This window comes from Nicotiana tabacum, chromosome 20 (genome assembly GCF_000715075.1).
Source record: "Nicotiana tabacum cultivar K326 chromosome 20, ASM71507v2, whole genome shotgun sequence".
Lineage (NCBI taxonomy): Eukaryota > Viridiplantae > Streptophyta > Magnoliopsida > Solanales > Solanaceae > Nicotiana > Nicotiana tabacum.
The window spans coordinates 112,263,972-112,336,060 of record NC_134099.1 but is presented as its reverse complement, the minus strand read 5'-3'; the positions used below and the strand labels follow the sequence as shown (position 1 = coordinate 112,336,060).

The 72,089-nt window shown below is 40.7% G+C and overlaps 1 protein-coding gene across 1 annotated transcript; it reads right to left on the bottom strand.

Moving 5' to 3' along the window:
• Positions 1-31,837: 31,837 nt before the first annotated feature.
• Positions 31,838-50,723, bottom strand: LOC107799268 (uncharacterized). Its single transcript, XM_075240297.1, has 5 exons — positions 50,546-50,723; positions 44,125-44,165; positions 42,285-42,341; positions 33,040-33,129; positions 31,838-32,511 (listed from the first exon to the last, which is right to left on the bottom strand). Exons 1-5 carry the CDS (start codon positions 50,721-50,723, stop codon positions 32,041-32,043), a joined length of 837 nt encoding a protein of 278 aa, XP_075096398.1. The 3' UTR covers positions 31,838-32,040.
• Between the last annotated feature and the right edge of the window lie 21,366 nt (positions 50,724-72,089).

Sequence of the window (72,089 nt, the reverse complement as noted above, 5' to 3'; positions counted from 1 at the left end):
AACTTAAATGTATTCCCGCATTATACTGGTGGGCGACCTAGAACTTAAATGTATTCCCGCATTATACTGGTGGGCGACCTAGAACTTAAATGTATTCCCGCATTATACTGGTGGGCGACCTAGAGCTTAAATGTATTCCCGCATTATACTGGTGGGCGACCTAGAACTTAAATGTATTCCCGCATTATACTGGTGGGCGACCTAGAACTTAAATGTATTCCCGCATTATACTGGTGGGCGACCTAGAACTTAAATGTATTCCCGCATTATACTGGTGGGCGACCTAAAACTTAAATGTATTCCCGCATTATACTGGTGGGCGACCTAGAACTTAAATGTATTCCCGCATTATACTGGTGGGCGACCTAGAACTTAAATGTATTCCCGCATTATACTGGTGGGCGACCTAGAACTTAAATGTATTCCCGCATTATACTGGTGGGCGACCTAGAACTTAAATGTATTCCTGCATTATACTGGTGGGCGACCTAGAACTTAAATGTATTCCCGCATTATACTGGTGGGCGACCTAGAACTTAAATGTATTCCCGCATTATACTGGTGGGCGACCTAGAACTTAAATGTATTCCCGCATTATACTGGTGGGCGACCTAGAACTTAAATGTATTCCCGCATTATACTGGTGGGCGGCCTAGAACTTAAATGTATTCCCGCATTATACTGGTGGGCGACCTAGAACTTAAATGTATTCCCGCATTATACTGGTGGGCGACCTAGAACTTAAATGTATTCCCGCATTATACTGGTGGGCGACCTAGAACTTAAATGTATTCCCGCATTATACTGGTGGGCGACCTAGAACTTAAATGTATTTGAAATTGTTTCCCCGTTCTTCCGAGGAAATTTTTGACAATCGGCAGAAAATTTTCTGCCCCGGTTTTTGGTGATTTCCCTGGCGTTGCATCTCGCTGCCATCATCAATCCTTTGTTTTCCTGCAGCAGACAAAAGGATTTAATTAGTTTTAATCGTGGTGGTAGAGGGTGCCTTTCCTGCGGATGATTTTTCCTCTCTTCCCTTTTTCTTGCTCTATGTCCCCATAATTGGTTAGTGGACAAAATTGCCTGCTGGGGGTCTCTAGCCTGCTGGGGCTGGTTTTCAATTTGTTCCCTTTTCTGCTTTCTCCTTAAGCACATGCTGTGGGAGTCTGCTTTTAACTCCCGAAACCACTCCCTTTAGGATCTTACTTCCTCCAAAACTGTCGGGCACGATCACTGCATTGCCTGGGACCGGCCTTTAAGACTGTTTGTATTATCCTGCATTGGATGAATTCCCCTCCGGTTTCTGGTAGTAAGCTTTGAAAAATCCTTTCAAGACAAATTTTAGGAAAAGAAATAAAAGATAGAAAGGGAGAAAATCTTTCTGAACCAATATTTGGTGGGAGAAGAAACTCAGAAGAACTTATCTGGAGGACATGACTGGTTCCCGTGATCATGACGTGCACCATAGATTCCCGACCCATTCTATTTGTATCAATCGATTTGCCCGATGGTCTGACTTGCTAGGGATGATAAATGAGTGTCCATTTCGTTGCGAATGTTGTAGCTTTTGTTGATCTGTCTTGTCGCCTAATAGTGCCCTTCGAGGGGTTTTCACTAATGAGACTCTCTCTTTTCTCTCATCTCCCGGCGCCTTATGGTGCCTGTGAAGGTTTTCACCAATAAGACTCTCTCATTTCATATCCCTCATCTTACATCGCCTCTCGGTGCCTGTGAAGGTTTTCACCGATAAGACTCTCTCATTTTATTTCTTTTGAGGAATCGGGGTGTTGTAGATACGACCCTCTCTTCTGGAGATTCCTTTGACCATCAATTCATTCCCAGTCTTATGATCCTCTTCTTTGCTGGGGATCGGTGTATTATTCTCGGCCTTATTTGCCTGACTTGGCATCTCTTGGACATTGATCGGGAGGTCTTTTGGACGTTGATGTTGGTTTTGGTGTGGGGTTAAAGAAAGGCTATAAAAATGAAAATAATTTGATGGGTGATGTGCTACAACTTTTGGAATCAAACCTTTGTTGGAACTTAAAACATAACCTCTGCCCCAGTTTTCTTGCTTGGGGAATTTATTTTTTATACTTATGTTGACCTATGTGCGTTACGCACACTGCACCTATTATGCATACTATATACATTATGCATCCTATATTCACTATGATGCACACTATGACCGAGCCGTGAGGCGCCTACGTATCCTCTTCGAGGAATCAGGTCAAACGTAGTTCCCACGGTTTTGTATTTCTTATGATTTTATCTTCCTTTTTTCTTTTTCCTTCTTTTCATTTTTCTTTTTCTTTTCTTTTCTCTTTTTTTTCATGTCTTTTCCATTAGTGATTCCAAAAGAGGGGTATGAAAGAATAACTTAAGGCTCAAAGGGGGAAGCAAGGGTTAAAAAGTGTTTGGATAGAAGAAAGAATTGCCTCCGTCATCTCATTATCCAATAAATGCCAAATACAAACAAATAAACCAAAAATTGCCATAATTAAAGAAATTACGCATAATATCTCTTGACTGCATCCGAATTGATAGCCATGTCGACACATCTACCTTCGACATCTGTAAAACACAAAGCACCGTTGGACAATACTCTAGTCACGATATAAGGCCCTTGCCAATTTGGGGCGAATTTGCCTTTTGCCTCGACCTGATGTGGGAGGATCTTCTTCAATACCTGCTGCCCTACTTCAAACTTCCTGGGGCGCACCTTCTTATTATATGTTCTTGCCATTCTCTTTTGGTACAGTTGACCATGGCACACTGCTGCCAATCTTTTCTCATCTATCAAGCTCAACTGTTCCAATCGAGCTTTGACCCATTCATCATCATTAATCCCGGCTTCAGCGACAATCCGGAGGGACGGAATTTCGACCTCTGCCGGTATTACGGCCTCGGTTCCGTACACCAACAAATAAGGAGTTGTGCCTATGGAAGTTCGGACGGTAGTGCGGTAACCCAACAAAGCAAAGGGTAATCTCTCGTGCCATTGTCTGGACCCTTCCACCATCTTTCGCAGTATCTTCTTGATATTCTTATTGGCTGCTTCGACTGCTCCATTCGCCTTGGGATGATATGGGGTGGAATTGCGGTGGGTAATCTTGAATTGTTGGCATACCTCTCTCATCAGGCTGCTATTAAGATTCGCACCGTTATCCGTGATGATTACTTTTGGGATCCCGAATTTGCAGATGATATGGGAATGAACAAAGTCCACCACTGCCTTTTTGGTTACCGACTTGAAAGTTTTAGCCTCAACCCATTTGGTGAAGTAATCAATGGTCACTAGAATGAACCTATGACCGTTGGATGGATGCCGGCTCGATGGGCCCAATGACATCCATGCCCCATGCCACAAACGGCCAAGGCGCTGACATCGCATGCAACTCTGTTGGTGGAGAATGAATCAGATCTCCATGTATCTGGCACTGATGGCATTTTCTCACGAAAGTGATACAGTCGTGTTCCATGGTGAGCCAATAACACCCTGTTCGAAGGATCTTTCTTGCCAATACATATCCGCTCATGTGTGGCCCACAAACTCCAGCATGTACCTCTGCCATAACCGTCGTTGCTTGACTGGCATCTATGCATCTCAACAATCCCAAATCTGGGGTTCTTTTGTACAATACTCCTCCGCTGAGGAAGAAACCATTCGACAAACGCCGAAGGGCTCTTTTTTGGTCTCCAGTGGCATGTTCTGGATATATCCCCATTCTGAGGTATTCCTTGATATCATGAAACCAGGGTTCGCCATCGGCTTCTTCTTCTATGGCATTGCAGTAGGCGTGCTGATCGCGGACCTGGATGTGCAGAGGATCAACATACATTTTGTCAGGGTGGTGCAGCATTGATGCTAAGGTGGCCAAGGCATCCGCAACCTCATTGTGAACTCTCGGGATGTGTTTGAACTTCACCGATCGAAATTGCTTGCTCAGATCATGCAAGCATTGTCGGTATGGTATGAGTTTTAGATCTCGTGTTTCCCATTCACCCTGAATTTGATGTACCAAGAGGTCCGAGTCTCCCAAGACCAAGACGTCTTGGACATCCATGTCAGCAGCCAAGCGCAGACCCAGAATACAAGCCTCATATTCGGTCATATTGTTGGTGCAATAGAAGCGTAGTTGAGTCGTAACAGGATAATGCCGTCCTGTTTCAGAAATGAGTACTGCTCCTATTCCAACCCCTTTCGCGTTTGCAGCTCCATCGAAGAAAAGCTTCCAACCTGGTTCCTCAGGTAATTCTAACTCATTTGTATGCATTACCTCTTCGTCAGGAAAATACGTTCTTAAGGGCTCGTATTTTTCATCAACGGGATTCTCTGCCAAATGGTCTTCCAGCGCCTGGGCTTTCATGGTCGTCCTCGTTACATAGACGATATCAAATTTTGTGAGCAGAATTTGCCATTTTGCCAACCTTCCCGTGGGCATAGGTTTCTGAAAGATATACTTCAATGGGTCCAAACGGGATATGAGATAAGTAGTATACGAAGACAGGTAGTGTTTCAACTTCTGAGCTACCCAAGTTAGGGCGCAACATGTTTTCTTGAGTTGAGTGTACTTGACCTCATGCACTGTGAATTTCTTTCTAAGATAGTAGATGGCCTGCTCCTTCCTTCCTGTGTCATCATGTTGCCCCAGTACACAACCAAATGAATTTTCCAAGACCGTCAGGTAAAGAATCAAGGGCTTCCCAGGCTTAGGTGGGACCAATACGGGTGGATTAGACAGATACCCTTTGATTTGGTCGAAGGCCTCCTGACACTCCGTCGTCCAACCTTCCGCAGCATCCTTTCTCAGCTGCCGGAATATGGGCTCACAAGTTGCGATGAGTTGAGCGATGAACCTGCTGATGTAATTGAGTCTACCCAGCAAACTCATTACCTCTGTTTTGTTCCTAGGCGGTGGCAAATCTCGGATGGATTCAATTTTGGATGGGTCTAACTCAATCCCCCGTCGACTGACGATGAATCCTAGCAACTTTCCGGATGGAACCCCGAATGCGCATTTGGCCGGGTTAAGCTTGATATCATACCTCCGGAGTCTTTGGAAAAATCTCCTTAGGTCTGCTACATGGTCCTCCTGACGCCAAGATTTGATGATCACATCATCGACGTACACCTCGATTTCTTTGTGTATCATGTCATGAAACACAGCAGTCATTGCTCGCATGTACGTTGCCCCGGCGTTCTTCAATCCGAACGGCATTACCCGATAGCAGTAAGTTCCCCATGGCGTAATAAACGCTGTCTTTTCCGCATCCTCCTCGTCCATTAGGATCTGATGATAACCCGCATAGCAATCTACAAAGGATCCGATCTCGCGCCCAGTGCAATTATCGATCAAGATATGGATGTTGGGCAATGGAAAATTGTCCTTGGGACTTGCTTTGTTGAGGTTGCGGTAGTCGACGCACACCCTGATATTTCCATCCTTCTTTGGGACTGGTACCACATTGGCCAACCACTCGGGATATCGAGTGACCCGAATGACCTTCGCCTGCAACTGCTTAATCACTTCTTCTTTGATCTTTACACTCATTTTTGTTTTAAATTTCCTTAGTTTTTGCTTGACCGGAGGGTATGCCGGGTCAGTGGGCAATTTGTGAACCACTAAATTGGTGTTTAATCCAGGCATATCGTCATATGACCATGCAAAAACATCTTTGAATTCCATGAGGGTTTTGATCAATTCTTCCCTGACATTCGGCTCAATGTGGATGCTAATTTTGGTCTCTTGGACGTTATCAGCGTCTCCTAGATTCACAGCCTCAGTGTCATTTAGGTTAGGCTTGGGTTTCTCTTCAAATTGGCACAGTTCTCGGTTTATCTCTTCGAAGGCTTCACCTTCGTCACATTCAGATCCATCGTCACAAACGACCTCTTGCATCATTGAGTCGGATTCAGATTGATTTATTAGACTAGGTCGAAAATCCGTTGTGCATGCCATGTCATTAGAACCAGTAAAAAGAGAACTGTTTCAGAAAGAAAAAGAACAAAACAAAATTAAAATGGGACAAAAGAAAAGAACTTTATTAAACTTGCGGGATAAAAGGGTTCACGCTTTTACAAAAACGAAAGTAAAATTTGGATTACACCCTTGAATAATCCGAACAAACAAACAAACAAAACATAAATCAAAGCCTACTACCAACTCCCCTCGGACAGGAAGAGGAGTAATTGTCCAATTGTTGGTCTTGGCCTCAGGCCCCACAAACTGTATCTCTATTCCGTTGGAACCTTCTCCAGCTTCTACCATACTGACATCAGCGAATAGCCTCTCAAAACTCTGATTCAGGTCCTCATTTATACCGGTCAATGGTCCTAGAATCTTCGGGACCGATGACCCCCTGGAACTTGCTTTGACAAAAGACCTTGAGAGACGTGGCACTGGTTTGGGCAGAAACCAAACCTTCTTCTTCATTTTTCGCGCTTGCTTCCTATCTGCTGCGGTTGGTTTGAACCCCAACCCGAAAGTTTCCAGATTTTTAGGAAGGGAGACAGGTTGGACAATCCCTTGAAGCTCGACTCCCAGGCCTTTTCCTGGCACAAATCCATTACCCAGCATTTCTAAGACCATCATGACTGTTGCGGCAGCTACCCAAGGGTGCGGGATGATTTCTCCTTCAGAAATTTTGTTGGCCGACCCTGTATCGAAAATCTGGTAGACCCAAGGACCTTTGTCATCAGCGGTCTTTATGAAAGGTACAATGGCTCCGCCCATGGTGCACGTTGTATCCTCACCGTGTAACACGACCTCTTGTCTTTCCCACTCGAACTTCACCATCTGATGTAGGGTGGAGGGCACCGCTTTGGCTGCATGAATCCATGGTCGTCCTAACAGTAGGTTATAAGATACTGTGGCATTTAACACCTGGAATTCCATGGTGAACAAGACTGGACCAATGGTCAGTTCAAGTACAACATCCCCCACAGTAGCTGTTCCGTTTCCGTCGAACCCTCGGACACAGATGCTATTCTTGCGGATTCTTCCGCGGTCGATCTTTAACTGGTCCAGAGTGGATAATGGACAAATATTGGCGCTTGAGCCGTTATCCACCAATACTCGAGTTACCACCGAGTCTTCACATTTGACAGCCAGGTACAAAGCTTTATTATGCTCCGTACCTTCCGTCGGTAGGTCATCATCTAAGAACGTTACCCTGTTCACCTCAAAAATCTTGTTGGCAATGGTTTCCAGGTGGTTTACAGAAATCTCATTGGGTACATGAGCTTCGTTCAATATCTTCAACAGGGCCCAACGATGCTCCTCAGAATGGATCAGTAATGACAACAGTGAGATCTGGGCCGGTGTTTTCCTCAGCTGTTCGACCACAGAATAGTCTTGTACTTTCATCTTCCTCAGGAACTCTTCAGCCTCTTCTTCGGACACAGGTTTCTTGGTGGCAACTGGGTTGGTTCTTCTTAGCTCCACCGGAGCAAAACATCGACCTGATCGAGTCAGCCCTTGCGCTTCACAACTGACTTCTTCTACCTGTTTTCCTTTGTACATCACCACCGCCTTTTCATATTTCCAAGGCACAGCCTTGCTATCAATCATCGGCAGCTGGACTACGGGCTTTACGGTGACCAGTTCTCTATATGCCCCCTTTAACACAACAGCAGGTGCGGGCGGAACCCCTGATATTACCAACTTGTTTGGCTCGGGTTTGCTTGTTATGGCGGACGGGCTGTTTCCCAATATCACTACTGGCTTGACGCTTTCTCTCTGTGACTGTACCTTCGTTCCCCCACTGGTTGAGACTTCCTTCGGGGCGGCTTGGATCATCATCACTGTTTGTGAGGATTTTTTCAACTCTCCTCCCTCATACACCAACTCAATCATGTGAGTCTCGTGGTGCGCTGGTAGTGGGTTTTGGTTGATGTTAGGAGCTTCCGGTGCCTGGACCTCGATCTTGTTGGTGTCGATAAGATCCTGTATGGCATGCCTTAACTTCCAACACTTCTCGGTGTCATGCCCGAGCATCCCTGAGCAGTATTCACAACTTATTGATCGATCCAAATTCTGAGGTGGGGGATTTGGTTCTCGAGTCTGGACAGGACTAACCAAACCCAATTGCCTCAGCTTGTGGAACAAAACGGTGTAGGTTTCCCCCAACTCTGTGAAAGTTCTCTGTTTCCGCAACCTGTCATTCCTAGCATCTGGATTTCCCCGAAAGCCTGCCCCTGGAGGGTTTCTATACGCCCTTGGTGGAGGGTAGGTGTTTTGTGGTGGCGTATATATGTTCTGGGGAACCGGCACGCGCTATTGCTGGCGAACCGGAGGCTGAGTGTATACTTGGGCCTGGTATACGGAACAATGTGATTCTCGAGGTGGATAGAAATTTTGTGGTGGGTTGTATGGGTAATTTGACCTATGAGGACTGGGTTGGTTGTAGTGTGGCCTGCCAGCCCTGGACCAACTGCCTGCCTCGATCGTGGCAACCTCTTCTTTCTTTCTTCTCAGCGCACCTCCCGTGCCGCTCTGAATAGCTTGGGTCGTGGCCTTAAGTGCCGAATAGTTCAAAATTTTGTCAGACCTCAGACCCTCTTCTATCATGACCCCTATCTTGACCACCTCGTTGAAAGATTTTCCAACTGTTGTCACCAAGTGGCCAAAGTAGGTTGGATCCAATGTTTGTAAGAAATAGTCCACCATCTCTCCCTCTCTCATGGGAGGATCGACTCTAGCTGCTTGTTCTCTCCAGCGGAACCCGAACTCGCGAAAACTTTCCCCGGGTTTCTTCCCAGTTCTTAATAATGTGAGACGGTCAGGGACTATCTCGAGATTGTACTGGAAATGACCTGCAAAAGCCTGCGCCAGATCATCCCAAGTATACCACCTACTGGAATCCTGCCTGGTATACCACTCCAGTGCAGATCCGCTCAGACTTTGGCCGAAATAAGCTATCAGCAGCTCATCCTTGCCGCCTGCCCCACTCATTTTGCTACAGAATCCCCACAAATGTGCCATGGGATCACCGTGTCCTTCATATAAATCAAACTTAGGCATCTTGAACCCAGCCGGGAGTTGGACGTCTGGGAAAGGGCACAGATCTTTGTATGCTACGCTGACTTGGTTGCCCAGCCCGTGCAAGTTCCTGAAGGACTGCTCCAGGCTTTTGAACTTTCTCAATACTTCATCCTGTTCAGGGGCCTTAGCCGGCTTCTCAATCTCTGCCGGCACTTCCAAATGTGGATTGTAAGTCTGTGGTTCGGGGGCATGAAACGTAGGCTCGGGGGGATAGTATTGTGTATCGTGAGCCTGAAACAATGGCTCACTGGTCGTTCTTTGCAAAGGGGCTGATGTTGGTCCCACAAAAATGGGAATATTGGGTGTTGGGAGAGGTTGATGGGGTGGTGGAGCTTGGGAATCATGAGGGCTTCTTTCTTGATGATAAAGGGGATTTGGGCGGCTTGTGGAAGGGCCGGAGTGAGGGTATTCTGGCATGTGTCCCAGTGTTTCAGGGCTCTTTTGTGTTTTGGCTATGGCTAGCTGCATTGCATTCATCTCTAGTCTCATCCTTTCAATCTTTTCCATCGCTTCTTTTAGCAACTGGCTCATCGGCCTCTCTTCCTCATTACTATTCTCTGAAGTAGTCATGCTTGTTGCTATCGTTCCTTTGGATCTGGTTTGATAGGAGTGTGTTGCCAGAGTTCTTTAACAACTAACTTGTCTGGATCAGACAACAACAAACTTTGTTAGCGTTAGAGCTTAACAGATTTGATCACAACACATAGAGGATGCAATGCTCCTAGGCAGTTAACCGTTTCTACATGTTTCGCTTCGAACAACATGCGTCATCCCGGTTTGCTCATTTGTTCCCTTTTTATTTATTTTTGTATTTTCTCTTCTTTCTTTATTAAGAGCGGTCGAATCTTATGGGGATTGCCTACGCATCACGTCCCCGCGCGAATCAAACCAGGCGTAGTTCGGCACAAATGAGCATAAAAGCAAACAACCTTTTATTGTTGAAATGGCCTATTACAAACTACATTTTGCAAACGAAAGAGCAAACTTTGAAAATAAGCCTAGACTCAAAAATAGACCAGAAATCACCCTGATAAAAAAACAAGCAAAAAGTGCTAAGATACAGACTTTGACTTATGAGTACATTATGGTTTTGAAAATTGGTGTCCGCGGGGCGTCGTTCGGCCTTGCCGAGGTCCTAGGTGCGAGATCCCTCTCAAGTTGCTCCAGCTCATGCATGGTCTGCTTGACATAACTCATCACTGCCGAGAGGATGGTAACGCTGGTCATGTTCTCACATCGTAGACATCGTCGGGTGATGGCATGGGCAATGGCCTTGATCCTATTTCTGGTTTGCTTCTTCTCTATAAGTAGGCATTTCATCTGATCGCTGCACATCTTGAATACCTGAGCATCCTGGATATGCTGATTCTTCAGTTGCCGTACTTCTAACTTCATTCGGGCCAACAAGTCGTACCAGTATCTGCTCTCAATTTGGAGATCCTTGGCCTGATTAGCTGCTTTGATTTCAAGTGTAGCCATCTCTCTCTTCATTTTAGCAACAGTTTTCTCGTGGTCGCCTTCCAATTGATTCAGGTATCGGCGATGCTTATCTGCTCTTGTATCCCACTGTGCCCTGAGCTTTGCTATGACGTTTTCGGATTTCTCCAAACCATCTTGCCATTCCCTGATTTCACTTTTTAGCCTTTTTATCAGCTGCTCGTCTGATTGATGCCTTGGCTGTTTATCCGCATCCACCCTTATCTGTTTGATCTGGGCTCTGAGCATTTCGTTTTCCTGAATTAACCTGTTCCGCTCTCCCAGATTGGTAGCAACTTGCACATTGTGCTCATATTTCAAGCTTTCCATTTGTCGCTTCAACCTGCTGATTTCGGCGCAATAGCCTCTTTCCTTCGCTAACCAATCCCACTGCCTTTGCGATGATTCGGTGAAATTCCGGATGTGGGGTCTCTTAGCCGGCCTTTCATGCTCAAATTCCCTTCTATACCATGCAAGGTAACCTGGCGCCGTCTCTCCTTTGGCTCGATCCCGCACGCAAGTATCTGATTTCAAATATTGACACTCGCTCCAGATTTGGCGAATCTTTGCTTCTGGGAATTGTCCATTAGGACTTATCTCAACTGCTTGAATGCTAAGATCCTCCTCATGAGGTACTGTCTGGCATCTTCCGAACTGTCTCAAAACTCGGCAGGGTGCGTAAGGTTGAATGCTCTTAAGCCCCATCAGTAAGAAATGAGTTTTAGCTGCCGACATATATAGGATCTCATCAACAAGCAACCATCCTAGCGTCCATTGTATTTGGCTGGCAGTAAGAGCTTGAAAGAACGAGGTACATGCCAGGACTCCTTTGGGCAAACTGATCTCTTTGGTTCTCGTGTAAAATTCTTCTATGCAAGTCTTTTCTGGGGAACCATGGCTCAAAATCTCGGAATGATGGCAGAGGTGCTCGGTCATCCATATTTGTAGGAGCAAGTTACAACCTTCGAAGAAATTTCCCCCAGCTTTACAAGCTGTAAGAGCTCGAAAGATGTCAGATACCACCATAGGTGCGAGAGTACTGTCATTTTGCGTGAGTAAAGTGCTGACGACCCCGGATATCTTCAAATCAATGTTTCCGTCTTTCCTTGGAAATACCAGAAGGCCCAGGAACATCATCATGAAAGCTACCCGTTTGTGTTTGTCCCACTTCTAACGAACACCTTTGCTGCACAGTTTGTTGATTGGATTATTGAATCCCCCCTCATGACCGTACCTATCATATATGAAGCATGGAGTACAAAATCCGGCTGCCAGATCCGGGTTGTGGACCGTTCTGGGTATCTTCAATAAATCTAGGAACCGATGTACCGTGACAACTCTTGGGGCGACCAAGTATTTTTGCCTCAACGGAAGTTCAGCATTCCCGATGTACCCGGCCATTTCTTCCAAAGTCGGGGTGAGTTCAAAATCAGAGAAATAGAAAACATTGTGTGTCGGGTCCCAGTAGGTAACCAAAGCTCTTATGATATCTCCCCGAGGCTGGATTTCCAACAAACCCACGAGACCTTTCAGATATTTCTTGACCTCATTTTGTCCTTCACCACCTAGATCATTCCACTATAGCCGTAACTTGACAGGGATTTTGGTCATTATTGAAAAATGTTCATTTTGCATCGTGCTCATCCTGCACATTTATTAAGGTGATTTTAACAAAATGACTTGACTCAAAATATTTTACAAAGGGGATCAAGTTTTGAACACGGCCTTTAAACACTTCGGGGACGAAGATTTTAAGGCTGTGTGGGTCAACTGGACAAAAATGCTAAACAAGACCCAAAGGTGGCTGTTTATGCAAAGTCAGCCTTCCGGCGTCCCTTTTCGGGAACATTCGGCTATTTATGACAAAACAGCATTACCTGACTTATTTATGACTCCTTTAAAATTTGACACATCTTTTTTTTTTATTTATTTATTGATTTTGGCTATTTTAGGAAAAATGGGGTTGAACCCGACGAGGGTTGCCTACGTATCTCACATCCGGTGAGAATCAAACCGGCGTAGTTCGGGATATCGTGAATAGAGAAAATCAAATAAACCTAGAAAACGAGAATATATATTTATTATTTTTTTTCTTTTGAAAAGAGATAAAGACTAAAGAAAATATTTATTTTTTAGGAAATATTTGGACTATTAGTCTGAGTTTATAAAAGGGGTACTACGAAAGAAACAACATTTTGAATTATGAATTTTCCGTTTTTTACTTCTTTTTTTTTTTTAAAAAAAATACCTTCTCTTTTTTGATTTTGAAAGTGATAAAAAGAAAAATTTTATATTATTTTCGACACTACTCGGACATTGGTTTTTCCAAAAGAAGTAATTATCTCCCTACGCTGCTATTTTTCCCTTTTATTTTTAGAAACCGGTCAGCATGCGGAACTGAAGCAAATAGATGCACAAAACAAATAGGATGCAGCAGGATGGTCTTTTCATTTCAGGTTGCTAGTCCTAGACGGACCCAACCCCTGTGTTGAGTCCCCTAAGTCAAATGCAACATGATGCAAATAAGCGTTCCTACTAGGGATCCGGCATGAAGTTTCGTTATACTAGGTTCACAACCTGGGTATTTGTTCTGGACTGTGTACCCGAGCGGACAACTCGAGTCGAGGAGGGGGCTACGTACCGGGGACCCGCGAGATCGCCCGGCTTTGTAACTTGTCCGACCTCTTTCTTATTTCAGGGTATGACACTAACAAAATAGGGAGTCTCGACCAGCGAGCTTCTCCCTGGAGGTAAGAAGAGAAGGGTTTCGGCACAGTTTATATGTACAGTTCAAATAATATCAAAGCGGTAAAAGCAGCATTTAGCACATTATGCTCAAAACATGTAATACAATCAGATAATAAACAAAGCCAAATAATAACAATTATTCTAAGCTCGAATTATCAACCCTGAACCAGTGGTTCTGGGTTTTTTTTCTTCCCCAGCAGAGTCGCCAGAGCTGTCACACCTCCTTTTTCCGCACCCGCGAGGGCGCAAGGGAGTTTTTTCCAATTAAAGGACAATCGGAACGGGATTTGTTTATTTATTTCAGAGTCGCCACTTGGGAGATTTAGGGTGTCCCAAGTCACCAATTTTAATCCCGAATCGAGGAAAAGAATGACTCCATATTACAGTCTGCGCACCAGAAATCCGGATAAGAAATTCTGTTAACCCGGGAGAAGGTGTTAGGCATTCCCGAGTTCCGTGGTTCTAGCACGGTCGCTCAACTGTTATATTCGGCTTGATTATCTGATTTTATACAAGTGTAAACTTATGTGCAAAATTTAACTTTTAACCGCTTTTATCATTATTATTATCATTTTTACAAGGAATTGCAACATTGTGAAAATGTATCTCGAACCGCGTTACAATCAATGTACCCGTGGTCGTCGACACACTTTGACTCCGTTGAGATTTGGATTTGGGTCACATCAATGTGCACCCGAGTTTAAGGAAATTAAATTATTAAAGGCGCGCCTAAAGCGACTAGCGTATCATTTACTTTGGGTAAGGCCGTGGAATTTTACTAAACGGTCCATCCCGAAATCTAAGCAATTTTTAAGGCAAATATTTATTGAGGGCCCCGTAATTTTGTATTTTTATTTGGCGAGGCTCATCTCATTCTATTTTAAAAGGAATTTGCGACGTCATGGACATGCAACTCGAACCACGTCACAATCAATGTACCCGTGATTAGAAACACATTTCGGATCCGTCGAGATTTGGATTTGGGTCACATAAATGCACACCCGAATTTAAGAAGGTAAAATTATTAAGTACGCGCTTAAAGAGGCTATCGCGTTATTATTCCGGGAAGGTCGTGAGATTTGCTAAACGACCCACCTTAGGGACTGAATGCTTCAACATATATATATTTAACAAGGGCCCCGCAATTTGTGCATTTTTCTTTATTTTTGTCGAGGCTCATCTCGTCCTTATTTTAAAAGGATATCCTATAGCAACTACGTTTCTTGTTGCGTTTGTCTCTACTAATTGAAAACAGTAGATAGCCCTAATTAATTACATGCTTGCAAGTTATCTATACAGAGTTCCGAGTGCTTGCACAAAATCAGAAACACGGCCACGTACACAGTCGGCCGAGCAAAATTAAGGGCCCAAATCCAGCCCATGCGTGATGGACCAGACCTGGGCCATTGTTCGTTCGATGCAGGCCTGCTTGGTCTGTTTCGACCCGGGCTCGACCTTCGTGAGGTTGAGATTGCAGTCTCCGCGTTCTTTGTCTTAAAACATGATTTACCAGTTATATAAAACGGTTTATCAGAAAGGAAAGAACTTAATTAATAGAGTACGATTTTCATGCTTGGCCTACATTAAAGGACATATTACAAAGTAAAACTAAGTCTGAGATACAACCTATTTCATTGGGAATATTTTCACCTATCAGCATACATATGTAAACTATCATTCAGCTAATCTATATTGATATACACTGGGCATACAGGCTACTTCTATTGTCAACACAGGAATGAAAATTATTATACAGTACATGATATCTAATGTAACAATCTATGTATGAAAGTCAACTTCAGGTCTTTTCTTTTTGTATTCATGCTCAATGTTCCAATTACATTTGACAGTGCATTGGTTGTGTACCTGGTATAGAGGACAAAGAAGAAAGGAATGATCAGCTGGGCAGTATGCAATAACTACAGCAACAGCAGATACACAACAACAACACAGCAACAAACCAACAACCACAAGTGTTTTTCACAGTCCGCAGACAACCAGCAACAGTTTCCAGAACAAAGAAAACCAACAGATGGTCGAGCACCAAACAAGTAATCCCAGAAAAGAGTAATGAAACAACAGAAGTAACAGAGTGTTCGATGCAGCAACACCAGCAGTCCAACAATCACAAGCAGCTCAATCAGTGCAAACAACAGAACTTGGCCAAGACAGCTTGATCAATATGAACTCCTATGTAGCTTTCAGACAGTGTTTGGTTACAGTGTTTACTGGAAATTTCCTTATGTTTTCAGTTTTCTTTAAACTCACAAGACCTCTCTCAAGACTAAAATTTCCAGCCCCTTTTAAGTTCTGAAAATGGCCTATTTATAAGCCAAACTACCAGTGCAGTCAAGCTGCCTGGATTCTGCCAATTTTGCAGACTGCCCATACCCTTTAAACCCATGCCTAAGCATCTTTTGATGCCAGCCATTTGTTCCCCACGCCTGGCTTATTCTTTAATCAAGAGTTATGGGCTCATTTTAGTATTCATTTTAAACCTCATACTCTTGTGTCTTGTTCCCCATTGGTATTAGTTTAATCCCAAATTAGTACCCTACTTGTCAGCTCATTTAAACTAAGTTTTCTGTTCTTTTCAAACCCCAGACTACCCCTGTTAGCCCTTGATTATTACTGTCCTGCATCACTGCAGCCTCAGGGCATTTTGAACTTCTGAAAGTTCAATTTCAGAACTGCCCTAGCCTGGTTCTTTTAATTGTTTACAATGCAGTTACAAACTAGCATTCATAGATAATGTCCAACATTCAAATCACAATACAGGTTCGTTCAGTCAAGTGAGGTTGTACGCATTAGCATATCTGAACATTCAGTCGTAGGAAGTTAATCGATGACATTTATCAAGTCGACTATACTAATTATAACAGGTAACAATCGGTCGTTCATATAAACAAACACATACAGGGACCTAAAGGGCTTCGGACAACTTTGGTCAATCATTGGGAACCTATATAAGTTATTTATGCGACGACTATCCTAATCAGACATGCTTATCACAGGATACATTCAAATCATACATGGAAAACAATCGACCAAATAAAGGTCTTTGACAGAGATGGAAGAAATTAAGAAAACTATCAGAAAATAACAAACAATCACAACAAAGCATACTAACGACTTAATTAGCAGTTGAATAAAACAAAAAGGAAAAGAAAAACTTACCGAAAAATGTTTAAACCAAACTGACCCAAATTTGACTCAACTTTGACCATTTGAGGCCGAACAAACTTTAACCAGGGTGTTCTCACATGAGAACACCTTGGTTAAGGTCTATTAGACCTCAGACCCCTGTCAAGCCTGGCCGGATTCCACAGGTTCATGTGTTCTAGGGTCTGGATTTTCAGATCTGGTTTTTTAGAAGTTGTGGGTAGATTTGGACCAAACCAAGCTTGGTTTGGTCACGAGGGAAGTCATGGGAGTGTCTGGTACGAAGATGGTGAGGTTTGGTATAGATCGAGTTTTGTCTCGAATCTTCAAATCCAGATTCGAGACGATGGGGGGTGATTCGAGGCAAATGGTTAGTGGATTCGTGTTCAGGGTGGTTGGATGTTTCAGGGGTGTGAAGGGGGTGGTCACCGGCGTTCATGCCGCCGGGTTCTGGTTAAAGGGAAACTAGGGCGGTTGCTAGGTTTTGGGGGTTTCAGGGCTTGGGGTAGGAGATGAGTGAAGGGTGGGGTTCGGATGGGGGCGTGGGGTACGATGGAAAGCTTATATACGATCTAGGGGTTTAGATCCTGGCCGTTGGATCAAATGAGATCTATGGCCAGGATCTATTCACTTGGGGAAGACGGTGTCGTTTTGGGTTTGATAGTGGGTGAGACCGGGTGAGGCTGGATCGGGTCGAAGTTTGACGGGTTTAGGGGGAATGGCCTAGGTCCGTTGGATCAAGGGGTTGGACGGCTTAGATTAATCTGCCTGAAATGACGTCGTCGAAGTGAAGTGATCAACCTGATCAGGACCGTTTGTTTGAGTCAGATCAACGGTTCTGATAAGGACGCTGATACGGCGTCGTTTGAATCAGTGTTTGGGCAGGCCTGACTTGGACTGGGTCCTTGTGCCGGTTTTGGGCCTATTTTTATTTCATTTCTTGGGCCCAAATCACTCTTTTCTTTGTTCTCTTATTTTAAAACAAAAATGAACTAACAAAATAAATAATAAAACAAATGAAATTAAAACAAACAACAATGTAGCACTTCAACATAATTATCACACCAAATTAAAATGTTTAAGTAAGTTAAATCACAACCTAGAACGGACGATGCACATATATATTTTTGCATTTTCTTTTAATGACACATATTTTTTTTTGTATTTTGTTTGATAATGATTAAATGCGAAATGGACAGACCCACAAATGACTAACAACACATGTCACGGAAAACTCGAAAAATTGTACAGTGAAGTCATTTGTCACTATTTTTATTTTCTTTTGGAGCAATTGTCCGTGAAGCAAAAATCACGTGCTTACAATGACGATTTTAAATCTAAGCTATATCTTGTTATCTAAGAAGGTCTTAAACTACTCCCCATTATCCAGGAGGGTCGTGACAATTCATAATTAAACGACAATTTTAGAGCTAAATTGAATATATATAAATAATACCAGAACCATTTCAAGAGTGTTTACCGTGAAAATGGTAATAACAATTAAATTTAATTTTGTGGTTCTAAAAATACGTGATCTATTTTTATGCTAGTTGTTTGGGCAATAGATGCCAAGTGAGATACTTGGAATCAAGATAAGAGCTAAAAAATAAGATATTAACTAAACCGAATCGTTGTCGATCGGGGCCTCGAGCTTGCTTATTCGGGGCCTCAGGATCGTGTTCGATGTCCGCCGAGGATGGTCGATGGAGATCAACAGTCATAATAAAATCAATGACGGTTATTTATGGCCAATGATAAGCGATAAATGAAGAACAATAAATAGAACACAATGGATATGAACAATAAATGCAAGTAAAGAGGTCGGGGGAATGTCTTAGAGAGCAGAGAGAATGTTCTTGTGTATTTAATATTGAGCAACAGGTGACTACAAAATGACAAGGACCCCCTTTATATATAAGGGGAAATCCCAACATAGTATAAATACATTTATTACAAAGATATGGAGATGGGACAGCTAGTTGATGTCATGATTCGGGTCTGAACTTAGCTCACTAGACTTTGTCAACTCTAGTTATACGCCTTGGGAACTCTCCACTTTTTCATCATAGCCGTTGGTCTATACCGCTCCGAGTTCGAGCGTCGATAGCCCTCGAGGGTTAACCTCGACCATAGTCTCGAACCTGTGAAATATGCTTGCGAGGCATCAGAATGACGAAAAATTAGAGCCTGCGATTTTACCGTATACAGATAGTCTCCGCATTTCTTAGAGTGAAAGTGATAAGAAACGACCTTGAATTCCTGCCCCTCTGGTACTCCAGTAACGACGACAGTCGTAAGGTGCCAAAAGATGGCATACACACAGCCCTTGAAAGCTTTCGCATTGATTACAGCAGTTGGTTGTCCCTTGGCCTCCTTCAACGCGCGTGTGGGGCCTCTATAAATACTTCTCCTATCGTTCTTTACAACTCGCTGCACCACCAAGCTCCCAAAAGGTTCCTTCTACCTTTACTTTTGTTCTTTCTTCGAAATGTAACTTCCCTTTCTCCTCTGAAATCTTTTAGGAACATGACCTCCCCCTCTTCGCTTCCATCTAAAGGCAAAGCGGAAGTGCCTCCTCTTACTGAGGAATGCGTTCCAGGATTTTTTTACAATAGCTTCTGATTTCAAGGTCGAGAGACCTTCTTAGAAGTCGGGACGTCGTGAGCCCGTGTCTAAGTATATTAGCTCAATAATAGACTTCGAAATGGTGAGGACTGATTGCCACTAGGGGTATGCGGTGCTTGTGGAGATCCCTTCTCGAGAGGAGGATATAACGACATACAAAGCCGATTTTCTCAGTGTGTATACTTACCCATTTACCCTTGGGCCATGGGGCCATCCTTGCCTCCGATAGACCTATGATTCTCAACTTCTGCCAATGGTATCAAGTGACCCTCGGCCAAATTCACCCATCGTTCTGGCGCATTGTCTACATGATCAGGTAACGTGTGAACATGATTGAGGAGATGCCCTTCACCCTCTATCACCTGATTAGGATGTACAGTCCCCTGTCTCTTCCGTATGGGTCTGATTAAGCTCCACTACCGACCTCCGAAGGCCCTTTTTGCTTGCATCGAAGAGGTTGGGAACGGAGGGTGGATGAGCCGCATTTTTCGAATAAGGACTTTGGACTTGATCCTGGTGGAAAGGATACCATTCCCCAAAAGGTGGAACATGAAACGTAAGTAGATACATTATCTAGCATTTCCTTGCTTCTTTTTAGGTACATATTTCCATACGCTTAATTTCTTCTGTTGATGCAGCCGTAGCAATTTACCCTGGTGCGCTCACTGACCTCTCTGGCTAGGTCAGCCGACTGGACTCGATTTGCCCATATGCTGAGTGAGTGTGGCGTGATCTGTCCCAAGCTCGATAGGAAGCCAAGGACCATGTTGAGCCTTTACTCCTACTGCAATCGTTCCTTTTAATCAGAATCACTACTGATAGTGTTCTTACTCCTTGTGCTTACCTCTTGCATTTGTGTAGGTCTGGGGGAGGTCCCCTTGATGAAGGGAACATCGCTTGGTGAAGAGGGTACCTCGAAACCCGATGAAGGGAAGAAAAGACAAAGAGAATCGTCGAATGAACTTTCGGAATCCAAGAAGACCAAGGTGGAAGAAACTAAGGCCAACCCGACAACCCTAACTCCAGAAGCAGCGGGAAGTCCCCGAGTTGAAACTGAGGGGGGAAATAATTTCTTGATAGTGTCCGAGGGAGGTGAAAACCTGATTGACCCTCACGTCGTAGAGATGGTGGCTCCCGAGCCGGAGCCTGATGTCGTTGCGGTCCAACTTCGGGCTGGAGAGGCTATTAAGGGAGTATCGGGTGATGTCCCCGGGCTGGGACGTATTTGGTAGGTGGTTCAGAGGAACCCAGTTCTGAAGCCTTACAGGGACAAGAGGTGGCCCTGATTGACCCTGCCAGTGTTGTTGTCGTGAGCCATTCCCTTTAGGGAATGACCTTACCTCCTAGGTGTTGATACCCAATTTTTTCCTTATATATTTTTAATGTGTATATATACTTTTAAAATAGCATATATGCATATATAAGCACGCATAAGCATTTTTTATAATTTTTCTATAATTTTAAAGGCTTCAAATTGATTTATTTCTTTCCTTTTACTAATAAAAATTTCAATAATTATTCTTCAAATTATTTTTGTGGTGATTTAGTCATCTAAATTCTATATTTATGCCAAAATATTGTTTAAATATTTTTAGTGCATTTTTTATAATTGCATTTACATTTTAAAGCTAATTTGCATATATTTGCAATATTAGCCCTATTAATGCATAATTACGTTGTTGATGTGTAAAATGATCTTTTACATTTCTAACATGTTACATAACTATTTTAAACCATTTTAGTACACGAAATTATTTTTCAAAAATCATTTATTATTTATTATAAATTATATAGTGTTAAAATGACTATTTAAAATATGGCCTAATAATATTTCAATTTTAGCCCCAATTCAACCTTAATCCTAACCCAAATTGCTAGCCTATTACCCAATTAAACTACCCAGGCCCAATACCCATCCGCCCGAACCCAATACCCGGCCAAATCCTGGTTGTTGATCGTTTTGATCAACGGTCCAAGTTTTCCCTTTCCTAATTAAACTAACCTATACCTCCCCCCCCAAACCTAATTTATTTCACGACCTACCCTGCCGCCATAAAATCCTCTCTGCTTTCAAAACGCTCTCACCCTAACCCTAATCCCCAATCTCGCTGACCCCCATCTATGGCTATCTCCGGTGACCTCTCACCATCTCTCAGGCCTCCAAAGGCCTCTCTCATGTTACTCTTGCCATCTCTAAGGCCCTCAAGGGACTAGAGTTATGCCGACTTGCATGTAGGGTTCATCTCTCGCCTATTCCAAGACATTCCAGTGTGATTTCGAGTGAGATCGTCCTATATTAGCCACGATCTATGGTTTTCTAAACAGGTTTCTTCATCTCTGTATGGTTCTCTTCGAAACCCTAATTTTGTTTGTAAACCTCCTAGATCTGTACAGATCTAAGACGATTTGAGTTTGTTTCTTGTGTGTTTTACAATAGCCTTGAGATTCTTTACAAGAACCGTATGATTTCAAGTGATTTTTCATCTTTTTTCTAAAATTAGGGTTTCCAGAATTTTTTTTAAACTTTGTCTAATGATTCTTTGTGTTTAAACTTCTGATTCTCACACATTTTGACTAATTTTATGAACCTGCTGCAACCCTAGCCCATTTGTACTGAAAACCTTAATTTTTGGGGTTCTTCATTTGGTTTCCGGATGTTGGTACCTCTGACTGTATTCTTGCCTTGGGTTCTTGTAACTTCTCATGATTTACTTGATCTAGTATGCTTCTACTAAATTTTCTTAGTTCCACCTTTCACCAATAGTATGAACTTGTGTTTATACTAACCATTCATGCAAAACTTGTATGCTTCTCTTCGAATCAATGTCGTTTAACCATGGGTTTTGTTAGAGCTGTGTGAAATCCCGACTATTCATGATCTACCTCATTTTATATGCTAGGCATGCTGCTTCTTTCATGATTTTCTGAACCCTTGATTACTCTGAATCCCTTATTTTCTGGTTTAATTTGACCCTTCTCCATCTAACGTTTGATCCTTACTTCTTTACTCAATTTGATTGAATTTGCCTGCCTTAATTGTTTTTCCTTGCCTTGTTGCATTCCACTGATTGTTATTGATTTGTTTCCTTAATTAAACTACTGTGCATTTACCCTTAATTACCTATTCCATACCTAAGCTTTACTTTATTCTTTTCCTTAAATACTTAGTATGTTTTACCGTTGATTAAATTGTCCCTCGATTAAGGGAAGATCTTGCTGATTTACGTGTGATTTACCTGATTTACTACTTAATTGATCTCTTACCTTGTTTTGTTAAGTTTTGATTCCTATATAAACCTCTTCTTCTTTTAAGTTCTGCACAACAACCATAACAAGAAAACTAGTTCAAAACTCTCTCTTATATTTAAAGCTTTCTGCTCTTTTCTATTACTTGCTACTTCTATTGAACTAGTCGGCTGTAAGCCAAGGCTAGTTATTGCACTACACTACTCTATAATTTGTGTCTGCTCTCCTTAACTGGTATGTTCTGATTTAATTACAAGTTCAAAGCCCTATGTGTCCTCTTATTGTATTAGTTTACTGATTCTTGTCTATCACTTGGCTTTTGATATGTAACTAGCATGCTTAATCCTGGTTTCACTTAGCATATATGAGTACTACCTATGTAACTTATGACTAACATGTCTGGTGACTTGTCTATTGCTTTCTCTAGCATATCTCAATTTGACTCTACTCCATGTATTATGTCTGTTTGTTTACCCAATTCCTGATAGTAATATACTTTGCTAGGTTACTTACTACTCCCTAAGTACTTCTGACCCTATGTTCAATTCTGCCTAGTATAACTATGTCCTCACTATTTGTTCTATGGCTTTGTAATTGACTCCTAAATCCCATAAAGAACTCTAAAAAGGAAACTTTTGTGCTCTTGCTGTTACATTAATACTCCCTCCGTTTCAATTTATGTGAACTCATTTGACTGGGCACGGAGTTTAAGGAAAGAGAAAAGACTTTTGATCTTGTGGTCTAAAATGAGGCACATATATTATGTGTGACTATAAATCTTTGTGTAAAGGTAAATTGTTTCCAAATAAGGAAAGGGGTCATTCTTTTTGGCACAGACTAAAAAGGAAATAGGTTCACATAAATTGAAACGGAGGGAGTATGTTTTATGTGTCCCTAATTCCCATACTCCTTGAGTGAGGTTTGTGTCTGAATGGTGCTGTTTAAAATTTTTGCTGATTTCTCACAAGATCACTATTTCTTTCAAAACTGTTTTATTACTAATCAATTCCTATTTTTATAAAACTTCTTTACTTAATTGAGCCCTTTTCAACACTGTTTTTTCATATCAAAACCATTTCAAAATTAGGCCAAGCACTCTCACATTACTCCTAGAGTATTAGGTTATGCCCCTCTGGCATGTGTACTTCCTTGAGATCTTTGAGATCTCTCTGAACTCTGGCATGTCAGAGCTAGCCCTTCCACACTGTACTTAAATCAGTTATTGTTAAGAAAAGGTCTAGGTGTGAGCACTGCTCGGGATCCTTGAGGTCCTTCGGGGAATTTGACATACCTAGACATGATACTGTCTATGGAACTTTAGCATTTGAGGCTATTAGAGGTGTGGGAAGTCATTTGATCCTGCTTCAGGCTCCCTATAGTTAACTTCTTCTTTTTCTTTACTTGTTTATGTAATTTATTCAGCTGGTCTATAATAATTATTTGTAAACAACATTGGGGTGATTAGTGAAAAAGGGGTGAGTAGTTATATCTGTTGGGTAATTCGGGTAGATACCATGCCTATAGGATTGTGTTAATGCACTTGCTATGTTTTCAAAATATTAGAAATCATATCTATAGGATTTAAATGGCTTCAATAATAGAAATAATGTCTATAGGGTTAAAATCAACTTTATAATTCGAAATCATGCCTATAGGATCTAAATGATTTTATAATTAGATATCATGCCTATGGGGTGTAAAATGATTAAGTTTAGCTTCTATTACAACATTTATTTACATTTGTTTCATTAGAAATCATGTATATAAGTTCCAACATCAACTCTTAACAATTAGATATCATGCCTATAGGAATTAAAATCAGAAATTCTGCCTATAGAACTTAAAATCAATTTAGTTAAACAAATCAGTTTAATCCATGTTAGTTCCTTTTGAACTGGTTTAATCAACTGTTCGCTTCTTTAATGAGTTTTCAAACACTGCCTTAATTTACTACCGCTAGAAAACATGTCTATATGACCTCAAGTATCCGTTTAAAACTGTTCATTGTTTTATTCTATCAATGTAGCTATCATGCTCTTAGGACATCATTGTTCTGCGTTTAGGCAAGCCTATAGGGAAATTTAAATTTTGCAACTCTAAAACTATGCTTTGGTTATTTAAAACTGTCCAAATTCAATAGGTTTAAATCAGTAGACAAGCTAAATAGGATCTTTTACACTTTGTCCTAAGTCAATGTTGCATAATCCATGCTCACATAGATATCATGTTCTAGGATTTTCTCTTAAATACCTGACTATTGTTTAAAGACGTGCATTTACTTATTCTATTTGTGGAGGTGACTGTGAGCCTATAATTTGTTCTCTTTAAATGCGGTCCTACTTGTTCTTGATTGATGCCTAGACTTTTATCCTTTAAAACCTTAGGAAGGTATAGAACTATCCAAAAATAGAGGTCCTAAAATACCTCCAGGGCCACAAGGAAAGGACGGGTAGTGCACGCATAGGACATTTTCAAGGTTGCTAGAACGCTTTAGGCTATGACCAAAGGGAGGGAATTGGGTAGAAAGGGATATGATGACTACACGCTAATGTCACGTGTAGCCCCTCATTGAGGAGTGTTTACCGGGCATTGTGTGGGGTGATCCTATAGGCTAACCAACCTAGGACCCCTCTTTCCCAATTCCCTATGTTTAAACCTTACTCTTTATATGAAACTTGTTCAAATTCTTTGCGTCATACAATGTCCAACATGCTTTTATTTGCAATTATGTGTTTCAACTACTTATTTGTTAAAGGACTAATTCATAAGTATAAGTTCGGCCGTGATCCACCATTGTGGACCGAGTGGGATGCCTAATACCTTCCCCTCAAGTTTATTTCGAGCCCTTGCCCTAAATCTCTGGTAATGCAAACTAGTCTAAGAGTTAATCGCTCTAGGTGCCCTAACACACCATAATCCGTTAGGTGGCGACTCTTCAAATACCCAAATCTCAAAAGGAAATGAGCTATTATCCCTATGAACGTCGGAACCCGGACTTTCTCTGTGGAGGAAAAAAGGGGGCGCGATAGCATGGCGACTCTACTGGGGATACCTTTAGGCTCTTACCATAACAAACTTATCTTTGATCAATTAGTCCAATCATGCTTTATCCTGTACCTTTCCCCTTATTTGAATTTAACTGTCTATTTTCTTTTAAGAATTTATTACTCTTTTATTCCCGAAACTGACTTGTCTCTTTGTTTTTTTTGTAACTGTATTTTAATTATTTAAATACTGTATTTATTTTTCCTACGTGCAAATACTTGGCTACATGCTATTAATTGCTGCATAAATCATACTCCACATCATATTCCACTCGTGCGTATCAAATCTTATAGCAACGCTTGATGAGTGGTTGCGCTCTTCCTATTTATTACCCTTAAATTTAGAAAGACTTAATTGTGGTAAAACCAGTCAATCAGTGGTGCAGTCGACGGTTCCGTGCCTTTCCCCCTCAAGTTTTTTGCTTGTGGGTACCAGTCTAAACCTCCATAGTAACCTTACTCTAATCAAATTGTTCATGCATCATGGTCAAACCTAGTCGGGTCAATTATGTTGTCCAAATAATAATCCTTTAAGATGAGCCTTATCCAAAGTCCACCGGGGTTTCCATAATCCTAACGGACACAACCACGTTCTGTGCATTAATTTGGAGAATTAAATGCCAATATGCTAATCATGAATGTATAAATAGTCGAGTCTGGTGGGGGAGAAAGGCCTAACCCTTTTGTTTTGCAGAAAATGAGGCACGAGGTCCCCGGATTCGGTATGGTTAGCAACATTCCACCATTGCTGCTAGATTGGTGGGAGGACCTCTCTTCAAGTGACACGAAACATGTAAGAAAGTACCTAGGTAACTTGCCTTCCCTATTAGACATTTAGCCAAACAACAAGTTGATCGAGGCTTCCACTTTGTTCTAGGACAGTGAGAGGTCTATGTTCCGTTTCGGCGACATAGAAATGACACCACTTCTAGAATAAATTGGAAGGCTTGTGGGATTGACTTGGGATAGTCCCGGGTTATTGGTACCTGAGAACCGTATCGGTAAAGGGTTCTTAAAGATGATGGGGTTGAAGAAGAATGCTGACCTGGTATTCCTGAAGGAATCTTACATACCCTTCGAATATATGTATGAGAGGTATGGCCATAGCAAGTCCTACCGTACCTACCATGATGAGATCTCTCTCACTTCTCTGGGCCACATCCACCGCAGAGTGTTCGTGTTCATTGTATGCTTCTTAGGCCTAATAGTATTCCCAATGAAAAGGGAAAAAATCCAAACTAGGTTGGCCATGGTCGCCAAGACTTTAATGGATGGGATCAATGGACAAACATACACTATAGTCCCCATGATCATAGCCGACATCTACAGGGCTCTGGAGCGCTGTCAAAGAGGGGTCAAGCATTTTGAGAGTTGTAACTTATTGTTGCAGTTGTGGTTGTTAGAACATTTTCAAAAGGGTCACTGTCGCCAAGAATTTCCGCGAAGGGCTTGGAACGACCATATTACCTTCCATCACCCCAAGCAGATGATGTACATTCCAGACAGGCTTGATCAGCCGGAAAATGCCAAAGAATGGGTAGAGTTCTTCGACAATCTAACCGAGGAACAGGTGCAATAGATGTTTAAATGGTTCCCAATAGATGAATTCATCATCAGATCCAGGGACGCTCCACACCTGGTGTTGATTGGGTTGAGAGAGATATACCCTTATGTCCCTATCTGAGTTATGAGGCAAGCAGGCAGGAAACAGGTTATACAAGGGTTGCCAGGATGATTCATTTCAGGGCAGACTTTCAAGATGACGACGTCCCTTAGAAGTGCCAAGCTCAGCACATGTGGCACTGCAAAATCATTGTGGAAAAGAACACCGTTGAACTAGACAGGTATCATGCAGGGTGTGAGCCTCTCTACCCAGCATGGTTGGAGGACAATCTAAAAGGAATGGTGATGCTAGGAGCCGGTCGAGGGAATAGGATAATAAACGAAGAAGTTGAAGCTCAAGTCAAATACAACAGGCTGCGCAAGAGGGTCCATGACTCTGAGAATGAGCACCGAGAAATACATGAGAGGAATTTGAGGTTGATCGAAGAAATGACAGTCACTTCCAACAAGAAATTGGAATAACTGGAGCGAGGAATAGTAGAGCTAGAAGGCAAAGTCATAAAGAGGATCGAGGATTGCTAGAATGTTGAAAGAGCTGAAGGAGGACATCTGGCCAGAGCCTATTTGTTGCTGGATCTGCGCGAACTGAGGGACCTGTATGATGGAGTTAGGAAGATCAAATCTGGGGAAGGTCCTTCTGGGACCAAATAGGCTAGATTTATTTGTTTTCCTATAATGTAATAAGACCAAGTACCATTAGTGACTTATTTTTTCTATTATTTTAGTGTCATATGGGATTCGTCTATTTTTACATTATGAAAGGAAGGATTTATTTGCATCTAAAGTTCTCCAAATCTATTTGTCGCTAGGCCTACCTCAAGCACAACGAGGCTCCCAAATTAACACACAAATTTACATTTCCACAGTATGTGTTTAAATACTACAAACATTTCAGAATTCTCACTGACTTGCTACCTTTTTTGTTTTTCCTTATTTTTGATTATTCCCATTCCCTTAGGTTGGTTCACTCATACTGGCCTCATCAATGTATCATACCAGATCTAGAGGCCATCCACCTCTTCCTCTTCCAAGCAACACAAAAGGTAGAGAAAAGGCAAAAATGGACGACTTAAGTGGTATCTGAAAGGAGAATATTGAGAACGCAGAAACCTCAGATAGCCATAATACTCCGACCCCAAATGATCTTGTCTTGAGACTGGAACAAAAGATATTGGAACTGCAAGGAGAACTTGAGCAGGTTCGCTACTTGGCAAACTTGTCACTCACCCTAAATGTTCCTAACATCCACCAACAAAACACAAAGAACCCAGCACCTCCTCAAAACACACAAAACCAACATCCACAAAATCCTCCCGCACCAAATCAATACACAACTCCACCCCAAAATCTCAATCCAATACCGATACCAACTCCAGCACAACATCACCACCAACAAATTCAATACCCACCAACCAGCCGTTGTTCATCACACTTATAACTCCTAACCATCCCACTTCCAATCACCACCAATTCGCAAAAATTATCCAAGACCAAGACCCAACTTCGACCGCAAGCCACCCAAACAATACACCGCCATTGCTGAGCCCATCGACCAGTTGTATGAAAGGTTAAAAGCCGCAAGTTACGTCACTCTTGCTCCCATTGTGGCATTAGAAAATCCATCCCAATGGGTCAATCCGAACAAAACTTGTGCATGCTACTCCGGTATGAAGGGGCACGCTATTGATGAATGCCGAACATTGAAGGATAAGATCCAGACATTGATTGACAACAAGGTCATACAGGCGAAGGAAGCCGCACCTAATGTCCGCAACAACCCCCTCCCTGATCATAGAGGTGGTGGAGTACATGTGATAGAGACGAACGAAGAGTGGGACCTCAAGGGGTTGATTGGGCTTATTCGAGAAGGTGATGACTTTAAAGTTGCAGTCACACTTACTTCTATTGTGGTACAGACTCAGTCTCCAATCGAGGTTAAGATAACTGCATCAGTTCCATTCGAGGTACAGGTGGCTCCGCCTGTGGCCACCCCCACTCCATTTGAAGTTGAAGTAGTCACACCTTTCACTGTGACAGTATCAACCACACCTCCATTCAACTCAAAAGCAATAATCTGGGATTACGTTGCCGAGGCTCCGCGAAAAGGGAAGGCCAAGGTAGAAGAATCTGATGTTGCACAAGGATTGATAGGACTAGAAGAGTCTATACACCTGAACACTTGGGAGGATCAAGCAAAGATGCCACTACCAGGCAGCGCGTCATTGAGGCAGGTCCAGATGACCTGTGGAGGAAAGTACAAGCAAAGGAGTATTCCGTCATTGACCATCTGAACAAAACCCCAGCTCAGATATCTATCCTGTCATTGTTGCAAAATTCAGAGGCGCATAAGAACGCTTTAATGAAAGTGCTGAGCGAAGCTTATGTACCCTATAACATTACTGGTAGAGAAATGGCTAATATGGTAGGGAAAGTACTGGAAAGTCATAAGATTATCTTCCACAAAGATGAGCTACCGCCTGAGGGGTTGAATCACAACCGAGCATTGCATATTATAGTGCAATTTGAAGACAAATTCATTGCCAGGGTCTTGGTTGACTGAGGTTCAAGCCCCAATATTTGTCCGTTGGACACTCTGAAAAGGTCGGACAAAGGTTTTCATGAAATACGGGTAGGAAAAATGAACGTGAAAGCTTTCGATGGGTCCCAAAGGGCCACAATTGGGGAAATCAACCTTTGCTTGCAGATGGGGCCTACTTGGTTCGACATTGAGTTTTAGGTGCTCGACATACCAGCTTCATATAATCTTCTGTTGGGCCGGCCATGGATCCATGCTGCTGGAGCCGTGCCTTCCACACTACATCAATCCGTGAAGTTCGAACGGAATCGTCAGGAGGTGATCATTCATGTAGATGGGAGTAACCCCATTTATACCAGTCAAACCATCCCGGCTATTGGACATAGAAGAAGGTTAGGAGGGGAAACCTATCATCACATTGAACGGGTCAATGCCGTCGAGAAGGATAAATGGTGGAGCAGTAGAATAGAAAGCATATTGGCATGGTCTGGATATGAACCCGGCAAAGGGATGGGAAAGAACCTCCAAGGTATCACTAAACCAATACAGCTAAAAAATCATGGTACCATATTTGGGCTCGGATACCAGTACACATGGCAAGAGAATAGAAATTGGTTGCCTCCATAGTGTGGACCATACTACCCTATCGAGCAACCAGTGCCACGCTTGGAACAAGCTTTTCACCAAGCTGATATGATATGGGGGACTGCAGAAGGGGAAGCACTAGCTGGGTTGAAGAATTTGTTCTTGGAGGATGAGGACATGGACTGCATTGCCATAACTGAGAAAGAAGAGGAAGAAGGTCTTACCATTCAGACTGTAAAGAAGGGAGTTGTTCTCAGGAATTGGACCGCTATACCATCCCGAGCCCGCCGAGTCCCTGGGTAGTTTGACAGATTTTACTTTTATAGCCATTCTAGGCATTTAAGATTTCCAGTAATTTTGATTTAGTTGTTTCAAAATAAATGCTCGATTCATCGAGCCGTACTTGTCTAAGTGATCTTTTCGGTTTTAATCAAATGTATTTGCTCTTTATTATTCATTACTATTTCTGCACTTTTTCTTTCTACATCGTTATTATTACTTTTCCTAATGAACCAATGACTGTGACATGTAATGAGGCAACACAATATAAGAATAGTGATTCAGATGAAGAAGATGAGAGACCCGAGAAAATTGTCAGGGAGGTTGAAAATTTTGAGAATAAGCCTAAGTCCAATCTGGACGAAACCGAAGCATTAAATTTGGGAGACGCCGAGACCGTCAAGGAGACTCGCATCAGCATTCACTTGTCACCAATAGAGAAGGAAGAGTACATTCATTTCCTAAAAGAGTATAAGGACATTTTCACATGGTCGTGTGATGATATGACCGGTTTGAGCACGTCCATAGTGGCTCACATGTTGCCTACTAATCCCATGTGTCCGCCAGTGAAGCAGAAACTCAAAAGGTTCAAACCTTACATGAATTTGAAAATCAAGGAGGAAGTTGCCAAGCATATCAAAGCCGAGGTTCTCAGGGTAGTTGAATACCCAACTTGGTTAGCTAACAATGTGCCAGTTCTGAAGAAGGATGGGAAGGTCAGGGTATGTGTTGACTATCGAGATTTAAACAGAGCAAGTCCCAAGGATGACTTCCCACTGCCAAATATACATATCCTGATCGATAATTGTGCCAAACATGAACTCCAATCCTTTGTAGATTGCTTCGTGGGTTATCATCAGGTCTGGATGGATGAAGAAGATGCTGAGAAAACAGCTTTTATCATACCTTGGGGGGGTATATTTCTATACGATGATGCCATTTCACTACAAAAAAAAATTGACTTTAGCGACAAACGAATTTCATAGCTAAATAGTATATTTCCATCGCTAAACAGGTTTATCGACGGAATAGCGACGGATTTCTGTCCGTCGCTACTTTGCTCGTAGCTAACCCTTTACTAACGAAAAAATTAAATCCGTTGGTAAGTTAGCGACAAATTAACTATGGTTGGTATCTGTTGCTACTTTTAGCGACAACACATATCCGTCGCAATTATCATCAATTTTGTCGCCAAATCGACAAGTCATTTCGTCGTCGGATTTAATTGACAACGAATATTTTCTGCAGCTAATCCGTCGCTAATATTATTGACACATATTTGCCTTTCTTTTGGCGACGAAATTCTTTTGTCGGAAATCTATCGCATCCTGTTATTCTATATTAGTTATAGCTACGAAGAAAATCCATTGCAAATTATATTTTTCTTATTTTATTTAATAAAATACATATTGTTTAAGAATATATAAGATACTCTTAATAATAACTGAAATTCATAGAAATTAATATTCTACAAGATCCAAAATAGATACCAAAATGCAAATGTATAATTAAGATTAAAACATTTACAATACTAAAATAAAGTTCAAACAAAAATAGTTAATTACTGAGAGAATGGAGAGTGAAGGTCATCATCAGAAAGTGATGCATGAACCTCGTTAATACCAAAACATCTACAATGCCAAAAAAAAGTTCAAATAAAAATAGTTAACTACTGGGAGACTGGAGAGTGAAGGTCATCATCAGAAAGCGATGCATGACCCTCATTAATATTAGTAGTAAGAGGAGGAGCTGGAGGTGTCATAGCTGATGGGTGATCGGTATGATTATCTTGCACATGTGATGGTGAAGCTATCAATCCTCTTACTCGCTCAGCCAACACAGGAAGCATGTGATCAGTCAGTACAGGAACCATATGATCAGTCAATGCAGGAATCAATCGCATCACTAACTCATCCAAATTCTCCATCGGTGCTGATTGAGCATTCGGAGGTGCTGCTGATGAAGAAGCATCAGATCTAGAAGAGGCACGAAGATTCGGCCCATAAAAATATTTTTCTTGAGATCTAAGACCATATATTCTTCTCTTCTTTTCCCCTCCCGTGGCTTGATAAAATGCTAAAGATTGATCAATATCAGATTGTGTTTGTGTTTGTTGTTGTAATATTTGCTGATATTTTTCCTGTAAATACCATAATAATTAGTGAAATTCATTAATGATGAAGATGAACATTAGGGGAAAAGAAACGATAAAAGCATAAATAAGTTGACTGTTAAGTTCTTCATTTAGTGTATATGGAGGATTCCATTATTTTCACAACTTTCCTTTTCCACCAAACACAATTTCTTTAGCTAAAAGCCTTTAATCCCATTATTACTCCTTCAATAAACAGTAAACCCCACAACCAAAAATACAATCTTGAATCATTAGATTGGGCCAAAAAAAGGAGAATATATGGAAGTTGGCAATAGAAGAAGAGCATATCATCAAGAAATAATGGTAGTGTTATAGCCTCAGGTTCTGTCTGGGAAAACAGAATGAAACTTGATGAAGTAAAAGGTGGAATCAAAGTACTCATTAGTAACAATTATGAAGAAACCCCAGATGAAAATGATGATAAATATTGCACCTTTACTAATGGAAACAACAATCAAGTGGGGCGTTAATGTCATAAACAAAGTCAGTAAAATTATCGAATTTTGGACTTACATGTACAAGTCGGGATCGCTCACTAACAAAAGATTTTTCATCATGACCATGTAGCTCACTTGGTGTTGGATCTCGACTCTTTTCAATAGCCTATACAAAAAACGAAGAACTTAATTTCCTTTGATAAGGTGACAGTTTACTAATGGAGGTACCAAGAAGGTATACAACAGTACAAGTACAAGAAGAATAGCCACAAAACAGTTTTCGGATAACAATTTTCTAATTCTACATAGTTCTACCAGACCATGGATTTTTATTAACTACATGTAACATCATTGGCTTTGGCTATATTCCCAGTAAGCACTTGAAACTGATTTCCCCTTTATCCTTCAGAGGATTTAATCCAATTTCTCCAGTAAAATAAAAAGAGAAGAGCAAAGTTCCCCTAAACTTCAACTTATAATTAAAGTTGTCCTCTAGCACATACTTAGGAAATTTTCTATTTATTCACATAAATTGAATACACGGATACAATAGTCCATAATAACTCACAATCCGAATTTTCTAAACCAAAATAATTAATAACAATTCCCCTTTGTCAGTCGTCCTCTTCCCTCTAGCATTTCTTACCATCTTCTCAGAATCAAATCAAACACAGGAGAAGACTCGCCATTCATGAGCGTAAATCCTCCACTATACATATAGAAAAACTAAAGATGCTTCCTGTTATTTGCATACACCACAAATATAACAAAGCATGTCTATCATAGAGCAACAAAAGTTAGAAAATATTACTACTTACTAATAGTAAGTTGCTCCTCTGTTCCACTCAACCTATTAAGAAGCTGAAATATGTGTACTGAATTCTAGTGATTACCCGTTACGAAGAATATACTTACAATTCTTTTCCGATGTTCCCCAATGGAGATAGAGCCGCCCGTGTGAGTCCCAATAGCAACGACAGTCCTACCGCCACAATGATATTTTGCATTTATTTCTGATTTTTTGCAGTCAAACCTTTCACCCAATCAAACAAGATATCTGTTGCTGCCTTGTCTATTGTATATGCAGCTTTGGGATAGCTTCCACTTGCATTCTTTTCCAAATGAGGTCGATCACAATATTCTACCATATCTAGACGTGCTTTTGGATTGTCTTTGGTTTTGTCTTTAACATTAAGAATTGTGTTAAAAATATTATCAAAGACATTCTTTTCAATATGCATGACGTCAAGATTATGTCGAATCATGTTGGAACTCCAATAAGGCAAATCCCAAAAGATACTTTTTTTCCAATCGACAAGATTTACATATCCTCCGATTAACTTCTTCTGCATCCAGCTCTGTCACTTTCCTTATCTCCAATTCACTAATTTGGTTCAAAATTTCCTCTTCCGATCTAAAGGTTGGTGGTCGCCTTTTGACAGCTTGACCTTTAAGAAAGTTTTTACGATCTTTCCTAAATGGATGATTTTCGTCAAGAAACATTCTATGACTGTCAAACCAAGATATTTTTCTACCATGATGTAATCTAAAAGATTGTGCTTCCTCCATACAGTAAGGACATGCTAACTTCCCTGCGGTACTTCATCCTGATAACATAGAATATACTGGAAAGTCACTAATTGTCCACATCAAAGCTGCCCTTAATTGAAAGTTTTGCTTTTTTGAGATGTCAAATGCTTCTACACTGTCCTCCCACAACAATGTCAGTTCTTTTATTAGAGGTTGTAGATAAACATCAATTTTTTGCTTAGGATTGGTTGGTCTTGGAAAAATGACATTTAAAAACATATATGCCTCCTTCATACACATCCACAGAGGTAAATTGTATGGAATGACAATCACTGGCCACGAAGAATATTTCCTCCCAGATTGACCAAATGGCTGGAAACCATCAGTACATAACCCTAACCTCACATTTCTTAGTTCAGCAGCAAAAAAAGAATGAGTTTTATTAAAGTGCTTCCAAGCCTCAGAGTCTGATGGATGACGCATTACCCCCTCCTCTTGTATATGCTCATGATGCCATCTCATGTCAGCTGCTGTAGCATGGGATGCATATAATCTCCGCAATCTAGGAATTAAAGGAAATTAATACATTTTCTTGTAAGGTACCAATTTCCTCTTACGAGAGCTGACACGATGCTTATATCTCACGTAGCCACAAAATTTACAAGATGTGAGGTCCTCGTCCTCACCCCAGTACAACATACATTCTGAATTACAACAATCAATCTTTTCAATGGGCAAACTCAAGCTACGCACTAGCTTCTTAGTTTGATAATAGTTATCAAGCACTATGTTATCTTTAGGTAAAGCCTCTTTAAACAGTTGCATCATTTGGTCATAACCCCTTTGTGATAAAGAATTCTCCATTTTAATGTTTAACATCCTAGAAACTACTGCAAGTTGATCACGCCCAACTATGCCTTATAAAAAGGACTAAGCGGTCGTTGCAAATATAATCCGGTTTACAAGTCCGGAAGTGAATCCCACAGAGAACTAAGGCCTAGCTACATTTGTTCACTATCACCAAGAAAACAAGCTTAAACAGTTCCTAACTTATAGATATTAAGATTCTTGTGTTTAACTAATTAACTAACAAATTAAAATAGTAAATTAACAACTACAGATACTGAGGGTTAGAGACAAGATTAAGGAAGTTTAGAGTTATGATTTCCCCAATTGTCGGAATTCTTCCCGCTATGTCTTCTATAATTTCGCATAAGTATTCTCTACCGATCATGAGCACTCTTATTACCGTACATTTCTCCTGAGTAATCACGACAATTTACTAGACGCACTCTCCCGAGCTACGCTAGCTGACTTTTAATACAGCCCACTTCAAATCGCACCCAAGGCTTCGTTATCCCTAATTGTGCCTTTAAACCCTTGGTTATTGATTCCTCACATACGTCGGGAGTGATGTTGTTCAACAACTACCTAAATATGCACTCTCTCCCGAGTAATACATACTAAATAGGTACAGCTAATTGAGGAACCTATCAATTAACTACAACAAGAACGTAGTTGAACAAATAGAGATTATACTACAGCTCAATTATATAAAAACATAACAAGAATTTATCCTACAAAAGGTTCCATCAAAACCCTAAATAACAAATTAGCTATTCATAATAGTATGTAAAACTACAATACTAAAAGTCATAACCAACAATGAAAAATAAGAAGAGGAAGGAAAAACTCGTAGAAGAATTCCCCGCCTTGCTCCTATTGTGTCTCTGCCTCCTTAGGTCTAAAATATGTCAAAAGTATGTCCAACCTCCTCAAAATAGCGTTTTTACATGTATTTATACCAAGTAGGGTCGGGCCTAGACGAAAAAACCCTTTCTTGCGCGAACTAGGACTTCGCTCTGTAAAAGTTGAACAGCCACGCCGTAGGCTGCGCCGCACCATGCGGCGCGTTAGTGTATTTTATCAGCAGCCTCAAATTTTCGCATCAGGCAGCATTTTACACTACTGCGCCGTGCCTTGCGGCACCCCATGCGGCGTGGTAGTGTAATTTTCTCAGAGTGAACTTATTTCGTCCTCTTTTAACATCCGGACTTGGTACACTACCTCCAAACACGATACCGGCTTAATGTATTGGGGTTTTACTCAGACTTCAAAGCTCCAAATTGATCAATTTAGCTCCAAATTAACTTTTGAGCGCAAGATCACTTCCTTCAAGGCATAAAACACGTACTAAGTGCAATTCACTATCATTTGAACTCAAACGCACGTAAAAAATGCAGTTATTGGCATGTAATACTACAGCTAAAACACGGGTTTCTAGCTTAACATCAACACCCCACACTTAAAGCATTGCTCGTCTTCGAGCAATCAAACTACACTTTATATAGACACGGCATTTTTAAACAATTCTCCTAACTCATCACACCGAGAATATTTAAAATAGACTAAGCACAAAAGCGTAACATCTTCACCTCAAGATTTGACTCACAAGTACCATGCATTATTCACAACTCACCCACTTACTCTAACATAGAGGTCAAGGATTGCCTTTCCTTCATGAATCAAGTACCCTCGCACACAAAAAAGAGTAGTTCCACACAATAAACTTTAAGAACACCTAGGAACTCAAGATAGAAAGAATTCACTCACTCTCAGAAATAACATTCATATGCCACAAAAGATGCACCATAGGCTTGCCCGTAGTGTACTACTCTACTAATCGAGCTCATTTAGTCTAGGATCAAGTAGGACTTTATTTGGTTGTAATGTAGGATGAGGGACGGGTAGGATACATTTAGATATAAGAGTGACTACACCTCCCTAAGTACTTTAATACATACACTTTAACATTCAAGCACATGCTTATGTCAAACTAAAAATCCACCTTCTCATCAATGTATATTAACTCCCAAACTTCTTTAAGCACCAGCACAATTACATCAAGAGTCACCACTTATCATGGAATTTTGTTTCCACAACAATACAACTTTTTTTCCTTTTTTTTATTCATGTGGCTCTTACTTTTTTTAAAATAGTGCACATTTCTCCTTATTTCATTAGTTCCACTCAAAATCCAAACCAACCACCCCACACTTTAACTTTTACACAGTTCATAACAATTCAAGTGCTCATGAGAGGTTAAAAGGTTCAAATAGATGATTAATTCAAACAAATGGGTAAGGCTTGTAATGTGGTTGCTAAAGAAACAAGATTACACGCTCAAAGGGGTTAACTACGATACATAACAATTAGGTGGGTAAAATATACATATCTGGCTCTACAAAAAAACGTCTATATCACTTCCAAGACTGAACAAAACTACTATTTCGCTTTGCAAACACACAGGGCAAGTTCTAGGCATCAAATGCAATGTACAGAATAAAACAACCTCACACACACATTGCACATAACTCACTCAGGATTCGATTCATCAAGACACTCTAGTCAAAGCAGTTAAGCAAAGTTAAAATCATACAATTTAAGGTACTTCTACAAGAGTCAAAAACTGAGCCTAAGCGTCACAGCCAAAGTACTCACTATTCTCAAGGCATAACAAAGTCAAGAGATATTGCTTTAATTCAAAACACAGCACAATGGCTTATATTCCTAAAAAAACTCACTACACCCGGTTCAAACAGAACCCTTGAAAAAGAACCGTGGTTTAAAGAAAAACTAAGGGGTAATTGCTACACTACCTAACAAAAGAAAATCATTTTGTTTTTTTTTTAGACTTAAATCCCTCAATAAAATTGTCTAGTATATCCATCGTCGGAAAAAGTCCAATCTTTACTATGTAAAAAAAATATTCAATTAAACTAACATAACTAAAATAGCATAGAAAGTCACCCAGACAATCTCATCACCCCACACTTAAAATTGTGCATTGTCTCCAATGCACACCATACTAATAAGAGGGTAAAAGAAACTCCCTAGCAGGCCAAAGGACGAAGCACTACCAGCTCATGGGGTACTCAGACTTCTCCCGGGTTTGGTCCTTTGTGCGGGTACCTCACACTTAGTTCCAACCATCTGGCTTGTTGTTGCATCCTTCCAATAGTTTTGCTTTCCATGCTCCTAGAAACTCAAAAATCAACACAACAAAAATAATACAATAAAAAAAATAAAACAAAGCAGTAAAGCTGGGTTGCGTCCCAACAAGCGCTTGATTTAACGTCGCGGCACGACGTGAATCACTTTTTGCCTCTACTTTGAACTTATGAATTGGACCCCTAGTTTTGATTTTGCTCTGTGATCATGCTTCTGGGGTGGCAAAACGAATTTGACTAGCCCAATAAAATAATGTAGTATTCTGCACTTCTTAACCTTTGGATGAGGTGTGTATTCCTGACTTTCTGGCAAGAAGCATTTCAGAATGTAAGCACCTTGTTCCTCATTCCTTGACTCCTCAAGTGGCTCGGACGACTCTATTTCCATATCATCATCCAAACACAATGTGGAAAAATGCTTGGAGTGTGAACCAATGCGCTCAACTACAAGAACATTGGGACTGTCTACATTCTCAACACTGATGACAATAGAGTCAACCAAATATGTATCCTCAATATCCTTGGTTGACTCTAGTATCTCTTCTACGACATCGGCATCCTCAAAATCAAGTTCGATTGATTGTTGGTGTTTTACTCTGGCCTTCTCCTCTAGCTCCTCAATTCTTGTATCTAATTCACGCTCTTCTTGGATACTATTCACAATATTGGCTTGTTGAGCATTAAAATTTCAACCAGTTGAGTCATATGAGCATTCAAGTTGTGAATAGTTTCCTCTTGCCTTTCTATCTGCAGTTGTAATTTACTATGTTGTTCCAAAATGCACTTTAACATATCTCCGATCTTCTTTAGGTCAGCTTCCCTGGATTCTTTGTTCTTATTAACTTCACCAGAAAAAGAAGAACCATCAAAAATAAGGGGTTAAGGGAAGGTAAGAAATATAAGCACAACCGTAAAAGTGACCATCTTGACCACCACACATATCACACACATTCCACACATAAGATTGAGTTGGTGCACAAAACTCGTTCTCGGAAATATTTTGATAATTTTGCGCTGGGTGGTTTCCTTCACAATATGCATAAGGAGGATTAAAAGTAGAATTACCACCATCAAAATTCTCATAATTCCATGATGCCATGTTTCTCAAATAAAACAAAAATAAAAAAATTTTAAAAAAAATCAAATACTAAAAAATAAAATAAAAGTTCAAACTTGAAACTTAGCAATATGTACACCTACAACTACACCGTTAGTTCCCCGACAACGGCGCCAAAATTTGATCACGCCCAACTATGCATTATAAAAAGGACAATGCAGTCGTTGCAAATATAATCCGATTTACAAGTCCGGAGTCGAATCTCACAGAGAACTAAGGCCTAGCTACAGTTGTTCACTATCACCAAGAAGACAAGCTTGAACAGTTCCTAACTTATAGATATTAAGATTCTTGTGTTTACCTAACTAACTAACAAATTAAAATAGTAAATTAACAACTACAGATACTAAGGGTTAGAGACAAGATTAAGGAGGTATAGAGTTATAATTTCCCCATTTGTCGGAATCCTTCCCGCTATGTCTTCTATAATTTCGCCTAACTATTCTCTACCGATCATGAGTGCTATGCATGTTGTAATTCTCCAGAGTAATCACGACAATTTACTAGACGCACTCTCCCGAGCTACGCTAGCTGGCTTTTAATACAGCTCACTTCACATTGCACCCAAGACTTCGTTATCCCTAATCCCGCCTTTAAACCCTTGGTTATTGATTCCTCGCATACGTCGGGAGTGATGTTGTTCAACAACTACCTAAATATGCACTCTCTCCCGAGTAATACATACTAAATAGCACAGCTAATTGAGGATCCTATCAATTAACTACAACAAGAACATAGTTGAACAAATAAAGATTATACTACGGCTCAACTATATAAAAACATAACAAGAATTTATCCTACAAAAGGTTCCATCAAAACCCTAAATAACAAATTAGCTATTCATAATAGTATGTAAAACTACAATACTAAAAGTCATAACCAACAATGAAAAATAGGAAGAGGAAGGAAAAACTCGTAAAAGAATTTCCCGCCTTGCTCCTATTGTGCCTCTGTCTCCTTAGGTCTAAAATATGTCAAAAGTGTGTCCAACCTCCTCAAAATAGCATTTTTACATGTATTTATACCAAGTAGGGTCGGGCCTAAACGTAAAAACCCTTTCCTGCGCGAACTAGGACTTCGCTCTGTAAAAGTTGAACAGTCGCGCCACAGGCTGCACCGCACCATGCGGCGCATTAGTGTATTTTATCAGCAGCCTCGACTTTTCGCATCAGGCAGCATTTTACACTGCTGCGCCGCGCCTTGCGGCGCCCCAATATAATTTTCTCAGAGTGAACTTATTTCGCCCTCTTTTAACATCCGAACTTGGTATACTACCTCCGATCACGATCCCGGCTTAATGTATTGGGCTTTTACTCAGACTTCAAAGCTCCAAATTGATCAACTTAGCTCCAAATTAACTTTTGAGCACATGATCACTTCCTGCAAGGCATAAAACACGTACTAAGTGCAATTCACTATCATTTGAACTCAAACGCACGTAAGAAATGCAGTCATTGGCATGTAATACTACGGCTAAAACACGGGTTTATAGCCCAACATCACAAGTTGAGAGAGAGAACAACCAGGATACAATTCTGCATCGGCAGCCTGTAGCAAATCATAGAACTTCTGGGATTCAGGATTAGGATCCTTCTCCATTGAAGGTTCATAAGGAAGAGATAACTCAGGTTCAACATTACTATCAGATTGCCAAGTTGAACCCTGGCTAATTTTGGGCCCAGCTATATCAAAAATCATTCGTCGGTATGGATTCTCATATCCAAGTTCTGGTTGAGCACCACTATTCAAGTTACTACTAGAAGACAACTCATTTGTCAGACATCTTTCCCCTTGATATATCCAAACAAAATAATTCTCAACAAATCCAAATTGCAAAAGGTGTAATCTAACGGTTTCAACATCAATGTATTTAATGTTGTGACATTTTTTACAAGTACATCTAACATTGTCACCACTCATGCGATTTCGTTGACAACGTGCAAAGTGGAGAAACTTATCCACGCCGGATATGAAACATGAATTAATACCCCCTCGTCCATCTAACCTCTCATACATCCAACCACGCTCTAGATTCTCCATTTTCCTATTTAATATTAAAATTAAAACGACAAACAAATATTATTATTTTTTATAAGTATTACATAAGAATAAAGTAAAGAAAAGATATACTTAACCTTACCAAACACCTAGTACTACCTTTTAATGCACGAAGGAAAGAAACCAAAATACATGGCAGCAAAAAAACTCAAGTAGTTATTTTTATTTTATAACTCATAAATTATTAAAGAAAAAGAACATCAAAGATACATCGAGAAGCTAATGTAAGATTAAATAGATCGCAAACACATCAGAAAGCTAGTGTACATCAGAACATCACAAATAAATCCCTAGCAGTCACTACATATAAACAATCTCAAATACATCAGAACATCACAAATACATTAGAAAGCTAATGTAAGCTATGTGAATATTTAAGACAATTAAGAATTATCTCGCATCCCTAGTTGTGACTATATGTAAGATTAACCATTTGTGAAAAAGCTAAAATTCTAAATAACATTGACATTTCATTTTAAGAAAGCGCTAAGAAGAACAAGAAAAGAAAGAGGGAGGGGGGGGGAGGAGAGAGATAGTGAGAGTAAAATATATGTCAAACAAAATAAATTAAGACCTATGTATAAGTTAATAGAAAGATACCAATACCTTAACTAATCCCTCAGAAATCTTTGAGATTGTTTCGTACCGTTTCCTGAATTGAAGCTGAGAAAAAATAAATTTAGTCAGACGGATGCAAAAAGAATACCACATAGATTTATATTGTAATATGAAGAACCACATGCAAAAAGCTACACAGCTCATATTCCAAGGAAATAGAGAAAAATAAAAATACAAATCAGTAACCTAATTCAAGGAAAAGGTTTGGATGCAGCTAATAATAATGGGGGATAATTCACTTGTTGGATGTCAAGGATCTGATGCTAATAAGCTACTAAATACAACAACTGTTGCTAGGAATATTAATGTTGTTCCTGTTAAAACAGCCTTGGGGAGGGTTTCACAGGACTCAGCTGCAGCTGGACAGATTGTGCGGCCTATGGATGGTGTTTCACAGGATGTGAATGCAAGTTTGGAGACTACTAGTGCTGTGAATGCAACAGGAGTGAAGGAGTGAATGTTACAGTTGCTACAGGTGATAAGGCAGTGATCAAGGAGGATCAATTGCCTAAAAATTTGGTGCGCGATCAACCTGCTGCTGTAGTTGGTGAATCAGCTGATAAATCAGCAGGCCTTAAAGCTACTGGGCAAGATCATGTAGGTGTTATGGCTTTGAAGTGTGCAGCTACTACAGGTTCTAAAGCATCAAATATATAGGCTAAACATCTTCAACTTTTAGCTGGAGTTGAGCATACTGCTTTTGGAAGTTTGAAACCTATTGTTGCTATTGCTGGTGCGTTGAATACAACAGCTGATCGAGCTGCTACTGATGTTGTTGAATCAGTGATTCAAGGAGCTAAGGTTTCTAATGTTATTCCTACAAGAACTGGGCAAAACACCACTGGTAAGAGGCAGACTAATGTGCCAGAAGCATCAAAGGCAGTTAGTGTTGCTAACTCTTTATAGATTTTAAAAATATGTATCTATCATATTTTATAATGATTATTTTGGAGTTAAAGATGTACATATCCAAACATTATAATATACTGTAGTTAGATCTTGTACTGTAGTGACCGCAACAACTTCCAACAAGTATCAAAACCATATATTGCCAGTTTGAAGTGAAAATACAATTTCCATGTTCTTGTGAAAAGCTAATAACTGATGTGTCTAATACTAGTATTTAGAGCACAAGCAACCTTATTTGAGCCCATGTAACTCTAGAGTAGTGATGCCATGCCTTGATGAGCTCATCATAAATGCAAGAATTATCACCTAGAGGTGGAAGCTCAGCTCATAAATATGTTGTATTGTACTATATTAGTGTGCTCACTTGTACTATTGTCCTTAATGCCATCGATGTGATTTTCATATTCACAATCATCTTCCCAGAAAAGTATCATATTATATGCATAGGCTTATGTAGTTCTCTATCCGTAGTCAGATTCTTCAGCAAGCCTTATTCTCAGAAGTAAAGTGCACTTGAATTTTGCAGTCTTTATAAGAGGTGGGGACACCTTCATACTCTACCTCAGTGAAAAGCATGAAACTCGAAATAATCATACAAATAGTACTAATAACATTACCCAAATAGCTTTGTCATTTTGAGTAATCATCAGTTGAAATGTACAAATCTTTTTGAGAACTCAATGCATTAAAAATAAAGGTAAAAAAAGAAGTAAACGCCTTCATCGTCCTTAGGGGATTTTGGGTGAGTGAAGGCTAACTTCGCTAACACAGATCTAAAGACACCTAACTTCAATTTTAATCACTAAATATCACCAAAATTCGTATAAATCAAGATTTCAACACAAAAGAAACCCCCAAATCAGATTTTAGCAACAGTAAGTAGTAATAATATACATATTTATGCACAAATGAGACATACCCAGAATATGTCAACTCCTACTTCATATTTGACTTCACATACTACAAAGAAAAAGAGGGAAGAGGTAAAATGCTTGATTTATTTTACATCTACCAAAACCCTACAAAATTTACTGTAAAAAATTTGCTAATAAACAGAGAAAGAAGTAGAGACATACCAGTCTTTTAGAAAAGAAATGACTTAGTAGTGCATCTGGGAAGATTAGTGGAAGATTAGAGTAGAAGAAGAAGGAGGAGGAAAGGGCTCGTTACTCACGAAGAAGGAAAGGGGCTCGTTACTGTGAGGGAGGGTCTTAGGACAAAGTGAAAATATTAGATGCCTTTTTTTTAATACCAAGCGACAAACAATTCTGTTGCAACAAGGGAAAGATAGTCTCATTAAAGAAGGAAGATTAGCGACAAATACGGTCCGTCGCTAAATACGTTGCTAAAATGTCATACATTTTGTCATCCAGATTTCCTCGTTTATTTTGTTGCTAAATTATGGGCGCCAATATTTAGCGCCATTTTTTAGCGACGAATGTTTTGTTTGGTCGCTATGTTGTCGCTTAATTAGATACTAATTCCTCTATTTACCTATTCTGCGACCAAACTCTATTTTCGTTGTTAATCCGTCGCTACTTAGCGACGGAAAAGTATTTGTCGCAAAAATCCGTCGATAATCAAGTGTTTTTGTAGTGTTTGGTCTGAAGAATGCTGGGGCTACTTACATGAGAGTCATGACAACCATCTTCCATGATATGATACACAAGGAGATAGAGGTGTATATGGACGACATCATTATCAAATCCAAGAGGGTCGCATATCACATAGCGAACTTGAGAAGGTTCTTTGGCAGGCTAAGGAGGTACAACTTGAAACTAAACCTCGCAAAATATGCATTCGGGGTTCCCGCAGAAATATTATTGGGATTCATCGTCAGTCGTCGAGGGATCGAGCTGGATCCGTCTAAAGTCAAAGCTATTCAGGAATTACCACCACCTAAGAGCAAAAAGGACGTGATGAGCTTCTTAGGACGTCTCAACTATATCAGTCGTTTCATAGCATAGTCCACGGTCATATGTGAGCCCATCTTCAAGATGCTGAGGAAGGATGCCGAAGCAAGCTGGACCGAGGATTGTCAGAAAGCTTTTGACAAGATCAAAGAATACATATCCACACCTCTAGTTCTAGTCCCGCCAGAACCGGGACGACCTTTGTTACTCTATCTATCTGTATTGGATGGAGCCTTCGGATGTGTCTTGGGACAACATGACGAGACATGAAGGAAGGATTAGGCCATATACTACCTGAGTAAGAAGTTCACACCTTACGAAGCATAGTACTCTCTGCTGGAATGCACTTGTTGTGCTTTGACCTGGACAGCTCAGAAATTGAGGCATTACTTCTGTGCCTACACTACATACCTCATATCCAGGATGGACTCTCTGAAGTACATATTCTAGAAACCCATGCCGACTGGAAAGTTAGCCAAATGACAGATAATATTAAGTGAGTTCGATATCGTCTACGTAACCCAAAAGGAGGTCAAGGGACAAGCATTGGCAGATCACCTTGCTGAAAATTCGATAGGAGGAGCATACAAACCTTTGAAAATATATTTTCCTGATGAATAAGTGTCGTTCATAGGAGAAGACATTACCGAAGTATACGACGGTTGGAGGATGTTTTTTGATGGAGCTACAAATTTTAAAGAAGTGGGCATCAGAGCAGTATTGGTATAAGAAACAGGTCAACATTATCCGGCATCTGCTAAACTCAGATTTCCCTGAACTAACAACATGGCGGAATATGAAGCATGCATACTAGGGCTCAGCATGGAAATCGACATGAACATTCAGGAGCTGTTAGTAGTCGGTGATTCATATTTGCTTGTGGAGAAGGTACAAGAAGATTGGTCCACCAAAAATTCCAAGATATTGTCATACCTGCACCATATGGAGGAATTGAGAAAGAGGTTCACGAAGATAGAATTCCGACATGTGCCCAGGATTCAGAATGAGTTTGCCGATGCATTGGCCACCTTGTCATCTATTATACAACATCCAAATAAGAATTATATTGATCCCATTTTGGTGAAAATTCATAATTAGCCAGCATATTTTGCTCATGTTGAAGAAGAAACAAATGGAAAGCCTTGGTTCCATGACATCAAGGAGTATTTATCAAAGGGAGAACATCTGGAGCATGCAAATCACACTCAAAAACGCACACTCCGGAGATTGTCCAAGCACTTCTTCCACAGCGGAGGAAACTTATACATGAGAACTATCGATTTGGGTTTACTAAGATGTGTCGACACAAAGGAAGCTTCTAAGCTACTTGAGGATGTACATGTCGGGACCTGTGGCCCGCACATGAATGGTTTTGTCTTGGCTAAAAAGATACTTAGGGCCAGTTGCATGTCAGGTGCATACCGATATGATAAAAGTGCCGCCAAACGAGCTCAATGCAACAAGCTCACCTTGGTCATTCGTCTCCTGGGGAATGGATGTTATTGGTCCGATTGAGCCCACCGCTTCAAATAGACACATGATTATTCTGGTAGCCATTGATTACTTCACAAAATGGGTAGAGGCTGCATCTTACAAAGCTGTAACCAAGAAAGTCGTCGCAGATTCTGTCAAAGATCGTATTGTCTGCCAATTTGAAGTTCCCGAGTCCATTGTTACTGATAATGCCGCCAACATCAATAGTGATCTGATGAAAGCCATGTGTGAAACTTTCAAAATCAAGCACAAGAATTCCACAACCTACAGACCTCAGATGAATGGAGCCGTAGAAGTCGCCAATAAAAACATCAAGAAGATACTAAGGAAGATGGTAGAGAACCACAAACAATGGCACGAGAAGCTACCTTTTGCTTTATTGGGATACCACACTTGGTTTGTGGTACCGAGGCTATTATCCCAGCCGAGTTAGAGATTCCTTCTTTAAGAATCATACAGGAAACTGAACTCAGCGATGCAGAGTGGATAATGAATTGCTATGAACAATTGGCCCTTATTGATGGAAAGAGGATGAACGCAGTGTGTCACGACCAACTTTATCATACTAGAATGTCCAGAGCTTTCAACAAAAGGGTCAAACCAAGGCAATTTGCACCAGGTCAGTTGGTGCTGAAGAAGATCTTCCCACATCAAGATAAAGCCAAAGGAAAATTCTCTCCCAACTGGCAAGGTCCGTACAAGGTTCACAGGGTCCCGACAGGAGGAGCACTTATACTCATAGAAATGGACGGAGAAATCTGGCCAAAACCAATCAATTCAAATGCAGTGAATAGATACTATGCTTAGATTATTTACATTTCCTCATTTGATGTAATTGAACTACGCTTGAACTGATTCCCGTTTAGGAGGGGATACGTAGGCAACCTTATGGGTTCGGTCATATCATAATAAAATTTCCATTTTTTCCAAGATTAGAAACTGGGGTAAAATTTTGAGGAGGACCCTCAAAATTCCGGAGCAAGTCCAGCCAACGCCATTGCATGCCAGAAAGTCAAAAATTGGTTAAGAAACTGTGGCAGAATTTTTAGAGGGATTCTCAAAATTCCAAAGAAGGTTCAGCAAGACCCATTATCCGCAAATGGCCAAAAGATCATCTACCAAACTGGGGCAGAATTTTGAGGAGGACCCTCAAAATTCCAATATAAGAGAGCTGCAATGCTTTTGAGATATGTTACAGTCACTGGTTCATCAAAAATTACTTATATCAATATGTTTCTAAAAAACTCTATGTTTATGAATAATTGCATATTTTCAAAACTCTATTTTCGTAACAGTCAAGCATCATCCATGGGAACTCGAAAAGGCTTTCCGAATGGATCAAAGCAAAGCCAGCCGACAGAGGCACGAACCAACCTCCCCCCCTCCACACAAACTTGCAATTTTTCTTTGAACGCAGGCATATTTGACGTAGCGATAGCATTCGCAAATATGTATACACAAAGCAGAATTCACTATCAATCCAGACATCAGACATTGAATATATCTCCATCTAAGACATACACTACTCCTATTTGCTACTCACTTTTTGCATGAGGCTAATCCTTGCCTCCCTATTTGCATGAGGCAAATCCCCGCCTCCCTACTTGCATGAGGCTAATCCCGGCCTCCCTACTTGCATGAGGCTAATCCTTGCCTCCATACTTTCATGAGGCTTCCTTGCCTCTCTATTTGTATGAGGCTAATCCTTTCCTCCCTATTTGCATGAGGCTAATCCTTGCCTCCATATTTGCATGAGACTAATCCCTACCTCCCTATCTGCATGAGGCTAATCCTTGCCTCCATATCTGCATGAGGTTAATCCTTGCCTTCATGAGGCTAATCTTTGCCTCCCTATTTTCATGAGGCTAATCCTTGCCTCCATATTTGCATGAGACTAATCCCTACCTCCCTATCTGCATGAGGCTAATCCTTGCCTCCATATCTGTATGAGGTTAATCCTTGCCTTCATGAGGCTAATCCTTGCCTCCATACTCGCATGAGGCTAATACTTGCCTCCCTATTTGCATGAGGCTAATCCTTGCCTCTATATTTGCATGAGGCTAATCCTTGCTTCCCTATTTGCATGAAGCTAATCCTTGCCTCCATACTTCCATGACGCTAATCCTTGCCTCCCTATTTGCATGAGGCTAATCCTTGCCTCCATATTTGCATGAGGATAATCCTTGCTTCCATATTTGCATGAGGCTAATCCCTGCCTCCATATTTGCATGAGGCTAATCCTTGCCTTCATATTTGCATGAGGCTAATCCCTGCAATCATATTTGGATGAGGCTAATCCTTGCCTCCATACTTGCATGAGGCTAATTCCTGCCTCCATATCTGCATGAGGCTAATCCATGCCTCCATATTTGTATGAGGCTAATACTTACCTCCATATCTGCGTGAGGCTAATCCTTTCCTCCATCAACATGGGACTAAGCAATGTCCCTCTTTGCACGAATATTGCTCTATCTCTAGTACTATTTATATGCTTTTCAATTGGGCTAAGTTATGCCCTCCATTTCACAAGACTAAGACTTATCTTGTTAACATCATGTCATTGCATATCAGGAGCTGAAATATCGCCAATCTATCCAAAGGTATCATAGTCTAAAAAGGCATCATCCTCATAGCCGGAAGACACCATGCCATGGCCTGAGGATCTCTGAAACTTGCATATCATTATTCAAAGGCGTCATGGTTCGGAGGCACCATCTTCATGGCCCGAGAACATCATTTCATGGTCTGCGAATCCCTCACTAAATAATTCATGGCCCATGACGTCATGGTCCAAAGACGTCATCTTTAACCGTCCAAAGACAACCTTCATGGTCCAAAGGGAATATGCATCATGTTTAAATTTCCGCACAAATACATGTTTGTAGTATCTTTTATCTGCATGTAACTAGTAAGCAAACGTTATCCTAGTAGGAGCGACCTCACTCCAGCTCCTTCAACTATCTCAAACCCCAACCGCTCACAATAACCGCTTTTGCATCTCGTATCCATTTTTGCAATGACTTCATCGGTATATTTCGCCAATGAATCCAGAACTACACATGGCCTGATTCCTGTAAAACCAGGGATATGTAGGCAACTCGAAGACTGGAGTTCAGCCTCTGTCTCTCAAAGCATCCCGCCCGGTCAAAATTGCCCATCATTTCTTTACCCGAAAACTCTTTCATCATTCTCGGGTAAAGAGGGGCAGCTCTTGATACCCAATTTTTTCTCTATATATTTTTAATACATATATATATATACTTTCAAAATAGCATATATCCATACATAAGCATGCATAAGCATTTTTTATAATTTTTCTATAACTTTAAAGGCTTAAAATTTATTTATTTCTTCCCTTTTACTTATACAAATTTCAATAATTATCCTTCAAATTATTTTTGTTGTGATTTAGTCATATAAATTCTATATTTATGCCAAAATATTGTTTAAATATTTTTAGTGCATTTTTTATAATTGCATTTATATTTTTAAGCTAATTTACAATATTAGCCCTATTAATGCATAATTACGTTGTTGATGCGTAAAATGATCTTTTATATTTTTAACATGTTAAATAACTATTTTAAACCATTTTAGTACACGAAATTATTTTTCAGAAATCATTTATTATTTATTATAAATTATATAGTGTTCAAATGACTATTTAAAATATGGCCTAATTATATTTCAATTTTAGCCCTAATTTAACCTTAATCCTAACACAAATTTCCATCCTAGTACCCAATTAAACAACCCAGGCCCAATACCCATCCGCCCGAACCCAATACCCGGCCAAATCGTGGTTGTTGATCGTTTTGATCAACGGTCCAGGTTTTTCCTTTCCTAATTAAACTAACCTATACCCCCCAAACTTAATTCATTTCACGACCTACCCCGCCACCCTAAAATTCTCTACTATCAATACACTCTCACCTAACCCTAATCCCCAATCTCGCTGACCCTCATCTATGGCTATCTCCGGTGACCTCTCACCATCTCTCAGGCCTCCAATGGCCTCTCTTATATCACTCTTTCCATCTCTAAATCCCTCAAGGGACCAGGGATATGTCGACTTGCATCTAGGGTTCATCTCTCCCCTGTTCCTGGCCATTCCAGTGTGATTTCGAGTGATATCATCCTATATATACCACGATATATGGTTTTCTAAATAGGTTTCTTCATCTCTGTGCGATTCTCTTCGAAACCCTAAGTTCGTTTCTAAACCTCCTAGATCTATACAGATCTAAGACGATTTGAGTTTGTTTCTTGTGTGTTTTACAATAGCTTTGAGACTCTTTACAAGAATCGTATGATTTTAAGTGATTTTTCATCTTTTTCTAAAATTAGGGTTTCCGGAAATTCTTTTTTAAACTTTGTTTAATGATTCTTTGTGTTTAAACTTCTGATTCTCACACATTTTGACTAATTTTATGAACCTTCTGCAACCCTAGCTCGTTTGTACTGAAAACCTTAATTTTTGGGGTTCTTTGTTTGGTTTCTGGATGTTGGTACCTCTGACTGTATTCATGCCTTGGGTTCTTGTGACTTCTCATGATTTATTTGTCCTAGTATGCTTCTACTGAATTTTTTTAGTTCGACCTTTCACTGATATTACGAATTTGTGTTTATACTGACCATTCATACTAAACTTGTATGCTTCTCTTTGAATCAGTGTCGTTTAACCATGGGTTTTGTTAGAGATATTTGAAATCCCGACTTTTCATGCTCTACCTCATTTTATATGCTAAGCATGCTGCTTCTTTCATGATTTTCTGAACCCTGATTAGTCTGAATCCTTTATTTTCTGGTTTAATTTGACCCCTTTCCATCTAACGTTTGATCCTTACTTCTTTACTCAATTTGATTGAATTTACCTGCCTTAATTATTTTTCGTTTCCTTGTTTGCATTCTACTGATTGTTATTGATTTGTTTCCTTAATTAAACTGCTGTGCACTTACCATTAATTACCTATTTTATACCTATGATTTACTTTATTATTTTCCTTAAATACTTAGTATATTTTACTGTTGATTATACTGTCCCTCGATTAAGGGAAGATCTTGTTGATTTACGTGTGATTTCCCTGATTTACTACTTAATTGATCTCTTACCTTTTTTTGTTAAGTTTTGATTCCTATATAAACCTCCCTTTCTTTTAAGTTTTGCACAACAACCATAAAAGAAGACTAGTTCAAAACTCTCTCTTATACTTAGAGATTTCTGCTCTTTTCTGTTACTTGCTACTTCTATTGAACAAGCCGGCTATAAGCCAAGGCTAGTTATTGCACTACATTACTCTATACTTTTTGTCTGCTCTCCTTAACTGGTATGTTCTGATTTAATTACAAGTCCAAAGATCTATGTGTCCTCTTACTGCATTAGTTTACTGATTCCTGTCTATCACTTGGCTTTTTGATATGTAACTAGCATGCTTAATCCAGGTTTCACTTAGCAATTATGAGTACTACCTATTCAACTTATGACAAACATGTCTGATGACTTGTATATTGCTTTCTCTAGCATGTCTCAATTTGACTATACTCCATGTATGATTGTCTGTATGTATGTTTACCCAATTCCTGAGAGTAATCTACTTTGCTAGGTTACTTACTACTCCCTAAGTACTTCTGACCCTATGTTCAATTCTGCCTAGTATAACTATGTTCTCACTGTTTGTTCTATAGTTGTGTAATTGACTCCTAAATCCTATAAAGAACTCTGAAAAGGAAACTTCTATGCTCTTGCTGTTTCATTAATATGTTCTATGTGTCCCCAATTTCCATACTCCTTGAGTGAAGTCTGTGTGTGAATGGTGCTGTTTAAACTGTTTGCTGATTTCTCACAAGTTCACTATTTCTTTCAAAACTATTTTATTACTAATCAATTCCTATTTTTATAAAACTTCTTTACTTAATTGAGCCATTTCCAACACTGTTTTTTCATATCAAAACCATTTCAAAACTAGGCCAAGCACTCTCACATTACTCCTAGAGTATTAGGTTCTGCCCCTCTGGCATATGTGCTGCCTTGAGATCCTTTAAATCTCTCTGAACTCTGGCATGTCAGAGCTAGTCATTCCACACTGCACTTAAATCAGTTATTGTTGATAAAAGCTCTAGGTGTGAGCACTGCCCGGGATTTATGAGGTCCATAGAGAACTTTGACTTACCTAGACATGCTACTGTCTATGGAACTTTGGCATTTGAGGCTATTGGAGGCTTGGGAAGTCATTTGGTCCTACTTCAGGCTCCCTATAGTTAACTTCTTCTTTTTCTTTACTTGTTTATCTAATTTATTCAACTGGTTTGTAATAATTATTTGTAAACAACATTGGGGTGATTAGTGAAAAAGGGGTGAGTAGTCATATCTGTTGGGTAATTCGGGTAGATACTATGCCTATAGGATTGTGTTAATGCACTTGCTATGTTTTCACAATATTAGAAATGATGTCTATAGGATTTAATGGCTTCAATAATAGAAATCATATCTATAGGGTTAAAATCAACTTTATAATTGGAAATCATGCCTATAGGATCTAAATGGCTTTATAATTAGATATCATGCCTATGGGGTGTAAAATGATTAAGTTCAATTTCTATTACAACTTGTATTTACATTTGTTTCATTAGAAATCATGCCTATAAGTTCTAAAATCAGCTCTTAACAATTAGATACCATGCCTATAGGAATTAAAATCAGAAATTTTGCCTATAGAACTTAAAATCAATTTAATTAAACAAATCAGTTTAATCCATGTTAGCTCCTTTTGAACTGGTTTAATCAACTATCCGCTTCTTTAATGAGTTTTCAAACACTGCCTTAATTTACTACCGCTAGAAAATATGTCTATAGGGCCTCAAGTTTCCGTTTAAAATTGTTTGCTGTTTTATTGCATTAATGTAGATATCATGCTCTTAGGACATCATTGTTCTGTGTTTAGGCAAGCCTATAAGGCGATTTAAATTCTGCAACTCTGAAACTATGCTTTGGTTATTTAAAACTGTCCAGATTCAATAGGTTTAAATCAGTAGACAAGCTAAATAGGATCTTTTACACATGTTCTATTTGTGGAGGTGACTGTGAGCCTATAATCTGTTCTCTTTAAATGCAATCCTACTTGTTCTTGATTGACGCCTAAACTTTTATCCTTTAAAACCTTAGGAAGGTCTAGAACTGTCCAAAAATAGAGGTCCTAAAATACTTTCAGGGCCACAAGGAAGGACGGGTAGTGCACGCATAGGACATTTTCAAGGTTGCTAGAATGCTTTAGGCTATGACCAAGGGGAGGGAATTGGGTAGAAAAGGGATATGATGACTACGCGCTAATGTAACGTGTGCCCCTCATTGAGGAGTGTTTACCGGGCATTGTATGGGGTGATCCTATAGGCTAACCAACCTAGGACCCCTCTTTCTCAATTCCCAATGTTTAAACCTTACTCTTTATATGCAACTTGTTCAAATTGTTTGAGTCATACAATGTCCAACATGCTTTTATTTGCAATTATGTGTTTCAACTACTTATGACTAATTCATAAGTATAAGTTCGGCTGAGATCTACCGTTGTGGACCGAGAGGAGTGCCTAACACCTTCCTCTCAAGGTTATTTCGAGCCCTTACCCTAAATCTCTGGTAATGCAAGCTAGTCTATGAGTTAATCGCTCTAGGTGCTCTAACGCACCTGTCGCTCTCCTTTGTTCCTCGCGGAGTTCGGGTTTCGACATTCATGGGGGTAATAACTCATTTCCTTTTTGGGAATTGGGTATTTGAAGAGTCGTCACCTAACGGATTATGGTGCGTTAGGGCACCTAGAGCAATTAACTCTTGGATTGCTTTGCATTACCAGAGATTTAGGATTAGGGAACCTAGAGCAATTAACTCTTATATTTATGAATTAGTCCTTTAACAGATAAGTAGTTGAAACAAATAATTGCAAGTAAAGCACATTGGACATAGTATGACTCAGATAATAAGACAAAGATTGTGTACATATAGGAAAGTAAAGCAAAGGATTTTGAGAAAGGAGGGGTCCTAGGTTGGTTAGCCTACAGGATCACCCCCCACAATGTCCGGTAAACACTCCTCAATGAGGGGCTACACGTGATATTAGCGCGTAGTCATCATATCCCATATCTACCCTTCCCACCCCTTGGTCATAGCCCAAAGAGTTCTAGTAATTTAGACAATGCCTATGCATGCACTACCCGTCCATTCCTTGTGGCCCTGGAGGTATTTTAGGACCTTTAAATCTGGGCAATTCTAGAAAACCCCTAAGGTTCTTAAAAGGAGAAAATTCTAGGAGATAGGCAAAAACAATTTAGGACTGCATATAAATCAAGTTAGAGGCTCATAGTTACCTCATCAAGCATATCACATAAGTGTACGTCTTCAGACAACATTCAAACACTTAAGAAAACAAATCCTAGAATATGATATCTAAGTGAGCAGAGGTTGTAAAGTACTGAACTAGGCCAATATGTGAAGGATCCTATTTAACTTGCCTACTGATTAAACCTGTTAAATCTAAACAACATTAAGTGGCAGGAACAGTTTCAGAGTTGCAGAATTTGAAATCGCCCTATAGGCTTGCCTAAACGCTGAGTAGTGGCATCCGAAAAACATGATAGCTACGTTTGATATGGTAAAATAGCGAGCAGATTTTAAAACGGACTCTTGAATTCCTATAGGCATGCTTTTTAATAGTAAATTAGGGAAGTTCTTGAAAGGATTCATTTAAGGAAAGCAAACCACTAAGTAAACTAGTCTCGAAGTGAACTAACATGAGTTGGACTGACTTATTTAAACTAAACTGATTTTAAATTTATAAGCAGAATTTCTGATGTTGTTCCCTATAAGCATAATATCTAGTTGTTAAGAGCTGATGTTAGAAACTTGTAGGCATGAAAACAATTGTAATTACCCGTTGTAACAGAAGTTGAACAGGATCACATTCTATAGACATGGTATCTACTTGTGAAGTTGATTTTAAAAACCTATAGACATGATTTCTATCATCGGAACCACTTGAAACCAATAGGCATGATTTCTAACATGGTAAGGCGAACATAGAAAATATAAAATCTTATAGGCATGGTTTCTAACATGGTAAGGCAAACACAACAAATATAAAATCTTATAGGCATGGTTTCTACCCATATTACCCCACAAATATGTAACTACCCACCCTTTTTCACTAATTACCCCAATATTCGTATACAAGTTATTACAAACCAGATAAATGAATTACATAAATTGATAAAGGAAAAAGAAGAAGTTATACTATAGGGAGCCTGAAGCAGGCCCAAGTGATTCCCCAAACTTACAATAGCCTCAAATGCCAATTTCATAGACAATATCATTGTCTAGGTGTGTCAGAGTTCCCTAAGGATCTCAAGGATCCCGAGAAGTGCTCACACATAGACTTTGTAACCAAATTGAGTAAGTGAAGTGTGGAAGGGTCAGCCTCAGTGTGCCAGAGTTCAGAGGGATCTCAAAAGGATCTCAAGGTAGTACACACACTGGAGGGGGCAGAACCTAAGGACTTAGGAGTAGAGTGGGACTACTTGACATAGTTTGAAAGGGGGTTTTAGTAAGAAAATAGTGTTAAAAGAGATTTGCTTGAAATATTTTTGTAAAAACATAGGGAGTTATTAAATAAGGCAATTTTGAAAAGGGTAAGGTGATCAACAATCAACAAACAAAAGCACTTCAATACATGAAATCAAATAGGTACACACGTTCACTTAGGGGTAATAGGGGATTTGGGGTAAGTATAGGGCACATAGTAAACACAGTTACACATAGGTACAGAATCAGAGAAATCCTGAAAGGGGTTCTAGGGATTAAGGTACAACATCAACTTCAGAATTAATACAGAATCAGACAGACTTAGGATAGCCAACTACTTTACACAGGAAGGTCAGAAATCAGAGAAACATAGTCACATTGGGGTATACTAGAAAGGGATTCATGAGCAGGCTAATCCTAAGGGGATATATTTAGAAGCATGCAGTAAAGAAGACAGTGAAGTAGACATGTTAGTTGCTGGTTGAACAACAAAACCATAGATAGAAGCATATTAGAAACATGACAAGTTAAAGTAGCCGGAGAAGCATTTTGTTTTGGGACTTGAATTAAACTTAGAATATACCAGTAAAGAGATAGTAAACACAAAGTGAAAGAGAACCCAATAGTTAGCCTTGGCTTGCAGCCGACTAACTTAGAATAGTAGTAAGTAATAGAAAAGAGAGCAGAAATCTTTGAGTGTGTGAGAGAGAGTTTTTGAACCAATGTGTTCTTGTCTGTGTTAATGAAAGATCGGGGTATTTATATTTTGAAAACAGGTAGAAAATAAGCCAAGAATCAAAGTTCAGCAATAATAATGGAACCATGTACTAATTAGTATCAAATCAATGTAAATACTTCCCTTCAATTAAGGAGTTAAATAACAAATAAGGAAATAAATCAATGTACGACCAATAAGGAAAGATTTCAAGTACAATAAGTATAGGGCAAACAATTAGGGCTAAGTTCAAAAAAACTCTAATTAAGGAGATAGTCAGTACACATCAAGTACCAATGCAGACAAGGTAAGTAAATCAATCAAATTGAATAGAAAGGGTAGGAACCGAAGGTTTAAAAGAAGGTCTTCCAATAAAACCAAGAAACAGGGGATCCAGAATCAATCAAAGAGAAAGTCATGAGTCAGTGTTTAGCATATAAATAAAGTTAGACATGGATAGTAAAATGTCGACATAGAACTCTAGCAAACATGAAGGTTAAACATCGCTGATAGAAAGAGGAAAGTCTTGAATAGTTAAGATAAACACAAGTACATAGAATTGATGTTAGTTAGGCTAAGAAACTCAGCAGAAACATATTCGTAGCTAGATAGTCACAGAAACTCAAACGAGAACCGGTCAGTCACAAAAACCAAAAGAAGAACCCTAAAATTAGGGCTTTCAACATAGATGAGTTGAAGATGTAGTAAAATCATAGAATCATTCAAATATGCAAGAAATAGAAGTTTAAACACAAAGAATCAGTTAAACAAGGTTTTTTAAAAGGAAGTTCAGAAAACTCTAGTTTTAGAAGGAGGTGAAAAACACTTGAAATCAATGATTCTTGTAAAGAATCTCAAGGACAGTGTAAAATATTAAAGAAACAAACTCAAATCATCCTAGTCTTTATAGATCTAGGAGGTGTAGAAAAGAAATTAGGGTTTCGAAAGAAACCCATATAGAGATGAAGAACCTACTTAGAAAACCCAAGGATTGTTGCAAATACAACATGATTTTGCTTGAAATCACATTGGAGTATCTAAGAACAGGGAGGTGACGAACCCTAGATGCAAGTCGGCATAGCCCTGGGCCCTTGAAGACTTTAGAGAAGGCAAGCATGGCATGAGAGAAGCCATTGGAGGCATAGGAGACGATGAGAAATAACCGGAGATGAACGAAGATGAGAGAGGTCGGTGGTTGAAGGGCTAGGGTTATGTTGAGAGTGTACTGAGAGTAGAGAGGATTTTAGAGAGGCAGTATGTGTAAAATAATTAGGGTTAGGGGTTGTTTATAATTAAAAAATGAAAGAATCAATACGGGATATTGATCTTTCAGATCAACGACCATGATCTGATGAGTTCTGGGTTGGGTAAGTGTATTTAGGGTCTGAGTCGGGTGGTTTAATGTGAAATTGGGCTGGGGTATTGGGTTTAATTGAGGCTAAAATTAAAATATAATCTGGCTAAGTTTTAAATAACCAATTTAACACTATATAATTTATAATAAATAATAGATAATTTCTAAAAAATAATTTTGTGTACTAAAATGATTTAAAATAGATATATTTAACTCTTAAAATATAGATAATCAATTTTATGCATATAAATGTAATTGTACACTAATAAGGCTAATATTGCAATTATATGCAAATTAGTTTGAAAAATATAAATGCAATTATAAAAAATGCACAAAAAATATTTAAATAATATTTTGGCATAAATATAGGATTTAGATGATTAAATTATCACAACAATAATTTGAAGGAAAATTATTGGAAATTTTATAAGTGAAAAAAGAAGAAATAAGTAAATTTAAAACCTTTTAAAATTAAAGAAAAATTATAAAGACATTGCACATGCTTATATATGCCTATATATGCTATTTTGAAAGTATATATGTCTATAAAATATATAGGGAAAATTGGGTATCAACAGCTGCCCCTCTTTACCCGGGAAGGATGAAAGAGTTTTCGGGTAAAGAAATGATGGCCAATTTTGACCGGGTGGAGTGTATTGAAAGACAAGGGCCGGACTCCGGTCTTCGAGCTGCCTACATATCCCTAGTTTTACAGCAATCAGGTCATGTGTAGTTCTGGATTCATCTGTGGAATATGCCGATGAAATTATTGCAAGAACGGACACGCGATGTCAAAGCGACTATGGTGAGTGGTTAAGGCTCAGGATAGTTGGACGAGCTGGAGCAAGATCGCTCCTGCTAGGATTGTGGTTGCTTACTGGTTACCTTCAAATAAAAGATGCTACAAACATGCATTTGCGAAAATTTAAATATCATGCAAATTCCCTTTGGACCAAGAAGGTTGTCTTCGAACGGTTAAAGATGACGTCCTCAGACCATGACGTCCTGGGCCATGAATTGTTCGGTGAGGGATTCACAGGCTATGAAATGATGTTCTCGGGCCATGAAGATGGTGCCTCCGAACCATGACGCCTTTGAATAATGATATGCAAGTTCGAGAGATCCTCCGGCCATGGCATATTGTCTTCCGGCTATGAGGATGATGCCTTTAGACTATGTTGCCTTCGGATAGATTGGCAATATTTCCGCCCATGATATGCAATAATATGTTGTTAACAAGACAAGGCTAAGTCTTGCGAAATGAAGGGCAGAGCTTAGCCCGACAGAAGAGCAAATAGATAGTGCTAGAAATAGAGCAAAATTTGTGCAAAAAAGGGACAGTGCTTAGTCCTTATGTAAATGAAGACACAAGGACTAGACTCATGCAAATATCGAGGCAAGGATTAGCCTCATGTAGGTAAGGAGTCAAGGATTAGACTCATGTAAGTAGGGAGGTAGGGATTAGCCTCATGTAGGTATGGAGTCAAGGATTAGACTCATGCAAATAGGGAGGCAAGGATTATCCTCATGCAAGTATGGAGTCAGGGATTAGACTCATGCAAATAGGGAGGCGGGGATTAGCCTCATACAGATATGGAGTCAAGGATTAGACTCATACAAATAGGGAGGCAGAGATTAGCCTCATGCAAGTATGGAGTCAAGGATTAGACTCATGCAAATAGGGAGGCAGGATTAGCCTCATGCAGATATGGAGTCAAGGATTAGACCCAAGCTAATAGGGAGGCAAGGATTAGCCTCATTCAAGTATGAAGTCAAGGATTAGACTCATGAAATTAAGGAGGCAAAGATTAGCCTCATGCAGGTATGGAGTCAAGGATTAGACCTATGCAAATAAGAAGGCAGGGATTAGCCTCATGTAGGTATGAAGTCAAAGATTAGCCTCAAGCAAATAGGGAGGCAGTGATTAGCCTCATGAAGGTATGGAGTCTAGGATTAGACTCATGTAAATAGGGAGGCAGGGATTAGCCTCATGCAAGTTGGGGTCAAGGATTAGCCTCATGAAAATAGGGAGGCAGGATTAGTCTCATGTAAGTATGGAGGCAAGGATTAGCCTCATGCAAATATGGAGGCAAGGATTAGCTTCATGCAAGTAGGGAGGCAGGGATTAGCTTCATGCTAGTATGGAGTTAGGGATTAGCCTCACGCGAGTATGGAGGCAAGGATTAGCCTCATACAGATATGGAGGCAAGGATTAGCCCCATGCAAATATGGAGGTATGATTAGCCTCATGCAAATATGGAGGCAGGGATTAGCCTCATGCAAGTAGGGAGGCAGGATTAGCCTCATGCAAATAGGGAGGTAGGGATTAGTCTCATGCAGGTGTGGAGTCAAGGATTAGACTCATGCAAATAGGGAGGCAGAGATTAGCATCATGTAAGTATAGAGTCAAGGATTAGAATCATGCAAATAGGGAGGCAGGGATTAACCTCATGCAGGTATGGAGTCAAGGATTAGACCCAAGCTAATAGAGAGGCAGGGATTAGCCTCATGCAAGTGTGGAGTCAAGGATTAGACTAATGAAAATAAGGAGGCAGGGATTAGCCTCATGCAGGTATGGAGTCAAGGATTAGACCTATTCAAATATGGAGGCAAGGATTAGCCTCATGCAGGTATGGAGTCAAGGATTAGACTCTTGCAAATAGGGAGGCAGGGATTAGCCTCATACATGTATGGAGTCAAGGATTAAACTCATGAAAATAGGGAGGCAAGGATTAGCCTCATGCAAGTTGGGGTCAAGGATTAGACTCATGCAAATATGTAGGCAGGGATTAGCCTCATGCAAGTAAGAAGGAAAGGATTAGCCTCATGCAAGTAACGAGGAAGGGATTAGCCTCATGCAAGTAGGGAGGCAGGGATTAGCCTCATGCAGATATGGAGGAAAGGATTAGCATCATGAAAATATGGAGGCAGGGATTAGCCTCATGCAAGTAGGGAGGCAGGGATTAGCGTCATACGGGTATGGAGGAAGGGATTAGCCTCATGCAAGTTGGGAGGCAAGGATTAGCCTCATGCTGATATGTAGGCAAGGATTAGCCACATACAAATATGGAGGCAGGGATTAGCTTCATGCAAGTAGGGAGGCAGGGATTAGCTTCATGCTAGTATGAAGGTAGGGATTAGCCTTATGCGAGTAGGGAGACAAGGATTAGCCTCATACAGATATGGAGGAAAGGATTAGCCCCATGGAAATATGGAGGTATGGATTAACCTCATGCAAATATGGAGGCAAGGATTAGCCTCATGCTAGTAGGGAGGCATGGATTAGCCTCATGCAAATAGGGAGGTAGGGATTTGTCTCATGCAGGTATGGAGTCAAGGATTAGACTCATGCAAATAGGGAGGTAGGGATTAGCCTCATGCAAGTATAGAGTCAAGGATTAGAATCATGCAAATAGGGAGGCAGGGATTAACCTCATGTAGGTATGGAGTCAAGGATTAGACCCAAGCTAATATGGAGGCAGAGATTAGCCTCATGCAAGTATGGAGTCAAGGATTAGACTAATGAAAATAAGGAGGCAGGGATTAGCCTCATGCAGGTATGGAGTCAAGGATTAGACCTATGCAAATAGGGAGGCAAGGATTAGCCTCATGCAAGTATAGAGTCAAGGATTAGACTCTTGCAAATAGGGAGGCAGGGATTAAACTCATACATGTATGGAGTCAAGGATTAGACTCATGAAAATAGGGAGGCAGGGATTAGCCTCATGCAAGTTGGGGTCAAGGATTAGACTCATGCAAATATGTAGGCAGGGATTAGCCTCATGCATGTATGGAGGAAGGGATTAGCCTCATGGAAGTAGAGAGGCAGGGATTAGCCTCATGTAGATATGGAGGCAAGGATTAGCCTCATTCAAATATGGAGGCAGGAATTAACCTCATGCAAGTATGGAGACAAGGATTAGACTCATGCAAATAGGGAGGCAGTTATTAGCCTCATGCAGGTATGAAGTCAAAGATTAGACCCAAGCTAATAGGGAGGCAGGGATTAGCCTCAAGCAAGTATGAAGTCAAGGATTAGACTCATGAAAATAGGGAGGCAAGAATTAGCCTCATGCAAGTATGGAGTCAAGGATTAGACCTATGCAAATAGGGAGGTAGGGATTAGCCTCATACAAGTATGGAGTCAAAGATTAGACTCATGCAAATAGGGAGGCAGGGATTAGCCTCAAGCAGGTATGGAGTCAAGGATTAGACTCATGTAAATAGGGAGGCAAGGATTAGCCTCATGCAAGTTGGGGACAAGAATTAGACTCATGCAAATAGGGAGGCAGGGATTAGTCTCATGTAAGTATGGAGGCAGGGAATAGCCTCATGCAAATAGGGAGGCAAAGATAAGCCTCATGCAGATATGAAGGAAAGGATTAGCCTCATGCAAATATGGAGGCATGGATTAGCCTTATTCAAGTAAGGAGGCAGGGATTAGCCTCATGCAGATATGGAGGCAAGGATTAGGCTCATGCAAATATGGAGGTAGAGATTAGCCTCATGCAAGTAGGGTGGTAGGGATTAGCCTCATATGGGTATGGAGGAAGGGATTAGCCTCATACAAGTAGGGAGGCAAAGATTAGCCTCATGCTGATATGGAGGCAAGGATTAGCCTCATGCAAATATGGAGGCAGGGATTAGCCTCATGCAAGTAGGGAGGCAGGGATTAGCCTCATGCGGGTATGGAGGAAGGTATTAGTTTCATGCTAGTAGGGAGGCAGGGATTAGCTTCATGCTAGTATGGAGGTAGGGATTAGCCTCATGCGAGTAGTGAGGCAAGGATTAGCCTCATACAGATATGGAGGCAAGGATTAGCTCCATGCAAATATGGAGGTATGGATTAGCCTCATGCAAATATGGAGGCAGGTATTAGCATCATAAAAGTAGGGAAGCAGGGAATAGCCTCATGCAAATAGGGAGGTTGGGATTAGTCTCATGCAGGTATGGAGTCAAGGATTAGACTCATGCAAATAGGGAGGCAGGGATTAGCCTTATGCAAGTATGGAGTCAAGGATTAGACTCTTGCAAATAGGGAGGCAGGGATTAGCCTCATACATGTATGGAGTCAAGGATCAGACTCATGAAAATAGGGAGGCAGGGATTAACCTCATGCGGGTATGGAGGAAAGTATTAGCTTCATGCAAGTAGGGAGGCAGGGATTAGCTTCATTCTAGTATGGAGGTAGGGATTAGCCTCATGCGAGTAGTGAGGCAAGGATTAGCCTCATATAGATATGGAGGCAAGGATTAGCTCCATGCAAATATGGAGGTATGGATTAGCCTCATGCAAATATGGAGGCAGGGATTAGCATCATAAAAGTAGGGAAGCAGGGATTAGCCTCATGCAAATAGGGAGGTTGAGATTAGTCTCATGCATGTATGGAGTCAAGGATTAGACTCATGCAAATAGGGAGGCAAGGATTAGCCTTATTCAAGTATGGAGTCAAGGATTAGACTCTTGCAAATAGGGAGGCAAGGATTAGCCTCATACATGTATGGAGTCAAGGATCAGACTCATGAAAATAGGGAGGCAGGGATTAGCCTCATGCAAGTTGGGGTCAAGGATTAGACTCATGCAAATATGTAGGCAGGGATTAGCCTCATGCAAGTATGGAGGAAGGGATTAGTCATGCAAGTAGGGAGGCAGGGATTAGCCTCATGCAGATATGGAGGCAAGGATTAGCCTCATGCTAATAAGGAGGCAGGAATTAGCCACATGCAAGTATGGAGTCGAGGATTAGACTCATGCAAATAGGAAGGCAGGAATTAGCCTAATGCAGGTATGGAGTCAAGGATTAGACCTATGCAAATATGGAGGCAAGGATTAGCCTCATGCAGGTATGGAGTCAAGGATTAGACTTTTGCAAATAGGGAGGCAGGGATTAGCCTCATACATGTATGAAGTCAAGGATTAGACTCATGAAAATATGGAGGCAAGGATTAGCCTCATGCAAGTTGGGGTCAAGGATTAGACTCATGCAAATATGTAGGCAGGGATTATCCTCATGCAAGTAACGAGGAAGGGATTAGCCTCATGCAAGTAGGGAGGCAGGGATTAGCCTCATGCAGATATGGAGGAAAGGATTAGCCTCATGCAAATATGGAGGCAGGGATTAGTCTCATGCAAGTAGGGAGGCAGGGATTAGCGTCATGCGGGTATGGAGGAAGGGATTAGCCTCATGCAAGTTGGGAGGCAAGGATTAGCCTCATGCTGATATGTAGGCAAGGATTAGCCACATGCAAATATGGAGGCAGGGATTAGCTTCATGCAAGTAGGGAGGCAGGGATTAGCTTCATGCTAGTATGGAGGTAGGGATTAGCCTCATGCGAGTAGGGAGACAAGGATTAGCCTCATACAGATATGGAGGAAAGGATTAGCCCTATGCAAATATGGAGGTATGGATTAACCTCATGCAAATATGGAGGCAAGGATTAGCCTCATGCTAGTATGGAGGCAGGGATTAGCCTCATGCAAATAGGGAGGTAGGGATTTGTCTCATGCAGGTATGGAGTCAAGGATTAGACTCATGCAAATAGGGAGGTAGGGATTAGCCTTATACAAGTATAGAGTCAAGGATTAGAATCATGCATATAGGGAGGCAGGGATTAACCTCATGTAGGTATGGAGTCAAGGATTAGATCCAAGCTAATAGGGAGGCAAGGATTAGCCTTATGCAAGTATGGAGTCAAGGATTAGACTAATGAAAATAGGGAGGCAGGGATTAGCCTCATGCAGGTATGGAGTCAAGGATTAGACCTATGCAAATAGGGAGGCAAGGATTAGCCTCATACAGGTATGGAGTCAAAGATTAGCCTCATGCAAATAAGGAGGCAGAGATTAGCCTCATTCAGGTATGGAGTCAAGGATTAGACTCATGTAAATAGGGAGGCAAGGATTAGCCTCATGCAAGTTGGTGTCAAGAATTAGACTCATGCAAATAGGGAGGCAGGGATTAGCCTCATGCAAGTATGGAGGAAGGGATTAGCCTCATGGAAGTAGAGAGGCAGGGATTAGCCTCATGTAGATATGGAGGCAAGGATTAGCCTCACGCAAATATGGAGGCAGGAATTAGCCTCATGCAAGTATGGAGACAAGGATTAGACTCATGCAAATAAGGAGGCAGAAATTAGCCTCATGCAGGTATGGAGTCAAAGATTAGACCCAAGCTAATAGGGAGGCAGGGATTAGCCTCAAGCAAGTATGAATTCAAGGATTAGACTCATGAAAATTGGGAGGCAATGATTAGCCTCATGTAGGTATGGAGTCAAGGATTAGACCTATGCAAATAGGGAGGTAGGGATTAGCCTCATACAAGTATGGAGTCAAAGATTAGACTCATGCAAATAGGGAGGCAGGGATTAGCCTCAAGCAGGTATGGAGTCAAGGATTAGACTCATGTAAATAGGGAGGCAAGGATTAGCCTCATGCAAGTTGGGGACAAGAATTAGACTCATGCAAATAGGGAGGCAGGGATTAGTCTCATGTAAGTATGGAGGCAGGGAATAGCCTCATGCAAATAGGGAGGCAGGGATAAGCCTCATGCAGATATGAAGGAAAGGATTAGCCTCATGCAAATATGGAGGTAGAGATAAGCCTTATGCAAGTAGGGAGGCAGGGATTAGCCTCATGCAGATATGGAGGCAAGGATTAGGCTCATGCAAATATGGAGGTAGAGATTAGCCTCATGCAAGTTGGGTGGTAGGGATTAGCCTCATGCAAGTAGGGAGGCAAAGATTAGCCTCATGCTGATATGGAGGCAAGGATTAGCCTCATGCAAATATGGAGGCAGGGATTAGCCTCATGCAAGTTGGGAGGCAGGGATTAGCCTCATGCGGGTATGGAGGAAGGTATTAGCTTCATGCAAGTAGGGAGGTAGGGATTAGCTTCATGCTAGTATGGAGGTAGGGATTAGCCTCATGCGAGTAGTGAGGCAAGGATTAGCCTCATACAGATATGGAGGCAAGGATTAGCACCATGCAAATATGGAGGTATGAATTAGCCTCATGCAGATATGGAGGCAGGGATTAGCATCATAAAAGTAGGGAATCAGGGATTAGCCTCATACAAATAGGGAGGTTGGAATTAGTCTCATGCAGGTATGGAGTCAAGGATTAGACTCATGCAAATAGGGAGGCAGGGATTAGCCTTATGCAAGTATGGAGTCAAGGATTAGACTCTTGCAAATAGGGAGGCAGGAATTAGCCTCATACATGTATAGAGTCAAGGATCAAACTCATAAAAATAGGGAGGCATGGATTAGCCTCATGCAAGTTGGGGTCAAGGATTAGACTCATGCAAATATGTAGGCAGAGATTAGCCTCATGCAAGTATGGAGGAAGGGATTAGTCATGCAAGTAGGGAGGCAGGGATTAGCCTCATGCAGATATAAAGGCAAGGATTAGCCTCATGCAAATATGGAGGCAGGAATTAGCCTCATGCAAGTATGAAGTCAAGGATTAGACTCATGCAAATAGGAAGGCAGGAATTAGCCTCATGCAGGTATGAAGTCAAAGATTAGACCCAAGCTAATAGGGAGGCAGGGATTAGCCTCAAGCAAGTATGAAGTCAAGGATTAGACTCATGAAAATAGGGAGGCAAGAATTAGCCTCATGCAAGTATGGAGTCAAGGATTAGACCTATGCAAATAGGGAGGTAGGGATTAGCCTCATACAGGTATGGAGTCAAAGATTAGCCTCATGCAAATAAGGAGGCAGAGATTAGCCTCATTCAGGTATGGAGTCAAGGATTAGACTCATGTAAATAGGGAGGCAAGGATTAGCCTCATGCAAGTTGGTGTCAAGAATTAGACTCATGTAAATAGGGAGGCAGGGATTAGTCTCATGTAAGTATGGAGGCAGGGATTAGCCTCATGCAAATAGGGAGGATGGATTAGCCTCATGAAGATATGGAGGAAAGGATTAGCCTCATGCAAATATGGAGGCAGGGATTAGCTTATGCAAGTAGGGAGGCAGGGATTAGCCTCATGCGGGTATGGAGGAAGGGATTAGCCTCATGCAAGTAGGGAGGCAAGGATTAGCCTCATATTGATATGGAGGCAAGGATTTGCCTCATGCAAATATGGAGGCAGGGATTAGCCTCATGAAGGTATGGAGTCAAGGATTAGACTTATGTAAATAGGGAGGCAGGGATTAGCCTCATGCAAGTTGGGGTCAAGGATTAGACTCATGAAAATAGGGAGGCATGATTAGTCTCATGTAAGTATGGAGGAAGGGATTAGCCTCATGCAAGTAGGGAGGCAGGGAATAGCCTCATGCAGATATGTAGGCAAGGATTAGCCTCATGCGGGTATGGAGGAAGGTATTAGATTCATGCAAGTAGGGAGGCAGGGATTAGCTTCATGCTAGTATGGAGGTAGGGATTAGCCTCACGCGAGTAGGGAGGCAAGCCTCATACAGATATGGAGGCAAGGATTAGCCCCATGCAAATACGGAGGTATGATTAGCCTCATGCAAATATGAAGGCAGGGATTAGCCTCATGCAAGTAGGGAGGCAGGGATTAGCCTCATGCAAATAGGGAGGTAGGGATTAGTCTCATGCAGGTGTGGAGTCAAGGATTAGACTCATGCAAATAGGGAGGCAGAGATTAGCATCATGCAATGCTTAGCCTTATGCAAAATGGAGGCAGGGCTTAGCCTCATGCAAGATTCGGGACAAGGCTTGGTCCCATGCAAATATGAAGTCAAGGATTAGACTCATGAAAATAGGGAGGCAAGGATTAGCCTCATGCAGGTATGGAGTCAAGGATTAGACCTATGCAAATAGGGAGGCTGGGATTAGCCTCATACAGGTATGGAGTCAAAGATTAGCCTCATGCAAATAAGGAGGCAGAGATTAGCCTCATTCAGGTATGGAGTCAAGGATTAGACTCATGTAAATAGGGAGGCAAGGATTAGCCTCATGCAAGTTGGTGTCAAGAATTAGACTCATGTAAATAGGGAGGCAGGGATTAGTCTCATGTAAGTATGGAGGCAGGGATTAGCCTCATGCAAATAGGGAGGCAGGGATTAGCCTCATGAAGATATGGAGGAAAGGATTAGCCTCATGCAAATATGGAGGCAGGGATTAGCCTTATGCAAGTAGGGAGGCATGGATTAGGCTCATGCATATATGGAGGCAAGGATTAGCCTCATGCAAATATGGAGGTAGGGATTAGCCTCATGCAAGTAGGGAGGTAGGGATTAGCCTCATGCAGGTATGGAGGAAGGGATTAGTCTCATGCAAGTAGGGAGGCAAGGATTAGCTTCATGCTAGTATGGAGGTAGGGATTAGCCTCATGCGAGTAGAGAGGCAAGGATTAGGTTCATACAGATATGGAGGCAAGAATTAGCCCCATGAAAATATGGAGGTATGGATTAGCCTCATGCAAATATGGAGGTAGAGATTAGTCTCATGGTGTGGAGTCAAGGATTAGACTCATTCAAATAGGGAGACAATGATTAGCCTCATGCAAGTATGGAGTCAAGGATTAGACTCATACAAATAGGGAGGCAGGAATTAGCCTCATGCAGGTATGGAGTCAAGGATTAGTACCAAGATAATAGGGAGGCAGGTATTAGCCTCATGTAAGTATGTAGTCAAGGATTAGACTCATGAAAATAGGGAGGCAAGGATTAGCCTCATGCAGGTATGGAGTCAAGGATTAGACCTATGCAAATAGGGAGGCTGGGATTAGCCTCATGCAGGTTTGGAGTAAAAGATTAGCCTCCTGCAAATAGGGAGGAAGGGATTAGCCTCATGCAGGTATGGAGTCAAGGATTAGACTCATGTAAATAGGGAGGCAGAGATTAGCCTCATGCTAGTTGGGGTCAAGAATTAGACTCATGCAAATAGGTAGGCAGGGATTAGTCTCATGTAAGTATGGTGGCAGGGATTATCCTCATGCAAGTAGGGAGGTAGGGATTATCGTTATGAAGATATGGAGGCAAGGATTAGCCTCATGTAAATATAGAGGTATGGATTAGCCTCATGCAAGTAGGGAGACAGGGATTAGCCTCATGCGGGTATGGAGGAAGGGATTAGCCTCATGCAAGTAGGGAGGCAAGGATTAGCCTCATGTTGATATGGAGGCAATGATTAGCCTCATGCAAATATGGAGGCAGGGATTAGCCTCATGCAAGTAGGGAGGCAGGGATCAGCCTCATGCGGGTTTGGAGGAAGGGATTAGTCTCATGCAAGCAGGGAGGCAAGGATTAGCCTCATGCTGATATGGAGGCAAGGATTAGCTTCATACAAATATAGAGGTAGGGATTAGCTTCATGCAAATAGGGAGGCAGGGATTAGCTTCATACTAGTATGAAGGTAGGGATTAACCTCATGCGAGTAGGGAGGCAAGGATTAGCCTCACACAGATATGGAGGAAATGATTAGCCCCTTGCAAATATGGAGGTATGGATTAGCCTCATGCAAATATGAAGGCAAGTATTAGCCTCATGCAAGTAGGGAGGCAGGGATTAGCCTCATGCAAATAGGGAGGTAGGGATTAGTCTCATACAGGTATGGAGTCAAGGATTAGACTCATGCAAATATGGAGGTAGGGATTAGCCTCATGAAAGTATAGAGTCAAGGATTAGAATCATGCAAATAGGGAGGCAGGGATTAACCTCACGCAGGTATGAAGTCAAGAATTAGACCCAAGCTAATAGGGAGGCAGGGATTAGCCTAATGCAATTATGGAGTCATGGATTAGATTAATAAAAATAAGGAGACAGGGATTAGCCTCATGCAGGTATGTAGTCAAGAATTAGACCTATGCAAATAGGGAGGCAAGGATTTGCCTCATGCAGGTATGGAGTCAAGGATTAGACTCTTGCAAATAGGGAGGCAGGGATTAGCCTCATACATGTATGGAGTCAAGGATTAGACTCATGAAAATAGGGAGGCAGGGATTAGCCTCATGCAAGTTGGGGTTAAGGATTAGACTCATGCAAATATATAGGCAGGGATTAGCCTCATGCAAGTATGGAGGAAGGGATTAGCCTCATGCAAGTAGGGAGGCAGGGATTAGCCTCATGCAGATATGGAGGCAAGGATTAGCCTCATGCAAATATGGAGGCAGCAATTAGCCTCATGCAAGTATGGAGACAAGGATTAGTCTCATGCAAATAGCGAGGCAGGAATTAGCCTCATGCAGGTATGGAGTCAAAGATTAGACCCAAGCTAATAGGGAGGCATGGATTAGCCTCAAGCAAGTATGAATTCAAGGATTAGACTCATGAAAATTGGGAGGCAATGATTAGCCTCATGTAGGTATGGAGTCAAGGATTAGACCTATGCAAATAGGGAGGTAGAGATTAGCCTCATACAAGTATGGAGTCAAAGATTAGACTCATGCAAATCGGGAGGCAAGGATTTGCCTCATGCAGGTATGGAGTCAAGGATTAGACTCATGCAAATAGGGAGGCAGGGATTAGTCTCATGTAAGTATGGAGGCAGGGATTAGCCTCATGCAAGTTGGGAGGCAGGGATTAGCCTCATGCAGATATGTAGGCAAGGATTAGCCTCATGTAAGTGTCACACCTCCTTTTTCCGCACCCGCGAGGGTGCAAGAGAGTTTTTCCAATTAAAGGACAATCGAGACGGGATTGGTTTATTTATTTCAGAGTCGCCACTTGGGAGATTTAGGGTGTCCCAAGTCACCAATTTTAATCCCGAATCGAGGAAAAGAATGACTCCATATTACAGTCTGCGTACCAGAAATCCGGATAAGGAATTCTGTTAACCTGGGAGAAGGTGTTAGGCATTCCCGAGTTCCGTGGTTCTAGCACGGTCGCTCAACTGTTATATTCGGCTTGATTGTCTGATTTTATACAAATATGAACTTATGTGCAAATTTTATCTTTTAACCGCTTTATTATTATTGTTTTTAAAAGAAATATGAACATCGCTTAAAACACGTCTTTGGACTGCGTTACATGAAATGCACCCACAATCCGGAACACGTTTTATTTGATGTTTTGGGATTTGGATTCGGGTCACATGAAATGCACACCCAGGCTTAAGAAAGTAAAATATTAAACACGCGCCTAAAGAGACTATCGCGTTATTATTTTGGGGAAGACCGTGAAATTCGCTAAACGGTCCTTCCGAATTCTAATTAAACCATACATTTTGTGAGGGCCCCGCAATCTATACGTTTTATTTGGCGAGGCTCGTCTCATTTTTATTTTTACAGGATAAACCTACAATGACTATATTTTCTATTAAGTTCGTCTCTAAACTAAAAGAAAATCTCTTAATTATTTACATGCTGAAAAACGTAACTTATTAGTTATTAGTTTACGGCTAATGCGAATGGAAAATTGCGATCGAGTTTGTACAAAGAAAAACTGCTTTCATTTTATATTCTGTTATTCAATAATACTAGAACATGAGATTGACCATAATATCAAAACAGATTAATTATTCTCCGTAATTTAAACTAACATTATTAGATGAAGAAAGTATACATATGCAGCCTCATTATTCATTAATCATTCAACTACATCTTTATACGAAGAAAGAAAAATTATATTCAACCACAAATCTAAACAGGAGGAATTCAACAGGAACAAAGCCTGATTAATATTTCATTTTTTGCTTCAAGCCGAGATTGTACAAATGTGTACCTGGAAACAGCAGTACAAGAACAAAAGAAGGAGAAGTCAGCAGCAGTAATAACACAGCAACAGCAGATTCAGCAACATCGCAAACCAGTACAGTAGGAATAGCAGAAAACCCAGGAGACTATAAACGACTCCAAGTATAGTGAAGAAGTAAAAGGCAGGAAGGTTCTGACTATTTCAGATCTTAAGCGAGGCAATGAAGCAGTAACTATTTT

Coding starts and splice junctions, on each gene's coding strand:
- LOC107799268 (XM_075240297.1), bottom strand. CDS start 50,723: ATGGCCAGGAACAGGGGAGAGATGAACCCTAGATGCAAGTCGACATAT. Junction 44,166..50,545: donor AGATTGGGGATTAGGGTTAG/GTGAGAGTGTAT, acceptor TTTTCTTTGTAG/TATGTGAAGTCAAATATGAA. Junction 42,342..44,124: donor TAGGAGTTGACATATTCTGG/GTATGTCTCATT, acceptor ATTTTTTCTCAG/CTTCAATTCAGGAAACGGTA.